General features: G+C 41.2%; 1 long non-coding RNA gene across 1 annotated transcript; it reads left to right on the plus strand.

Annotated features, from left to right (window-relative positions):
- The first annotated feature begins 11,143 nt into the window (after positions 1-11,143).
- LOC122227848 lies at positions 11,144-45,341 on the plus strand. Its single transcript, XR_006206242.1, has 2 exons — positions 11,144-11,315; positions 45,030-45,341. It is a non-coding gene; the product is annotated as an uncharacterized LOC122227848 (long non-coding RNA).
- Positions 45,342-72,089: the final 26,748 nt, after the last annotated feature.

Genomic DNA, 72,089 nt, shown 5'->3' on the forward strand with positions numbered 1-72,089 from the left:
CTTTATTCATAAATTGCATAAGCATAAGCGTTGACAGTACAAAAGAAAAAAGCTGAAAAAATAGTTGAATTTTGCAGGAATACAGGTCAATATACAAACACAAAAATCAATTGTATTTCTACAGACTAGCAATAGACACATAAATGAAATTTAAGAGATAATGCCATTTATGATTCCATAAATCTGCCTGGTGTGAGGTGGTATCTCATTGTGGTTTTGATTTGCATCTCCCTGATGATTAGTGATGTAGAGCATCTTTTCATGTGTGTTAGCCATCTGTATGTCTTCTATGGAAAAATGTCTATTCAGGTCCTCTGCCCATTTTTAAATTGAATTTTTTTTTTTTAGTATTGAGCTATATGAATTCTTTATATATTCTAGATAATAACTCCTTATCAGATATGTCAATTGCAAATACCTTCTTCCATTCAGTAGGTTGCCTTTTCATTTTGTTGATGATTTCCTTCATGGTGCAAAAACTTTTTATTTTGGTGTAGTCCCAATAGCTTATTTTTGCTTTTGTTTCCTTTAACTGAGGAGACAGATCCAGAAAAGTGTTGCTATGACTGATGTCCAAGAGATTGTTGCTTATGTTTTCTTTTGGGAGTTTCAAGTGTCACATTGAAGTGTCACATTCAGCTGTCACAGTTATTTAATGCCTTTGAGCTTACTTTTGTGTGTGGTGTAAGAGAATGATCTAGTTTCATTATGTGCATGTAGCTATCTAGTTTTCCCAACACCATTTATTGAAAAGACTATCTTTTCCTCATTGTATATTCTTGCCTTTTTTGTTGTAGATTAATTGACCATATACATGTGAGTTTATTTCTGGGCTCTTTGTTCTGTTCTAGTCATATATGAATCTATTTGTCAGTTCCATACTATTTTGATTACTATAGCTTTGTAGTATAGCTTGAAATCTGGGATTGTGTTACCTCCAGCTTTGTTCTTCTTTCTCAAGATTGCTTTGGCTGTTTGAGGTCTTTTGTGGTTCTATACAAGTTTTAGGATTATTTGCTCTAGTTCTGTGAAAAATGCTATTGATATTTTGATAGGGATTGTATTGAATCTGTAGATTGCTTTGGGTAGTATGGAGATTTTAATGATATTAATTCTTCCAATCCGTGAGTATGGGATACCTTTCCATTTGTTTGTTTGTCTTCAGTTTCTTTAATCAATGTCATAGTTTTTCAGAGTAGAGGCCTTTCATCTTCTTGGTTTAATTTATCCCTAGGTATTTTATTATTTTCTGTGCAATAGTAAATGGGATTGTTTTCTTAATTTCTATTTCTGCTACTTTTTTATTAGTATAGAAATGCTATCGATTTCTAGATATATATTAATTTTGTATCCTGAAACTTTACTAAACTCATTTATCAGTTCTAATACTTTCTTGGTGGAGTCTTTAAGGTTTTCTACATATAGTATCATGTCATATGACAAATAGTGACAGTTTTACTTCTTCCTAACCAATTTCTTTCCTTCCTTCCTGCAGCTAGGACTTTTAGTACTATGTTGAATAAAAGTGGTGAGAGTTGACATCTTTGTCTTTTTCCTGATCTTAGAGGGAAAGCTTCCAGTTTTTCCCTGTTAAGGATGATGTTAGTTGCGGGTTTGTTATATATGGTCTTTATTATGTTGAGGTATGTTCCCTCTAAACCCAGCTTATTGAGAGTTTTTATTATAAGTGGATGTTTATTTTGTCAAATGCTTTTTCTGTATCTATTTATATGGTCAAATGATTTTTATCACTTTTTTTGGTTAATGTGGTGTATTACATTTATTGATTTGTGATTATTTAACCTTGCATCTCTGGGATAAATCTTACTTGATTGTGGTAAATAATCTTTAAAATTTACTGTTGATTTCAGTTTCCTAATATTTTGTTGTAGATTTTTATATTTATGTTCATCAGATATGTTGGCCTATAGTTTCCTTTTCTTGTGGTGTTTTTATCTCGTTTGGTTATCAGGGTAATGCTGGCCTCATAGAATGAATTTGGAACTTATCCTTCTTGTATTATTTTGGAACAGTTTGAGAAGAATAGGTATTAACTGTTCTTTAAATGTTTGGTAGAACTCATCTGTAAAGCCATGTGGTCCTAAGCTTTTTTGTTTGCTGGGAGTTTTTTGATTACTGATTTAATTTCATTGCTAGTAATCAGTCTGTTCACATTTTCTATTTCTTCCTGACTTGATTTTGGAAGATTATGTGTTTCTAGGAATTTATCCATTTCTTCTAGGTTGTCCAATTTGTTGGCATAAAATTGTTCATAGTAGTCTCTTATGATCTTTTGTATTTCTGTGGGTTTGTTATTCTTCATTTCTGATTTTGTTGATTTGAGTCTTCTCTCTTTTTCATGATGAGTCTGGCTAAAAGTTTATAAATTTTGTTTATCTTTTCAAAGAGCCAGCTTTTTGTTTTATTATTATTGTATATTATTGTACACAAAATTATTGTATATTATTATTCTTTATTATATATTTTTATAATATATTGTTACAATGTATTGTTGTTAACAATAATATTATTGTTAATAATGATAATAATAATAATAATAATAATAATAATAATTTTTTTGGTTTCTATTTAATTTGCTTTTGCTATAATCTTTATTATTTATTTCCTTCTGCTAGCTTTGAACTTTGTTCTTTTCCTAGCTCCTTCTGATGTAAGGTTAGGTTGTTTATTTGCAATTTTTTCTTATTTCTTGAGGTAAGACCTGTATTGCTATAAACTTCCCTCTTTGAATTGCTTTTGCTGTGTCTCAAAAATTTTGGACCATTATATTTTCACTTTCACTTATCTCCATGAATTTTTTAAAAATTTCCTCTTTGGTTTCTTGATTGAGTTTTAGTAGGATTTAGTGGAATTTAGTAGGATTTTGTTTAGCCTCCATGAATTTGTTTTCTTTCCAGATATTTTCTTGTAATTGATTTGTAGATTCATACTGTTGTGGTCAGAAAAGATGCTTGATATAATTTCAATCTTCTTAAATTTACTGAGATTTGTTTTGTGGCCTAACATGTGATATATGTGGAGAATGTCCCATGTACACTTGAAAAGAATGTGTAATCTGCTGTTTTTGAATGGAATGTTCTGTATATATCTGTTAGGTCCATCTGGCTTAATGTGCTGTTCAAAGCCACTGTTTTCTGGTTGATTTTCTGTTTGGATGATTTATCCATTGAAGTAGGTGGGGTATTAAAGTCCCCTACTATTATTATATTACTGTCAATTTCTCCTTTTATGTCTGATAATATTTGCTTTATGTATTTAGATGATCCTTTTTTGGGTGCATAGATATATTTTTTTAAAAGTTTTATTTATTTTAGTAATCTCTACACCAAATGTGGGGCTTGAATTCATGACTCCAAGATCAAGAGTTGCATACTTTTCTGACCTAGCCAGCCAGACACCCCAGGTGCATAAATATTTTTAATAATTATATCCTCTTTTTGTATTGATCCCTTTATCATTATGTAGTGTCTTTCTTTGTCTGTTGCCACAGTCTTTGTTTTAAGATCTATTTTGTTTGGTATAAGTATCACTACCCCAGTTTTTTGTTTGTTTGTTTGTTTGTTTCCATTTGCATGATTTATATTTTTATAGCCCTTCACTTTCAGTCTGTATGTGTCTTTAGGTCTGAAGTAAGTCTCTCGAAGAGAGCATATAGATGGGTCTTTTTAAAAATTTTTTATTCATTTAGCCACTCTATGTCTTTTGAGTGAAGTATTTAGTCCATTTACATTTAAAGTAATTATTGATATTATGTATGTCCTGTCATTTTGTTAATTGTTTTCTGGTTGTTTTGTAGTTCTTCTCTTTTCTTTCTTCTTCTTTGGTTCCTTCCCTTGTAGTTTGATATCTTTCTTTAATGTTGCTTGTTATTTTTTTGTGTATCTGCTATAGGTTTTTGATTTGTGGTTGTCATTACGTTCATATATAATATCTTATGTGTATAGGAGTTTGTAGTAAGTTGATGTTTGCTTAAGTTTGAACACATTCTAAAAGCACAAAACTTTTATTCCTTCCATATTTTATGTATAAGATGTCATACTTCACATCTTTTAATTTTGTATATCCTTGATTAATCTTTGTAGATATAATTGATTCTACTACTTTTGTGTTTTTGCCTTTATATTGGCTTAAAAGTGATTAACCTACTACCTTAAGTATATGTTTGCATTTACCTGTAAAGTGTTTTTTCCTTTCAAATTTTCTTACTTCTAGTTTTGGCCTTTTCTTTCTACTTAAAGTCTTCTCTTTAACATTTCTTGTGGAACTGATTTAAAGGTGATCAACTCCTTTAACTTGTTTGTCTGGAAAACTCTTTATTTCTCCTTCTATTCTGAATGATAATCTTGCTGGGGAGAGTATTCTTGCTTGCAGGTTTTCTCCTTTCAGCACTTGATATGTCATGACACTCCTTCTGGCCAGCAAAGTTTCTGCTGAAAAATCAACTGATAGCTTTATGGGGTTTTCCTTGTATGTAACTGTTTTCTCCTGCCACTTAAAAAATTCTCTGTTACTACTTTTTGCCATTTTAATTATTATGTGTCTTGGTGTGGACCTCTTGGGTTAACCTTGTTAGGGGTTTTCTACGCTTCCTGGACCTGGATTTCTGTTTTCTCCCCCAGATTAGGTATGTTTTCAGCTATTATTTGTTCAGGTAAGTTTTCTAACCCTTTCTTTCTCTCTTCTCCTTCCGGGATCTCTATAATGCAAATATTATTACACTTGATGATGTCACTGAGAAACCCATCTGCTCTTATGTGTCATTTAAGGTTGATATTTCCCTATTGAATTTCTGTCTGTCTGATCTATCCATTGATGTAAGTGGGGTTTAAAATTTCCTACTATTATTATATTGCTGTCATTTTCTCCCTTTGTGTCTGTTAATATTTGCTTTATATACTTTGTAGTTCCTATGTTGGATGCATATATATTTATAAATGTTATATCTTCTTGCTGATTGACCCTTTTATCATTATGTAATGTTTTTCTTTGTCTTTTTTAGTCTTTATTTAAAGTCTATTTTGTCTGATATAAGTATAGTTACACCAACTTTCTTTTCATTTCTATTTGCATGGAATATCTTTCTCTATCTGTTCAATTTCATTCTGAATGTGTTCTTACTTCTAAAGTGAGTGTTTTGTCAGCAGCATATAGATGAACCTTGTTTTTTTTTATTTATTTATTCAGCTGCTGTATGTCTTTTAATTGGACAATTTAGTCTATTTACATTTAAGGTGATTATTGAAGGATATGTGCTTATTGCCATTTTGTTAATTGTTTTCTGCCTATTTCTATAGTTCCTCTCTGTTCCTTTCTTCTCTTTCTGTCTTCCTTTGTGGTTTTATAGATTTTGATGGGGTTTGGGGGTATTGGTGGGGTTCTTGGGGTTTGGACCTGATGGCCAAGGAAGAATTCTTGAAGATACCTTTGGTGAAAAAGTTAAAGCATGGGGACAGGACCCATGGGCAGAAAGCTGCACAGGGGTTGTGCAGAGTGACTGCTTAAATACTGTGGAGTTGGGGCAGGGAAAGTCAAGGGGAAGTTTCTTAAAGGGATTTCCATATGCTATAGAGGATTTACAGATTACTGGAGACCTAACTATTGTCAAGCTATAGTTGTTTTTCCCTCTAGCAAAGCATTACCATTAAGATAGTAGGGAGTTCCCGGAGATTAGGCTATTGATAAGATTGCTTTTTTCTTGTAATATTACTAAAATATTTGTAAACTGATGGAGACTATCAGTTTAACCATTTGTTTTCTGTCCTTTTTTTTTTTGCTCTTGAGCAGCCAGGAATGCTTGAGGAATATCACACATATCCCACCTGGTGGGGTGAGGGGTTGTGACTAGCTTGTGCTTGGCCCTCAGTTTGCCTTATGGTCCCTCATCAGCTTTCCTTAGTGTTATGTTAAAGTCCTTTTGCATTTCTTTTGTGTATTTATTATAAATTTTTGCTTTGTGGTTACTGTGAGCTTCACATACACACACACATAGATATCTATGTGTGTGTGTGTGTGTGTATATATATATATATATATATATATATATATATATTTTAAGTTGATAGCAACTTAAATTTGAATACAGTCCAAAATCTATATTTTTACTCCTCCTTCGTGTTTTATTTTTGATGTCACTTTTCACATATTTTTATTTTATGTATTCATTAACTAATTATTGTAGTTTTAGCTAATTTTACTACTTATGTCTTTTGACCTTCAAAGTCTTTATAAGTGATTAATCTACTGCCTTTAAAAATATTTACCTTTTCCAGTGATATTTTTACTTTTGTACATTGTCTTGTCATTACTTAGTGTTATCTTTTCAGCTTAAAAAAGTCCCTTTAACATTTCTTGTAAGACCAGTTTAATGGTGATTAACTTTAGCTTTTGCTTATCTGAAAAACTATCTCTTTTTTCTATTCTGAGTAATAAGTTTGCCAGATAAAGTTTTCTTGGTTGGATTTTTGTTTTCTTTCAATACTTTGAATATCTCATGGCACTCCCTTCTGACCTGCAAAGTGTCTGCTGAGAAATCAGTTGATAGCTTTATGAAGTTTCCTAAGTACATAACATGTTGTATTTTTTTTTGCTGCTTTTAAGATTCTCTTATCTTTAATTGTAATGTGTCTTGGTGTGGATCTATTTGGGTTCACCTTATTTGGAACTCTCTGTGCTTCCTAGACCAAGATGTCTGTTTTCTTCTCTAGATTAGGTTAGTTTTCAGCCATTATTTATTTAAATAAATTTTCTGCCCCTTTCCCGCTCTCTTCCCCTTCTGGAAACTGTAATATGGATGTTGTTCTGCTTGATGTTGTCATATAGGTCCCTTAAGGTATCTTCACTTTTTAAAATTCTTTTTCCCTTTTTCTGCTCTGTTTGGGTGAGTTCCATTGCTTTCTCTCCCAGCTTGCTGATCTTTCTTCTGCTTCCTTCAGTCTGCTGTTAAACCCATCAGCATATTTTTTCAGTTCAACCATTGTATTCTTCAGCTTCATGACCTCTGTTTGGTACTTTCTTATATTTTCTGTTTCCTTGTTGAATTTCTCATTGTGTTTTTTCATTCTTATCCCTAGTTTTGTAAACATCTTTATGACCATTACTTTGAACTCCTTACCAGGTAGATTCCTTATCTCTGTTTCATTAAGGTCTTTTTTCTAAGGTTATGTCTTGTTCTTTTGTTTGGAACATATCCTCAATCTCCTCACTTTACCCAATTCTCTGTGTTTGTGTCAATGTATGAGGTGGTACAACTATCTCTCCCAGTGTTGAAGTCATGGTCTTGTGTAAGAGATGAACTGTGGGGTCCAGAAACTCAATCTCCCTGGTCATCAGAGCTTGGCACTCCAGGGGCATCCGCTTTGTGGCCTGCATGAGTCCACTGGCTGTGGCAGGGTTGCAGTGTAGGGGAAGGGCAGGACATTTGCCTCACCAGCTGTGATCCAACTGCCATGTGGGGGTGCCAGATGCTCTACAGGTTGTCTGTGATGCAGATGAGGTATGGGGGGGAGGGTTGTCTGTGATGCAGCTGACTGTGTTGTGATTGCAGGATGTGTGGGAATGGGGGTGGGGTTGTTGCTTGGCTGAATATAGTGTGGCTCTGGTGAAGGTGTGGGGGCAGGATGCTTATCTGGCTGGTTGTGGCATGGCTTCAGCACATGGGTAGCTGAGTGCTCACCCAGCTGGCTGTGTTGTGGGTGTGATTCAGGGGGATGGGAAAGACCTAATTGCACTAGCAAGTTAGAATGAGATTGCCAAAATGGTGTCTGCCAGTGCCAGCATTAGCAAGATAGAGTGAGATTACAAAAATGGTACTTACCAGTGCTTTTCCCTTGTGAGGGAGTTCTAACAGGTTCCTGCTTCTTCAGCATGTTCTTTAAGATTAGTAAGTGTGTCTCCTTCACATATGGTCTAGGTAATTTTCAAAGTTCCTTCTTTTGCATTGGGTCCTGGGGCAAATGAATCTGCATATGAGCACTTTAAGGGTGGGCTCTCTTCTTTGGTCCTCCTGGGTGTAATCCTTGTTAGTTTTACATTTTGGGAGCTTATCTCTCCGGTTCAGGATCCAAGGTTCTGGGTGCCTGATGTGGAGTACAAGCCCCTCACCCCTCAGGAAAAAATTCTACTTTTTCAAGGTCCCTCCCAACTGAGAGTCACTGTGCTTGGCATGGGATTTTTGATGAGAGTGTGCTTCTGCATCTCCTACCCTATTGATGTGGTCTTTTTATCCTTTGTTGTGGAGGTGATGTTTATCTCATTTTCAGGACTTTTTCAGAGGAAATTTTCCATATGTAGCTGTTGATTTGTTGTGTCTATCAGAAAAGCTGAGGTCAGAATCTTTCTGTGCTACCATCTTGAACCTCTTCCCCTATCACTTTTTTTTCCCCAATCACGCTCATTTTGAAATAATTTTTGCACCCTATTTATACATTATTTTGTCCAGTATTTTTCTTCTTTTGTATTGTCCTTGTCAGATATTGGAACTAATAGGGTTATGCTAGTCTGATGGCAATGTTTCTTCTTTTTGTATCTATGGAAGGCTGTGTATAATACTGGCTTTATTTCTTTTTTTAAATGTTTTTTTTTTAGAGTTTTCTGGCATAGTTATCTTGGCTTACCTTGTGGAAATAGTTTTGTTTAATTTACAGTTTTAGTTTCTTTAATCATTATAGAATTATTCAGATTTTTTATTTCTTGTGTTTTTTTCTAGCAATTTATTAATTTTTAATAGTCTAATTCTAAGAGAAAATTACCTTTATGTTATTCCCACAAGCTTCCTGTCATCCTGCATCATTTTGCCATTTCCTAGAAGTTAGGTGATGTAAAGACATTACCTTAAAGCTGTCATCTATCGTGGGCATCATCACTCACAGCTGCTAGTCTAGAGATAGATTTAAAATAGATAAGCAATATATTTGGTTATTGGTTTTGTATTTTCTTTTTTGTTCCAAACTCTGGAATTTTTCTGTCCCTCTCTTTTTTCTATAAGTAGGCTTTTATGAGGAATGCCTACAGACAGTTTGGAGTTTTGTTTTCCTCCAGTTCAGAAAAGTTGCTACCCATGATGTTAAGTTAGCGTTAACTTGTGAATGCTTGATATCTAAGGTCTCCATACATGTTAGGAATTTCATGGCTATTGAACAAGCAAGACTTGTCTCCTTGCTGGCATGATGCTCAGGAAACAGAGTGGCAGTGTGCTTGCCTCCTTATAGCAAAGAATCCAAAGAAGGCAAGAAGCCACTCTTGGCGACTTCACAGATACCAGCTTGCTAGACCAGCAATAGGACCCTCTCCAGTCCCTTTTGCCAATGTTTGTGGACTCAGGATGTGCTGAACAAGAGTTTGATTAGAAAAGGAGCCATGTATGTAAGTGATGAATCAATAAATTCTACACCTGAAGCTAATATTACATTGTATGTTAACTAATTGGAATTTAAATAAAAACTTGGAGAAACAAACAGGAAGACAACAAATACCTAAAAAAATAACAATTAAAGTATAAAATATCACTGAATAACTGCAACAAAAGTACTGCTTTGGCAAAAAACAAACAAAAAAACAAAACAAGACAAAGAAAGAAAGAAAGAAAGAAAGAAAGAAAGAAAGAAAGAAAAGAAAAGAGAAGAAAAGGAGCCATGTAGTCATGGAGCAGGGAGGTGCTAGGAGCAGAACGCATTCAATGCCGCAGCTTGGTGGGCTTTAAGACTAGTGAAGAAAGCCCTTCTTCCCTATAGCCCATCGTAGCTGTAAGACACTGTTGAAATGACTTAGTCCAATGCTCTTATTAACAGATGAGGAGACTACTGTCCAGAGACGTGGCATGACTTATCCTTATTTAGGCAGAGAGTGAAGGGGTGTCTAAGACCAGCAGCTCCATCTTCTGGCAACCATGGCTAATTGCTTTCTTCGTCACTTCACTTTGGTCTTTTATTTTCATGTTTAGTAATCTACTCAAATCATTAGCTTTAGGGAGTAGTGCCTCTGTTCCTCATCACGGCAGACTCCCTCTCTTTTGTCCCCTTAACGTTCTTACTCAGGGGAAGAGCCTGACACATTCACTGGGCCATATTTTGTTAGCAATGTGGTCTCCAGGCCTTAATATCAGGAATCATGTCCAATTTCTCTCTTTTGCTCTGTGTGTTGCTTTCATAGGGTAGGAGCTACCAGTAAGCCAGACATTCTCTACCAAGCAGGTGGTTAGGTAGGTACATTCAGGGGCCAATTGCCTACCTAACTCTTTTCAGGGATGATTATGAATACGGATTGACAGTTAGTCTTGGAAAGGAAGGAGGAGGCCCTGGAAAATAAGTGTTACTTAACAAATATTTATTGAGTCCGTACACATGTTAGTTATAGGGATTCTATAGTGAAAACACAAGACAGGGTTCCAGACCTCAGGGAGCTAATCTTCCAGTGGGGAAAAGCTGTAAATTTATATATTTACAGTAAATAAATAAATAAATAAATAAACAAATAAATAAGCAAGATATTACAATTGGTGATGAGTCCTGAAAAATGTATGAAGTGACATAGTAGAGAGTACTTTGGCAGGTGGGTGGGGGTCTAGCTTACACAGGATGACAAGGGAAGGCCTATGTAGGGAGCTTCCATTTATTCTGGACTCACAACATTAGGAAGAGCCAGCCATGAGCACAGTTGAGAGAAAAACATTCTTGGCAGAGAGAACAGAAAATCCAAAATCTGCAACATGGCAAGGAATTTAGATGTTACAGTAATCTCACAGAATGTGGCCAATGTGGGCACAGGATTATGAGTAAGGAAGAGTGACATATAAAATGAGGTTTGAATGAGGGAAGGTGTCCTCAGATCTTATAGGGCATTGTGGGCAATGGTGGGGGAATTGGAGTTTGTTCTAAGGGAATAACAAGATTTTAATTTGGGGGAGGGTGACAAGATCCAATTTATATATTTTAAAAGATCCCATTGACTAATGGAGCCACCACTGTGTGGCAGAGACTGCTAACTATTCCCCAGTAGTCATCTCTCATTTTTACACAGTAATGGAATTTCTCACCGGTTGTGTGGCCACCCAACTAAAGATGACATTCCAGCCTCCCTGGTAATGGGTGTTGCCAAGTGACCAGGTTCTATGCAGTGGAATCTGAGTGGAAATAGCACCTGCAGCTTTGGGGGGTGTTTCTGTTTAAAGGAAGGTTCATGGCTTCCCTTTCCTCTTCTTCCTTCCAAGGGATTGGATGTGGACCTGAGCCTGGGAGCTGCCCTTGAAATGGAAGCTATGTGATGAAGATAGCAGAACCAGAGGTGGACAGACTAATGAGGTGAGGTACCTCACCAACCTCACCAACCCTTCCCACCCCTAGGTGACTGACCTGGATGTTTTCGTGGGTGAGCAATGAACATCTACTTTGCTTAATATTTATTAAAATGGGTCTCTATTAACTGGTGAGCACTCCAGTATCCTAGCAGATATGCCTGATCACAGGGGAAGATGGCCTGGGGTACAGTGAGGGCAGAGGGAACTCAGACTCTCCCAGGCATCTAAGGGAGACCCTCAAGAACTATTATCATTTTCACCATGGTGGTCACTGTCAACGTTATTCCCCTCAATATGTGACTTGGAATTTTGTAGGCACTTGGTAAACATTTTGTAAAAAGTTAAGGAATCACCTCTGTTCCCATTCCTGATGTAACTGGAATATTGAAGACACAACTTGATGGGGTATCAATATAAAAAGGTTATATTTTCTCCAAATAGAGAATATTGATTTAAGTAGGGTGAACTTAGTGATTCTTTTTCTTTAGCTTTAGGACCTAGTTCTGTGGTAACAGGGAAAGTCTTTATCAGCAGCCTATTAAATTATTATTGCCATAGTAGTATCACAGTCATTAATGATATCAGCCCCATCTTTATAGTCATTAAAATTGTCACTGTTACCATCACTACCACCACCACTGACATTCCCACTATTACCACAGCCCCATAACCGTGGCCATCTTCACAATCATCACCACTACAAACACCATTATTTTCTCCAGTGTCATTTTGATCACCATCTGTAACAGGTAGTAGTGCTAGCTACTCTAACAAATAGACCACAAAGTGTATGATAGATCAAACACAATAGAAGTTTATTTTTCATTTATATAATTTTCTGGAGCAGGTGTTCTTATTGGCAGGAGACTTCTTCCACACAATGATTTAGAACGGAGGGACTCGATTTCTGCATGTAGCCAAAGGAAGGGGAAGGATGTGGGTGGCCATACCTGCTCCTTTAAAGCCTTGGGCTGGAAAATGCATACTTCAGTCCTGCTCACATTTCATTGACTGGAACACCGTCATATGGCTGTGCCTGAGCACCACGAGACTGGGATGTGCAGTATAGCTGCAAAATGCAGCAGTTTTTGAGCAAGTGGAAGCAGTCTCTGCCAGGCCATCCTTGCAAGCAGTTTAGTGCATTTTTTTCTGCTTCCAGCCTGTGCTAAGCCCTTTCTGTTCTATAACATCAGGACAATATGAGATTTCTATGATCAAAAGCCTTATGAACTAAGTCAGTAGCAATACAAGGCATCATATGTTGGGTTTGATTATTATTCTGGATTGTCAGTATTGTAATTGTTCAGAGTATGCTGAGGTGGTTGAGTTGTATCTTGGAAAAGTGGGTAGAATTTCTTTGCTTCGAGGAAAAGTGGAGTTTAAAGTAGGGAGGGCGCTGTATGCAGAAAAGTGGCTTGGGCCTGAATGGGCTCAGCTTGAGCAGAGGAGACGGGCCTAGCTGGAGGAAGTGAGTATTGAGGATGGGGAAGAGTAAGCTTTGAGCAACTGGGTGGAGCAAAAATGCCAGAGGCCTTTTGTCTATATACCTTTTCAGATCTCTTCAGATGCATAATAAAGTTCTTTGGTTGCAAGCAACAGAAATCTACTTTGAACGAAACAAGGAAGCAAACAAACCCTTCCCAAATCCCAAAGTAGATTGGAAGAGTGAAGGAGCATTCTGGAGAAGTAAAGGGGGCACTAGAGGCCAGCTCCTAGGTTTTGGCAGCTGATGGTGGTAGAACCCGAGCCACTGCCAGTAACAACACCCAGCTTCTGTATTTGTCCTCTCAAAATTCATACACTAGGGACAGAGCCTTGCACAGCCTTTCTTGGGTCAGGTGTCTTCTGGATCAATCTGCTGTGGTTGGGAAGCTGTTTTACTAGATAGTGCTCTGCCCTCACCTGGCTCCAAGAAGTGTGTCTTACCAAGGACACAGTATGGGGGGCATCAGAGCAGTGGAAGGAAGGTTGTCATCTGCTTTGGAGGTAGTTATTTCTATGTTCAAATCCTAGCTTCTTCAGTGACCAAGGCAGACAGAAGAGTGGTCTAGCTTCTGAGCCTCAATATTCTTACCTGTAAAATGGATATGAAAGAATAGAAACCATCTGAGGATCAAATGTGAAAATGCATGTAGGGGGCTCCCCATGGTTTTATTTCTTCCTGCTTCTGGTACTCAGCATGTCTGTAGTGATGAGGAGGCAGGGTGACCTGGGAGGAGCAGAGGAAAGCTGAAGAGTCTCAGCTAAGGCTTTCCCTAGCAAGTGATTTCCCCACTGGGCCTGCCTGCAGCCTTGCAGTACAGGAAGGGGTGCTGGCCTCTGGCCAGGGATGGGACTTGGGGGCCTGCTCTGCAGGGTGCTAGCCATGTTTACAGAAGCTCTGATAGCATCAAGTCTGTGAGCTGTGATGGAGAGGGAAATGTAATTTTCAATTAAGAGTCCTTGCTCATTCCTGCTTACATTACAATCTAATTAAATTTCAGTCAAACGTGGCACAGTGCTGCCAGGGGGAGGGCAGGGAGGCGGACAGTGGCTCCTCCTCCTCTAGATGTGAGTTTGCCTCAATCCTGAGTGGTCCGAGCTTCCCACCCCTTGGCCTCCCTCAGGACTGTCTGGAGCCAGTGTCCTTACTCAGTAGGCCCAGCTGGCCTCCAAAGGTCATGTGGAGCCACACAAACACAGCGACAGTAGCTCAAAGCTCCCCTGACCCTGAGAATTAAATTAAAATGGCTACTGATGTCAGAACACTCAGCCAGTTGGGGATGCTCTCTCCACTAGCCATTTCCCCAAGAAAACGAGGTGGTGCAGGCATGGGAAAGCCAGTTAGTTTTTGATCAGCTCCCCAGAGGGAGATCCTGGGAGCCCCTCTCTCCCTCTTCTCCCTAGACTTTTAGCTAGCAAGGCTTGGGCTCTGGGCAGATCGCCCAAAAGCTCCTTTAAAGCAGACAAAGTCATGTGTATGGTGGAGGTGGAAGGGAGGGGATGAGGAGAGACCTGCCTTTGAAAGGCATGTCCATAGGCTCCTGGAGGCTGGCTAGGGCTGAGAAGAGCTGCCCCCAGCTCCTTCCATTCTCAGCAGCAGGAGTGATTTCACATACTCACCAGGAGCCACAGGCTGTTGGAAACAGAAGCAGTTACTTGAGAGTGACCTTGGGTACGTCTTTCATATACAGGGGGAGATATTGAGGCCAGAGCAGGCCTGACTTCTGGCTGGTCTCAGAAGTCAAGGGCAAAGCAAGACTCTCGCTCCTGGATGCCTCCTGACCTTCCTTCTGCTGTCCTCTGGCTAAAGTCCCATCTTTCTCCTTTGCTCTCAGTGGAGACAGAGCAGTGCCTCTCCCATTTGGGAATAACAGACTATTTTTTTGATGACAGGGTTGATGACAAGAAACATGCTGAAAAACATGTTTCAGGTTTTCTCTTGCACTTTAAATGGTGCAGCGGCTTCTTTCCCTCTTACTGCATCCTTGTTGGAGATGGGGGTTGCTGGGCCCTTCTCTCCACAACCCCCATGTTTCCTCTTCAACTTCCTCTCCTGTCTGAGCTGTGGAGAGGTCACAGAGCTGCCCCAAGGACAGACTGGGTGGGGCGGGGGCAGATTCACCTCTATTGTGCAGTGTGTTGTGTGTCTGTGGACAAGCCCTTCTTTTCCCTCTCTGGAACCCAGCTTTTTTATTGCTAGCATGGAAGGGGTGTTGGACTAGACCAACCAGCACCTCTGGACATTTCCTGCATCATGACTCACTTTGCTCATTCATGAAGCAATTCTCTGTAGACTCTCCTAAAAAAAACCCTATAGCACCTCATTTTGTTTGGGTTTAAGGGTTCATGGACTCCCTGAAATTATCCAGTGAAAGATCTATGACTTGAAGGTTGATGGTTCTGAACTTCTGTGGTTTTCAGATTGCCTGAGACAGGGCAGATAGCGTTCACATCCATCTCATTAGGACCCTGCAGGGATCTGCCCTCACCCCCAGTTATCCCACTCTCTCAGCACTAAATACTTTCTTTGGAGTGGGAATTCTGGCTCTTTGCTGTGGGGCTTTGTTAGGTGACCTGATGGTGGTGTCTGGAGTCCACCTCAAGTTATTGAGCTGTCCCACCACTGTAGCACAGGGTTCAGCCTTTCTCCCAGGTGAATTTTCTCCTCCCTAGTGGAGATTCAGAGTGGCTGGGTGCCTGCATCATCCCCTCCACCTCCCATTTTCTTCCCACCAGGGTTCTGGCCAAGATAAGCTGAACACCAAGAGCTGAGTCAGGTCGAGCAAAGTGCCCGTGTCACAGAAGACTATGATGGTTCTTCCTTCTGACTCTTTGGAGCTAGGTCTTGGGACCCATCTGACCCTGTCCTGCCCTCTCTGAAAGCACGGGGCAGGGCTGGGGGCCTGGGCTGCCCACAGGTAATTGCAGGGGTTCTGCCTCTTGGTAAAAGTCACCCATCAGGAGACACTGTCCTGCTGGAGAGGTGGGAACAAGTAGAGCTGATTGGGAGAGGCTTTCTTTTCTCATTTCCCATAACATCTCTGGAAGCTACTTCCAGGGCCATGACCCCTACTATTGTCAAGAGATTGAACCAGAGCAAGCTGTATGGGACACAGCTTTAGCTACAAGGGTGCCTTGGGCTGGCTCAGGACTGGCGCTTACCTGGGAGGGACACTCGTGAACCACATAGCCCCCCTCTGGGGGAAAAACTGCTTGAGTTTGGGTCCAGAAGGGAGGGAGTAAGATCAAATGTGGTGGAGAAGGAGTACTGAGGTTCTGGCTTGGGGGACAAGAGTGTACCCCAGAAGATGGGCTTCTTTACATTAAGTAGATTCAGTAGCTGTAAGCTGTGGAATTGGGGTTCACACAGCCCTGACTGTAAGTCTTAACTCTGCTACTCACAGCTAGCTGCTGGTGACCTTAGCAAAGCTTGTGCCCTCTCTGGGACTTAGTAGGAAGGCCATGCTTACTTCGCAGGGTTGTTGTAGGAATTAAAGTATTTGTAAAGCAGTGACATGTGGATAACTGCTCTATAAATGTCTGTTATTATTACTTGATGGGTCAGGACAAAAGGTTTAGGAGTGAGGCCTCTTAATCTCAAGTCAGCCAGGTAGGCAGGTAGGAGTACTTACATCTCTAAATGTTATAGTCAACAGAGGGAAAGAGAGTACTTTAAAAAGCATCTGGAAGGAAGCGAAAGCTGGGATTCAGATATATGTATACCCATGTTCCTAACAGATTATATATAATAGCCAAAAGCTTGAAGCAAGCCAGATGTCCATCAATGGATAAATAGATAAACAAAATGTGGTGAACCCATTCAGCCTGAGAAAGGAGGGAAGCTTTCACACGTGTACAATATGGATGAACTTTGAAGACGTTATGCTAAGTGGAATAAGCCAGTCACAAAAGGGCAAATACTGTAGGATTCCACTTATGAGGCATCTAGAGTGCCTCATACAGGCACTGCATAGAGACAGAGAGTGGAAAGGTGGGTGCCAGGGGGCTGGGGGAGGGGCTGGGGAGTTACTGTTTTAATGGGAGGGGAGTTTCAGTGTGGGCAGATGAAGAGTTCTGGAGATGAATGATGGTGATGGTTGCACAGCATTATGAATATACTAGGTACCACTCAAATGTGCTACTGAAAAGGGTTCACATGGTAAATTGTACGTTAGGTATACTTTATCACAGTAAAAGAAATCCAGAATTTTCGCTGGGGGGCAGCATTCCCTGTGGGAAGAAGGGCAGGGGCTGACTGAGCCCTCAGCCTCCTGAATCCCACTCTTTTTCCCTGACTGTCCCCACCGGGCCGTGTGGGGTATCATCCTGGCATGGGAAAGGCCACTGTCTGTTGGCCAAACCCCAATTGACAGGCTTTCAGATTGATGGCGGTCCCTCCACCGCCAGTCACGCTTTCCATCTCCCCAGTTTATCAGGAAAAGGCTTCCCGCTGTTCTCTCAAATCCCACTGGCAGCCCTAGTGAGCACAAGGAGCTTGCTGGTCTGGCAGCTGGGGCTGCTACAGCCGCAGGCCCCTGCCTCCCAGCGAAGTGTTCCTGGCAGGGGGAGGCCTCTAGGGTGGGCTGCCCGTCCAGCACGAGGGAAGGCAGATGGCAGCCTGGAGGCGGGCTGGGCAGGGAGCTCTGCGCAGTGCCGGCTCTGCTCAGCAAGGGGGCGATAGAACCCCACTTTTGGCTCTGTGGCCGTGGAGGGCAAGGCAGCCAAGTGCTGGCAAGCTGTGGGGGAGGGAGGCTTGTCAGCGCTGCCAAATTCCCCACACGGCTTGGACACGGCTTCGGAGAGGGGGCGGTCCAGACGTGGGGGCGGTCCAGACGTGAGCTGTATGTGACCTTTGTCATCCATGCTTTTGTTTTGGGCACCTGTTTGCTCTGTAACAAACCACCCTGATACGCAGTGGCTTAAAACAGCCCTTGTATTATTTCACAGTTTTGTGAGTTCGTCTGGTTCACCTGGCGTCGGCTGGCTTCGCCGGCTGGGACATTTAAGATGTGGCACATCCCTTGGCCTGCAGTTGGTGCCGGTTGTCCGCTGGGAGTGCAAGTGCGGCTGTTGACTGGAGTTCGCGTCCCTATGTGGCCAGTCCAGGTGGCTGCCCTCCCAGAGGGAGCCTCTGCAGACCCGTGTTCTGAGAATGAAGAAGTTCCTGCTTTCTCTCCACTTCCTGGGCAGGCACAGCCTTACTGCTGCTGACTTCCAGTTGCATAGTCTCAGGGCCAGTCTGGGTTCAAGGGGAGGAAGACCAATGAGAGTGAGGAAGAATACCTGGCCTTAGTACTTGATGACCCTAGGCCTCAGTCTACTCTTGTCAAATGGAGCCATATACTGTAGTAAGAATTACCACTTGCTTTAAGACTTTAACAAACCTTTAAAGTCCACAGAGAGTCTTAGGAGCAGACAGCAGGCTGATGGAGCAGCTGAGGCACCAAGGGCAGAGAAGGCTGGGGGGCTGTTGTTCAGTGGGCTAGTAGTTGGCTAGAGGAGACTTACTTTTGCCAGAGAAGGGAACACATTATCGAAAGCTTACTATATACCAGGTCATGTACTCTACCATCATTTTCTCTAATCCTCAAAATAGCCCTGTGAGAGGATAAAATTGCCCTCATTTGGTAGATGATAAAACTGAGATTTTGCTAGTGAGTTGTAGGATTCAGCCAGCTAGCGTGGCAGAAAGGTAGTCTCTGAACCCAAAGGTGTCTTTGTCTCTGGAACTGTACCATGCTCCCCAGACAACAAAATCATGCTTTGTTTGCAGCTCAAAAATCTTCAGACAAGAAGGACAGGATGACTCTGATGTCCAAGGGGATTTTCAGAGCCATTTATGGCAGGGAGTGGAAGTAAGCAGGGAGCTGGCTGTCCAGGGAGCTTCAGGAAGGAAGGAAGCCAAGTTGACAGTGTGTCCTGGCTAGAGCAGCCTCAGCAGGGGCGAAGCTCCTGAGAGTCAGAAGGGAGAACCTGAAGCCATGAGCAACTCTGGGTCCTACCAGGCAATGGAGGAAGATGGATGTTTTATCATTAGTTAGGAGGCAGAAAGAGGGTGCTGAGAACAAACTGAAGGAACTTGTAGGCAGTAGGATAGAACCTGGGAACTTGGAGATAAAAGCCATCCATCCATCCATCCATCCATCCATCCATCCATCCATTTATCCACTCATGAATTCATTACTGCTTTCAACATCTGAGTCTCTATTATGTGTCTGGCTCTCTTTTGTTTATATAATTAAGACGCAGTCCCAGCTCTTGGGAAGCTCAGGTTACCCTGGGGCCGGCAGACTTATCACTAGGGAATGGCATTACTGTGTTGATACTGGGATGAGGTGCACAGAGGAGCAGTTATGGGAGACCAGAGGAAGGACAGAAGACTTTGCAAACCAGAGACCCAGTGTGGAAGGCAGGGGAACCAAGGTGTATCTGATCTGGGCCTGATTGTGAAGAGGGTGGACCCCAGGCCCAGGAGCTCAGCTTCTGAGACTGAGAGAGCAGCTGTATTTGAAGAGGGGGTGTGTTTCCTCATAGTGACTGGGATGCATAGTGACTGAGATCCCAGAGCCTGTGACATCCCAGAGGAGGCTGTCTGACTTCCCTCCCTCCAGGGGGGACTGGATATGAGGAAGACAGCACCGAATTTGCCACATCAGGGATTTCAGTTCATCTTAAGACATAAGTTGAAAGAGAAGGTTTTCTCCTCTTGATGTGAAAGGAAGATACTTTTATTATGTTGGGAGCATCTATGATACAGACATAGCAGACTGTTTTGATCTTGCAATAGAACTGGTTTATCCTTGCCCTTTACACTAAAATTGTTCTTTATTTGGGCAAGTGAACCTTGCGTAGGACCATTGCCCGGAGCAAGGGGACGGGGCATTGCCATAGCAGAAGTGGAGAACCAAAAATTCAATTCCCAGGTATGAGGTTTTGGAAGAAATAGGAAGAAATTTGATCAGACAGACACATTTTCTTCCCAAGTCCCATTGCCAAGAGACAACCTGTGCTGTCAATTTCATGGTTCTGGATGTTTTCTGTGTGTAGGTATTTTTCATAGGACTGTCTACCTGGATGTGTAATATCTCCTCTTGCTCTTTTCTCTTTGTTTAACATTGTAAGTTTTTTTTTTTTTTTTGTCATCATGTAATCCTTGTGTTCACTTTGTGATGTAGATAATATTTCCTCCATTCTATTGAGGAAAAATTAAGTCTCAAAAAGGTTACATAATCTGTCCAAGATCCAGTGAATCACAGAATTGAGACTCAAATTCAGGTCTCTGATGCTAAGCCTGAACTCTTTCTGTTTGCTGAGCTGCTTTGTGTAGGAATTGAGACACTTTCATTGGTCTGGTATTTGGAGGCAGATGGATAGAGGTTTGAACCCTCAGGGACTCTTGCTGTGCTCATATCCTGGGGTTGCAAGGGACCAGATATTGATTGATTCCCTGTGTATTTTAAGTGATTCATGGTAAATGGGGTGCTGTTCCTGTGGTTCCAACTTAGCTTGGGAATGTGGTAGCCATTACACCCAGGCTGCCCAGCAGGATTCTTTTTTTGCCTCCGTGTTTGGTTAACATACCTGGTTCTCTAGCCTTCTCCAGAACACAGAGATTGGTGTGTGCCCCATACCTGGCCAATCAGAGCACCCCAATTTCCTTGGCTTTATTGATTTTTTCAAGAATATTAAAGTAGTCCATTTGACCAATTAGAGTCTTTCCCCAGGATTTTTCTTCTGTTGACAGTGGAAAGACTGTCTTTTACCTTAGAGTCACAGTGCCTTTGGAGTCACAGTGCTGGAAGAATGGGACTCTGGGCTGCCAGAAGCATCTTCCCATCTTATGGAGGAAGCCCATTTGTTGGAGAGGAAGCTTAAATAGAGGGCCAGGAGATGTCAAGAGAGCTTACTAAGGACATGATTTGCAGTTGTGTGGAATGCCAGCTACCCTGTTTCCACCCATCCTTGTCAGTCATATAAGTGAGACCATTTGTGGCCATCATAATTATGCCACGAAAAATATCAGAGAAAGTTGTGAGGTTTTTTTTTGTTGTTGTTGTTGTTAAATATATAGGATCCCAAATATAAGGTCAGATTAACAAGAAAGAAGAAAGAACACTGAAAATAGTAATATGTGGCTAAATATAAAAGAATGCTTTAAATTTTTTTGTAGAGCGCCTGAGTGGCTCAGTCGGTTAAGCGTCCAACTTTGGCTTAGGTCATGATCTCACGGTTCATGAGTTCAAGCCCCAGGTCAGGCTCTGTGCTGACAGCTCAGAGCCTGGAGCCTGCTTCGGATTCTGTGTCTCCTTCTCTGTCCCTCCCCCACTTGCACTCTGCCTCTCTCTCTCTCTCACAAAAATAAACAAAAAAATTTAAAAAAATAAATGATTTTCTTGTAAAGGATTATTGACTGTTTAAAATGATAATGAAAATATTTGATGGGCTTAATAATATATTTAGAATTAAAACATGACAATAAAAGCACAAAGGGCCGAATGGGAGAATAACTGGAACTGTACTGTTATAAAGTTTTTATATTTTGTATGAATGCAATAATGTTAATTCAAGATGGACTGCTATAAATTGAGGATGCCTATTGTAATCTCTGGAGAAACCACTTGAAATTACAAAGAATTATAGCTAGAATCCAACAGAGCAGATAAAATGAAAGATACAAAATTACTTGAATAATCTAAAAGAAAGCGGGGAAAGTAGAACACAGAAATAAAGTATTAAAGAACAGATGGAAAAAATAGAAAACAAAAACAAGATTGTGGAATTAAACCTAGCCATGTCAGTAATTACATTAAATGAAAATGACCTATAAATTTGCATGTGTTCTCTGTTGCTGAAAAAACAAATTACCCCTAAACACCAAGGCTTAAAATAAATATTTATTTTTTTCACACTTTCAGCAGATTAAGAATTCAGGAGACTCTTGGCTGGGTGATCATGGTTCAGGATCTCTCATGAAATGACAATCATAATGTTGGCAGTGACTGCAGAGATCTGAAAACTTGATTGGGGTGGGGGATCTGTTCCAAGATTGTTTACTCACGTGGCAGTTGGCAGGAGACCTTTCCCTCACATGGGCTTTATATGCTGCTTGGGTGCCCTTATGATATGGCATCTAACTTCCCCCAGAGGGAGAAGAAATTCATGTGAGAGAGCAAGGAAAATGCTGCTGTGCTCTTTAGGACCTAGTCTTGTAAGTTGTAAACTCGCTTCTGTGTTACTCTGCATGTTAGAAATGAGTCACTGCATCCAGCCTACACTCAATTGAAGGGAATTTCCCTACACCTCCTAAAGGGAGAAATATCAAAACACTTGTGGACATGTGTTTTTATTTATTTATTTATTTATTTTTATTTTTTATTTATTTTTATTTTTGAGACAGAGAGAGACAAAGCATGAACGGGGGAGGGTCAGAGAGAGGGAGACACAGAATCCGAAATAGGCTCCAGGCTCTGAGCTGTCAGCACAGAGCCCGACGCGGGGCTTGAACTCACGGACCGCGAGATCATGACCTGAGCCCAAGTCGGCCGCTTAACGGACTGAACCACCCAGGCGCCCCTGGACATGTGTTTTTGGTCATTGTTTACTGTAGTAAAATATATTCAACATGATGTTTACCATTTTCATCATTTTTAAGCGTACAATTCAGTGGCATTAGATACTTTCACAATGTAGTGCAGCCATCATCAATATCCATTTCCAGATTTTTTCCATCATTCCAAACAGATGTTATGTGTCCAGTAAACAATAATCCCTCATCCCTCTCCCCACTGAGGCCCTGGTTACCTCTATGCTACTTATGTCTCTATGAATGTTATTTTGTGTTGGGCTTATCTTGCTTAGCATGATGTTTAAGGTTCATCCATGTTGTAGCGAGCATCAGAATTTTATTCCTTTTAAGGCTGAAATACTACTCCACTATTTGTATATAGTACATTTTTGGTAATTCAGTCATTCACAATGGACACTTGCATTGTTTTCACCTTTTAGCTATTCTGAATAATGCAGCTGTGAACATTGATGTACAAGTTTCTGTTTGAATGCCTATTTTTTGTTCTTCTGGGTCTATATCTGAAAGTGGAATTCCTGGCTCATGTGATAATTCTATTTTTAACTTTTTCAGGAACAAACTGTTGTCACAGAAGCAGCACCATTTTATATTCCCACTAACAGTGAACAAGGGTTGTAATTTCTCCATACCTTTGCCAACATTTGTTATTTTTTGTTCTTTGTGGTAGTAGACATCCTAGTGGGTGTGAAGTGTGTCCCGTTATGGTTTTGATTTAAATTTCAGTAATAACTAGTGAGGTTGAACATTTTTTCATATGCTCATGAATATTTGTATATTCTTTGGAGAAATATCTATTCAAGTCCTTTGCCCATTTTGGAATTGGGTTGTTTGTATTGTTGAATTGTACACATTGTTTATATATTCTGGATGGCAATCCCTTAAGCAATATATGGTTTTCAAATATTTTCTTCAATCCTGTAGGTTGTTATTTTTGTCAGTTGATAGTCTCTTTTGATGTACAAAAGATTTTAATTTTGGTGAGGTCCTCTTAGTCTAGTTTTAGTTTTGTTGTCTGTGCCTTTGATGTCATATTCAAGAAATCATTGCCAAATTCAACATGAAGATTTTGCCCTATGCTGTGTTCTAAACATTTCATAGGTTTAGCTATTATATGTCTAGGTTTTTGACCCATTTTGAATTAACTTTTGTGTATGGTCTAAGGTAAAAGACAAACTTCATTCATTTGCTTGCAGATATCCAGTTTCCCCAGCACCATTTGTTGAAAAGATTGCTCACTCCCTCTTAACTGGCCTTTGCGCTCTAGTCAAAAATCAAATGATCACATATGTAAAGGCTGATTTCTGCGTTCTGTATTCTATTCCATCGGTCTTTATGTCTGTCCTTATGCTAGTATTATGCTGTTTTGATTACTCTAGGTTTATAGTATGTTTTGAAATCAGGAAGTATGAGTTCTCCAATTTTGTTCTTTTTCAAGATCATTTTGGTGATTCATAGTCTCTGGAGATTTACACATGAATGTTTACATGGGTTTTCCTATCTTGGCAAAAAAAAAAAAAAAAAGAAATACCGTTGGAGTGTTTGCAGGTATTTCATTGAATCTTTATATCACTTTTGGTAGTTTTGAAATCATAACAAAGGATGTAAACAAAGGATGGCTTTTCATTTATTTATCTCTTCTTTAAGTTTGTTCAGCAATATTTTGTAGTTTTACTACACCAGTCTTTGCTTTCTTGTTTAAATAATAATTTTGTTATTTTTGATGCTTTGTAAGTGGAATTTGTTATTTCTATTTTGAATTGTTTATTTACAGATATAAATTTCATTTTTAACACTGCTTTCACTGCATCCCACATGCTTTGACATATTATGTTTTAATTTTCATATATATTAAGGTATTTTCTAATTTTCTTTGTGATTTCTCATTCCACTCATTGTTTTTTTTTCAGAAGATGTTTAAAAATTTCCACATAATTGTGAGTTTTTCAATTTTTTCTTTGTTATTGCTTTCTAGTTTCATTCCATTGTGATTAAAGAGATATTTTCTATAATTTTAATCTTTAAAATTTATTGACAATTATTTTGTGGTGGGCATTAAGGAGGGCACTTTTTGGGATGAGCACTGGGTGTCATATGTAAGAGATGAATCACTGGGTTCTACTCCTGAAGCTAAGACTACACTATATGTTAACTAACTTGAATTTAAATAAATTAAAAAAATTGTTTTGTGGCCTAATATATGGTCTAGTCTGGAGAGTGTGCTATATGCACTTGAGAAAAATTTGTATTCTGCTCTTTTTGTGTGGAATGTTCTATAGATGTCTTTTAGGTCTAATTGGTTTATGGCATTGTTCAAGTTGTTGCATTTCCTTGATGACTATTCTTTATTGATATGGTTTATTGTTCTATCCATTCTTTAAGTCGGTATTGAAGTCTCCAACTATTATTGCAGAACTATTTTCCCCTTCAATTCTGTCAGTGTTTGCTTCATATTTTGGGGGCTCTGATGTTTGTGCATATGTTTATCATTGTTATATATTCTTCATGAATATATATGTATATATATTTATCAATATGTAATGTCTTTCTTTGTCTCTTGCAACATTGTTTGACTTAATGTCTATTTTGTCTGATGTTAGTATAGCCACCTTACTCTCTTCAGGTTACTATTTGCATGGAATATCTTTTTCCATTCTTTCACTTTCAATGTACTTGTATCTGGAAGTCTAAAGTGAGTCTCTTGTAGATAGCATTTAGGCATATCACATAATAAAATCTTTTCTGCCTTTTGATTGGAGATTTAATCCATTTGCATTTAAAATAAGTACTGATAAGGAAAAACTTACTTGGGTCCTTTCATTAATTTGTTTTCTTTATGTCTATTGGTGATTTTGTCCCTCATTTCCTTCCTTACCGCCTTATTTTTGGGGTGTTTAGTTAATTTTTTTGTAGTGACATATTTTGATTCCTTTTTCATTTCCTTTTGTATATATTTTATTGATACTTTCTTTGTGGATACCATGGTGATTACATATAATATCTAACTTTATAACTAACTTATAAACTTATAACTCAACTTCAATTGAATATAAAAACTCCCATCCCAACAGATTCCATCTGTTTTCTTTATGTTATTAATGTTACAAATTACATCTTTAAAGATTATGTGCCTAATATCTGGTTTATTATATTTTTACATATTAATCTTTTTTATTGAATATATTTTACATATTGTGTAAATTTAAGGTGTACAATGTGTTGCTTTGATATATATTGTCATTTGATTGCTATTGTAGCAACATTTATTATATTACATAATTATAATACAATATTGTTTTCTATATTCATTATATTGTGCATTAGATGACTATGGCTTACTGCTCATTGCAAATTTGTACCATTAAACAACATAAATTTTTATCTCCCATCATTTTGTAGCCACCATTTTACTTTTTTTTTAAGTTAAAATTTTTAGATTCTACATATAAGTGATATCATATAATACTTATCTTTGTCTGCCTGTCTTATCTCACTTAGCATAATGTGTTCAAGGTCCATCCATGTTTCAAATAGGATATTTTTCTTTCTTATGGCTGAATAATGTTCCATTGTGTATATATCACATCTTTTTTTATCCATTCTTCTGTTGATGGGAATTTAGGTTGTTTTCATATCTTGGCTATTATGAATAATGCTGCAATAAACATGGGAGTGCATATATCTTGTTGAAATACTGTTCTCATTTCCTTTGGGCATATACTTAGTGGTGGAATTTCTGGGTCATATGGTAGATCAATTTTTAAGTTTTAAGGGAAGTCTATCTATGTTGTTTTCCATAGTGGTTGGACCATTGACATGTCATTAACAGTGTATAAGTGTTCCCTTTTCACCACATCCTCACCTATTGCCACTTCTTGTGATTTTGATGAGAGACATTCTAATGGGTGTGAGATGATATCTCATTGTGGTTTTGATTTGCATTTCCCTAATGACTAATAATGTTGACTATCTTTTCATATGCCTGTTGGCCATTTTGATATCTTATTCAGAAAAATATCTACTTAGTTCTGCTACCCATTTTTAATTGGATTTTTTGGTCTGTTTTTAAGTTGTATCAGTTCTTTGTATATTTTAAATATTAACTTCTTATCAGATATATGATTTACAAACTTTTTTTTCCCATTCTTTAGGTTGCCTTTTCACTTGATTAATTGTTCCTTTTGAGGTGTAGAAGCTTTTGATAGTTCCATTTGCTGATTTTTGCTTTTGTTGATTTTGTTTCTGGCATCATGCCAAAATTACCATTGTCAAGATCAATATTGAGGAATCTCATCTCTAAGTTTTCTTCCAGGAGTTTTATGGCATCCAGTCTTATGTTTAAGTTTTGATCTACTTTGAGTTAATTTTTGTGAGATGATCTTAATTTTTTTCCATCGAGTATAATGTTAGCTGTGGGTTTCTTGTATATGGCTTTTATAATGCTGAAGTGTGTTCCTTCCATATCTAATCTGTCAAGGGCTTTTATTATGAAACAATGTTTTATTTTGTCAAATGTTTTTTCTACATCTATTGAGATGATCATGACATTTTAATCTTTTATTTAATTGATGTGATGTATTACACTTAATTGATTTGCATATGTTGAACCATCCTTGCATTCCAGGGACAAATCTCACTTGGTAGGTGTATAATCTTTTCAATGTGTTCTTGACTTTTATTTGCTAATAGTTTGTTGAGAATTCTTGCATCTGTATTCATCAGGATACTGTCTATCCTTATCTGGTTTTGGTATCAAGATAATGCTGGCCTTGTAATATTAATTTGCAAGTGTTTCCTATATTTTGGAAGAGTTTAAAGAGTATTAGTGTTAATTCTTCTTTAAGTGTTTGGTAGAATTCACCAGTGAAACATCTGGTCCTGAAGTTTCCTTTCTTTCAGATAACTTATTCTGCCTTTAATCTGATCTTGTCTATTTTCTTTCTTTCTTTCTTTCTTTCTTTCTTTCTTTCTTTCTTTCATATGAAATTTATTGTCAAATTGGTTTCCATACCCAGTGCTCATCCAAAAAGGTGCCCTCCTCAATCAATGCCCATCACACACTTTCTTTTCTTTCTTTTAAAGAACCCTGAGATGAAGAGGGCTGTCAGCATGGAACCGGATGTGGGGCTCCACCCTATGACCCTGGGGTCATGACCTGAGCCAAAATCAAGAGCTGGATGCTCAATTAACTGAGCCACCCAGGAGCCCCTGATCTTATCTATTTTCAATGCTTTCTAATGCATTATTATGTCATTTATTGATTTCTTCAGCTCCAGAATTTTTTAAATGATTTTAATCTTCTTGGTAAAGTATTCCTTCTGTACATCAATTTTACTCCTGAGTTCATTGAATTGTTTTTTTGAGTTTTCTTGTAGCTTACTGAATGTCTTCATAATAGCTATTTTGAATCCTCTATCAGTTAGGTTGTGATATTCTGTATCTCTGAGTTCAGTTGCTGGATAATTGTCATTTTCTTTTCATGATACTGTATTATAATGATTTTTTAATAGTTTCTGATGAAATGTGCCTCTGCCTCCACATGTGAAATAGCAAGTACCTTTCTTTATTGAGGTAAAGTTTTGTTTGCTTTGATTCTAGTTGAACAGGTTGGCAATTAGAAGTCTTTGTTTTGTTCTCCAGCAGGTGGCGCTACAGAATAAATTTTTGGTTTCTTTTACAGGAACTGAGCCTTACATTTAGGAGAGAGGGGGTAAAACAAACAAAAAAAGCTGGCGGCAGACCTGGGGCAGTGTGCCAAGCATCTGGGGCTTTGGGTGTGCCCAAAGCTTAGTAAGAGGATCCTGGGGAGGTCCTGAATGGACCTCTTGCTGAACTTACACGGAGCAGATAGCAGGAAATGTGTTCTTTCAGATCTTTGTCATCCTTCTTTCCTCAGTCCCCCGCCCCCAGTAGAGGTTTCTCCCCAGGAATCTGGGTGCAGCTGAGTGGAACCCTCTAGCTATAGTCTGTGGGGCCAGGCAGACTCCCACTCATTACTTTCACCCTTCATTCCTTTGCCAGAGGGGTCATCAGTGTCACTGATGCCACTGCCACTGCTGGTGCCACCACTGTGAATCAAAGGATTCACTCCACCATGATGCCATGATGCCTCTCTTCTTTAATTTGTCTTTTAAATCCTGTAGAAAATAAAAAGTGGAGCTACAAACCAAAATTACAATAATATGACAAGTTACTATTTAGTGTGTTGTATTTATTTCAATGTAAAGGACTCCCTTTGGCTTTTCTTGAAGAGAAGGTCTAGTGATTATGACCTTTCTCAACACTTGTTTATTTGGCATGCCTTAATTTCTCCCTCACGTTTGAAGGAAAGTTTTGGTGGATATAGAATTCTTGGCTCACAGGTTTGTTTATTTATCTTTTCCCAGCTCTTTAAATATATCATCCTACTACCCTCTGGCCTTGAAAATTTGTAATGGAAAATTGATATAACATTGAGAATACATTGTATATCATGAGTCATTTCTCTTTTCCTGCTTGCAAAATTCTCTGTGTCTTTTGACAGTTTGATTATGTGTCTCAATGTGGGCAACTTCAGATTACTTTGAATTTGGTCAGCTTCTTAGATTTGTAGAATCATGTCTTTCATCAAATTTTGGAAGTTTTGGCTTTTGTTTTTTAAAGAATAATATTTATGCCCCCTTCTTGCTTTTTTCCCTTTCTGGGGTTCTTTTTATGTATATGTTGATCTGCTTAATGGTGTTCCATAAATCCTTAATTTCTTCTCACTTTTTAAAACATTCTCTTTTCTGTCTGCTCCTCATTCTTGATAATTTCAATTACTGTATCTTCAAATTTGCTGATTCTCTATTTGCCTCCTTAAATCTGCCATTGAAGCCCTCTAGTGATTTTTTTTATTTCAACTATTGCACTTTTCATCATCTCCAGAATTTCTACTTGGTTTCTTCTTATAATCTCTCTTTCTGTTGATATTGTAATTTGTTTATATATTATTTTCATGATTTCCTTCCGTTATTTCTGTTTTTGTTTAGCTCCTTAGGCATATGTAATAGTTGTTTTAAAGCTTTTGTGTCTTTTCCTTTCCTATCATTTGTTCTTTTTTTTTTCTCAATTTGTTTTGAGTCTTTGTTTGTTTTGAGTCTTTTCCAAACTACCTTTGTAGACTATTCCTTTTCAAGTGTGATAACTGAAATCTTCCTTCTTTAGCTTGGTTCCAGTGATGTTTTGACAGAGATTTCCTTGAACACTATGAGCTGAAATAAGCAAACAAAAACATGGTAAATCCTTGAAAGAGAGAACAACTACATCTCTCAGTATTTGCAGATAGGCTCTCTGCTAAGCGCTTTTTCCCCTTTAGATAAGCCTTCTCTGAGCCTAGAGATCAGCCCCAGGTGAAAGCTTAAGGCTTTCTCAGGTCTTTTCTGAGTATCCCTCTTTTTTCATATGTGTCTATATACCTTGCTGTTTTTGAATGTCCTAATTTCCTAAAGAGTCTTACCCAGCTTTGTCTCTCGGCCTTTGATGGTCTCTTGTATGTCTCTATCTATAATCTTTTGCCCAAGGAGTGTGCATTTGTAATTCCCTTACTGCTTTTTCTACCAGCATTCTGAATTCTGCAGGACAGAGATGAGAACCGCATATCAGTCTTTTAGGTATCCTGTAGTCCTGGTGCAACAGATAAACAGTAATTTATAAGTAAGCTTTTCTTTGCTTCTTCTGGTCTGAGGTAGGTGAGGGCAAGCTGGGTCCTGCTAATGAAGACAAAGACTGCTCTCACTCCAGGGAGGGAGTAGGGTAAAGTTGAATAAAAAAAAATCACAAAACTTTTCTACCATTTTGAAAACATTTCCCGACTCATCCAATTGGGAATTTGCTTAGTTTCTCTAAACCTTTTACTGTTCTACAGAGTTCAGATGAAGTTGGATCAGATGGTTTCAAATTTATTTTTTCTTTCTTTTGATGTTCCTCTTGGAGCTATGAGAGCTTGGGGCTTCTGAGTCTGCCACTTTGCTGATGTCCCACCTGTGAACATATTTTAAAATAATTAAAATTCTGTGATTGAAAGACTATTGAGGGGGACCTGGGTGGCTCAGTCAGTTAAGCATCCAGCTCTTGATTTAGGCCCAGGTCATGATCTCACTCACGGTTTGTGAGATCAAGCCCTATGTCAGGCTCCCTGCTGACAGCGTGGAGCCTGTTTGGGATTCTCTCTCTCTCCCTTTCTTTTGACCTCTCCCCTGCTTGCACTTTCTTTATCTCTCAAGATAAATGAATAAACTTAAAAAAAAAGACTGTTGAAATAAGAATTAACTGTATGCATTTTAAAGAGACACACTTTAAACATAACAAATGAGATGTTTAAAGTAAAAAGATGACAAAATACATACCACGTAAACATTAAGAAAGTTGGAATGGCTATATTAATATCAAAATACATTAATGACAAGAATATTACCAAATTTAAGGTGGGATATTATAAATGATAAAAGGGCCAGTTCTTTAAGATGACACAATAATCCTAAATATATGGAAACAATAATATATTTTCAAAATATATGAAGCAAAAATTGACAGAACCAAAAGAAGAAATATGCAAATACACTATCATAATGAAAGTCACACACACCCCTCTCTCAATAACTGATAAAGCAGACACTAGGCATAAGTACATATGATACAAATAACCTGAGTAACAAATTTGGTCTAATTAACATGTATAAAGCATTTCATCCAACAACTGTAGAATAAATTTCAAGAACTGTGTCAAATATGAAGGTTTTTAGATTTTGTCCTACTTGTATGCTAACAAGATTGTTTTGCACCATTTCATGGTTGCTAGTGAAGGCAAGAGACTCCTGGGTCTGAGACAAGGAACTTTATTACTCACAGTACCACAGACATCCAGAGCTTCAGGTTGGCATCAGTTTCTTTTGCTTCCCAACTCCTACTGGGGTGATGCAGTCTGGCCCAGGTGAATGTCATACATGTAGTGGGTTTGCATTACAGCTGAGAAGCCTTGAAAAGTCTTTATTCACAGGGTGAAAGCAAACATGCCCAACTTTTGCCCCAGAGGGAGACATTATCTTTATTATAGTGGGCAGCAAACTAACCTGCCCTTTGCTCCAGATAGGCACATTATCTCCATCTTCAAAGGCTGTTTCCTATTTAAGCATCCTTAAAAAGATTAAAAAAGGCCATCAGTATTTCTGCTCACAAGACACACAGAACAGGAGTGATCCATGGAATATTGTCTCCTATCAATAAACACTCTGTTTAAGTGCACATGAAACACTTACTGAAATAGATCATACGCTGGGCCATCGCAAGTCTGAATAAAGCCTAAAGGACTGAAACCATACAGAGTTTTTTCTCTGACCACAATGATATTAAAATCAAAATAAAAAGTAAAACACTTAGAAAAATCACAAAATATTTGGAAATTAAGCAGCACACTTCTTTTGTGTGTGTGTGTGTGTTATTTTTTTCATATTTTTATTTAAATTCTAGTTAGTTAACATATAGTGTAATATTGGTTTCAGGAGTAGAACCCAGTGATTCATTATTTACATCACATACATACATACAATACCCAGTGCTCATCAGAACAAGTGCCCTCTTTAATACACACACTCATTTAGCCCACACCTCACCCACCTCTTCCATCAATGCTCATTTTGTTCTCTATCTTTAAGAGTCTTTTAAAGTTTGTTTCCTTCTTTTTTCCCTCCTTCCCATATGTTCATATGTTTTGCTTAAATTCCACATATGAGTGAAATCAGCACACTTCTAAATAAATCGTCAATCAAAGAAGAAATCACATGGGAATTAGATACTTCTTTGAACAAAAAGAAGTAGTAACCTGGGTGGCTTAGTTAGTTAAGGATCCAACTCTTGATAGGGGCTCAGGTCTTGATCTCATGGCCATGAGATAGAGCTCCACATGGGGCCCCACTCAGTGTGGAGCCTGCTCCCAAGCAGGGAGAGGATTTTCTCTCTCCCTCTATCTCAGCTCCCCCCCTGCTTTCAGTCTGTCTTTCAAAATAAACTTAAAAAAAGTAAATGCAATATACAATATATTGGTGGGGTTATAAAGATGTATGTTTATTGCTCTAAGTGTATATATAAGAATGGAAGACAGCTTTAAATTCAATGATCTGAGGTTTCACCTCACGAAGTTATAAAGCAGAAGAAATAATGAAACACAAAGAAGTTAGAAGAAAATAATGAATTTAAGAGAAGAATAGAAAATAGGTAAATAGATAAAATCAACAAGGCCAAAGTTGATTCTTTGACAAGATTAATAAAACTGATAAAATCTGCCATAAAAAACAACTCCAGGCTTAGATAAGGAAAGACTTTATTTGAAAAGATTATTGCAAGAGGGGAAATGGGATATTGCAATAAGAAGAATGATCATGAAATTTGCAAGTGTCTCAGAGGTTAAGCAGAGAAGACTTTTCTTTTATAGTGAGGAGTAAACAAGGCTAGAAAGAACTGGTGTGTAAGAGTGAACAGGATGAAAGGTGGAGTAATTGGACAATAGTTCAGAGGATGTTTTACCTTAAGGTCAGCCTACTCTTGCAAAGGGCCATTAAGGAGAAGTTGTATGATGGCTCAGGGTGAGGATTAAAATGCAGGGGATTCAGGGAAGGAGAGAAGCTTAACTGAAATTTAACAAGCATTTTGTTCAGTTAATCAATGGGGGCAAGATTGCTTAGTCATTTGTAAAGCAAAGATTGGAGATTTGAAGGATATGTGAGAAGCATCTGTAAATTTTATCTGAGTCATATGGGGAAAAATGCTTCTTTGCAGTAAGCTTCCCAAAAAAGGGTTGGGAGATTTCTTAATTTTATTTTAATTTTTTTTGAAGTTTATTTATTTTTGACAGAGAGAGAGAGAGAGAGAGACAGAGCACGAGTGGGGGAGGGGCAGAGAGAGAGGGAGGCACAGAATCCGAAGCAGGCTCCAGGCTTTGAGCTATCAGCACAGAGCCCGACGCGGGGCTTGAACTCACAGACCGTGAGATCATGACCTGAGCTGAAGTTAGAAGCCCAACCGACTGAGTCACCCAGGCGCCCCAGGGTTGGGGGATTTCTTAATGGTCACTGCTTTCCAAGAGCACAAAACTCAGGTTAAATTTAGCATCATCAATTTATAGGAATGTTGATCAAGTAAAAACAGAGTAAAGGGGTTTACAACATCAAGAATAAAAAAGAGGGTATCACTACAGATACCTACAGACTTTTAGGGATTTTTTTCTTTGATTCTAATTTATGTTTTTTAAATGCATAGACGTATATCCTTTTATCTTTTAAAATGATTTTTAATTTAATTTTTAATTTAATTTTTAAGTGATTTTTAATAGGTAACATAATGTTATATTAGTTTCAGGTGTGCAACATAATGATTCAACAATTTTATGTGTTTCTCAGTGGTTATCACTGAGGCCCCTTTATTTCACTCATCTCCCCACCAACCTCCCCTCTGGCAACTACCAGTTTCTTCTCTATATTTAAGACTCTGTTTTTTCATTTGTCTTTTGTTTTCTTTGTTTATTTGTTTGTTCTTAAATTCCACATATGACTAAAATCATATGAGATGTATTATTACTATTAACAACTTCATGCTAATAATTTGACAATTTAAAGGAAATAGATTTCTTGAAAGATACATTTTTTTAAACTAACACAAGAAAAAAATAGAAAATCTGAATTGTACAGTAAATGTCAACAAAATAAAAGTCATACTTTAATACCTTTACAGTTTTTAAAACTCCAGGCCCAGATGGTTTTATTGGTGAATCTTTCCTAACATTCTAGGAAGAAAAAAAAAACCCAGTTGTTCACAATTTTTTCCCCAGAGATAAAATAAAGGGAAACAACTCCCAATTTCTTTTATGGGGTCAGCATAAGCTTAATGCCAAAATCTGGCAAGGACTTTAGGAGGGAGAGAGAGAGAGAGAGAGAGAGAGGAAGGAAGAGAAAAAAGAGAAAATGAGAACAGGTAAAGAAAGAAAAAAGGAAGAAATTATAGAGTAATGGATAAAAATGCAAAAATCCTAACAAAATATGAGCAAATCAGATTGACCAATATTTAAGATGGGTAATAAAACATGACCAAGTGAGGTTTATTCTAGGAATGTCAGGTTGGTTTAACATCTCTAATTCTATATACTTCACTACATTAATGAAACATAGGAAATAAACCATATGATCATTTTAAAAGATTTAGAAAACACAGTTTATAAAAGTCAACACCTATTTATGATAAGTCTTCTCAGCAAAGTATGAATAGAAAAGAACTTTCTGAATTTGATGGAGTATCTATGACATATCTACAGCTAACATAATTCTTAATGGTAAAACATTGAATGATTTTTCTTTTAGATTAGAAGCTATGTAAGTATGCCTAGTCTTATAACTTTTATTCAATATCATACTGGAGGTTCTAGACAGTGAAATAAAGTAAGAAATAAAGTACATACAAACTGGAAAGGGAAAAAGTAAAGCTGCCTTTTTTCTCAGATGACATGTCAAAAATCAGTTGTTTCTTGTATACTAGCACAAGTTCTTGTATACTAGCACAAGCAACTGGAAAATGAAACAGAAAAATGCCACTTATAATAGCATTAAAAAACAGCAGACAACTAGGAATAAATTTAATAAAAGATATGCAAGATGTCTTCACTAAAAACTATAAAACATTACTGAAAAAGTTGACCTAGAGAATTGTAATATGTTTAATTATAAAAGACTCAATATTATTAAGATGGCAATTCTTTACAAATGGATCTGTAGGTTAAGTGCAATCTCGGTCAAAATCCCAGGAAACAAAATTATATTTGACAAGCTGAATCTAAAATTTACATTAAGGACTTAGAATCGCCAAGAAAATTTTAATGAAGAACAAAATTGGTGTTCTTAAGCTACCTGAATTTTAGACTTACAAGGAAGCTGCAGAAATTAGGACATTTTAGTCCTAAATCTTAAAATAATGGGGGAGGGGAAGGAAAAAAAAAGAGGTTAGAAAGGGAGGGAGCCAAAACATGAGACTCTTAAAAACTGAGAACAAACTGAGGGTTGATGGGGGGTGGGAGGGAGGGGAGGGTGGGTGATGGGTATGGAGGAGGGCATCTGTTGGGATGAACACTGGGTGTTGTATGGAAACCAATTTGACAATAAATTTCATATTAAAAAAATAAAATAAAATCAGTGCAACAGAATAGAGACCAGAAATAGATCCACAAATATACAATAAATTGATATTCAGCAAAGCCACCAAAGCAATTCAGTGCAGTCAAGGAAAGATTTTTTTTTCAATAAATAGTGATAGTACAACTGAATATGCATGAGGAAAAACCTAAGTGAGCCTTAATCCCTTTCTCAAACCATACACAAAATTAATAAAAACCTCAATGTGAAAGGTAAAACTATAAGACTTCTAGAACAAAACCTAGAAAAATATATTCATAAACGTGGGGCAAGCAAACATTTTTTTTTAAACAGAACACGGAGGCACTAACCATGAAAGAAAAATTGGTAAATTGAATTCCATAAAAATTAATGATGTCTTCTCATTAAAAGATACCATTAAGAGAGTGAATATGTAAGCCACAGACCTGGGGGAAATATTTGCAATACATATATGTGATGAAGGACTCATATATAATATATGTAATCAACTCTTATAAATAAATAAGAAAAATGTAATATAATGTAAATTGAAATGGGGAAAAGTCTTCACCAGCCACCTCAGAAAAGAAGGTATTAGAATGGTCAATAGTATATGAAAAGGTGCTCATTCTCATTAGTCATGGGAAATATAAAACAAAACAACAGAAAAAAACAAGCCCACAGTGAAATACTATCATAATCTACTTTCCTGGCTAAAATAAAGATGTAGAACAGCTGAAATTCTCATGCAGCACTGAAGGGATATAAAATAATTACAATCACCATTGTTTGGTTGTTTTTGATAACGTTAAACATGCATCTACTCTATGATTCAGTATTTCTAATATTAATTTTTTTTTCTAAATGTTTTATTTATTTTTGAGAGAGCACAGATGGGGGAGGAGTGTGGGGGCGATAGAGGATCTGAAGTGGGCTCTGCAATGACGGAAGCAAGCCCGAGGCGGGGCTTGAAATTATGAACCGAGAGATCATGACCTGAGCCACGGTTGGACGCTCAACAGACTGAGCCACCCAGGTGCTGCCAATATTAAATTTATAGCTGGGAGAAATGAGTGTCTATGTCCGCAAAAAAACATGTACAAGAACTTTTGTAGTAGCTTTTCACAGTAACCCCAAGCAGGAAATAATAAAAATTTCTGCCTACAGGTCATACGAACTGTGGTGTATATTCATCTGGTGGAATACCATTCATCAATGAAATTACTCATACGTGCAATAATGGATAAATATCCAAAATTTTGTTTGGAGTGAATGAATGAAGACAAAAGGGACAATGTACTGTATGATTCCACTGGCATTTGAAAATGGCAAAATGTATCTAGAGTGACAAAATCAGAGCAGCAACTACCTGAGAAGGGGATGGAGGAAGGGTGGTTAGAAAAGACTCAGGGGGATTGCCTATGTTGATGGAAGTGTTCTCAGTCTTAATCTGATGATGTTCACATGAGTGTATGCATTTCTCAAAATTTATCTGGCTGAACACTTATTAAGATTTGTTCCTTTACTGATGTCAATTATACCTCCATAAAATATTAGCATAAAAAAGTCCACCAGGGACAATCTCACTGGCTTATGCCCATGAGGATCATGACCTTGGGCAACCCCAGTTGAGTGGCTCCTGGCAGGGAGGTCCCTTACCAATCTCTACAGGGAATTCAGGTGTATTCTGAGGAAACCAACCCAGGAAGAACATCCTCCACCCATAGTAAAGGAGGGCCTAATGGAGGGGAATCAGGAGCATTGTGAGTGATGTTTGGCAGTCAGAAAGTGCTTAGGGATCATTTTGAGCACAGCCACCCCAAACACTGCAACATCTAATTTTAATCACCCAATTATTTTTATTTTAAAAAATCCACTTGCCACTAAAAAATCAAAACCAATGCTCAACACCACCCCCTCACCCCAAACAACAAAGCACTCTACACTATGAGGGTAAGCTCACTTTGCTAAATTGCTGAATCCATTCTACTAATCCTGAACCTTTTCAGAGCAGGACTACATGTACTGTCTCCTTAAACTGCATTTCTATATACTAAGAATAAATTAGTTGAAAAAGAAATAAAGAAAATAATCACATTTACAATAGCATCAAAAGAGTAAAATGCTTATGAATAAATTTAATCCAGGAAGCGAAAGATCTATACCCTGAAAAATGTAAGACATACATGAAAGAAACTGAAGAAAGCACAAATAAATGGAAAAATATTCCATGTTCATGGATTAGAAGAATTAATATTGTTAAAATGTCTATACTATTCAAAGTCATTTATAGATTTAATATACTCCTTATCAAGGTTCTAATGACATTCTCACAGAAATAGAAAAAAAAATCCTAAAATTTCCATAGAACCACAAAAGATCCTGAATAGCTACAGCAATCCTGAGAAAGAACAGCAAAGTTGGAGGCAGCAAACTTCCTGATTTTAAATGATATTACAAAGCCATATTAATCAAAACCATATGGTACTGGCATGAAAACAGACACTTAGGCCAATGAAACAGAATCCAGGTCCAAGAAATAAAGCCATACATATATGGTCAACTAATATTTCACAAGATAGCTAAGAATACTCAATGGAAAAAGGACAGTCTTGTCAATACCTGGTGTTGGGAAAACTAGCTATTCACATACAAAAGAATGAAAATGGACCCCTATCTTACACCACTCATAAAAATAAACTCAAAATGGATTAAAGACTTAAGTATAAGTCTTTAAAACTCCTAGAAGAAAATATAGAGTAAAACCTCCTTGACATTCATCTTGGCAATAATTTTATGGATATGATCCCCAAAGCACAAGCAACAGAAGCAAAGATAAACAAGTGGAACTATGTCAAACTGAAAGACTTATGCACCACAAAAGAAATGATCAACAAGATAAAAAGGCAACATATGGTATGGGAGAAAGTATTTGCAACTCACATATCTGATAAGTGGCTAATATCCAAAATATGTAAGGAATTCACACAACTCAAAAGTAAATAGACAAACAAACAATCCAATTTAAAAATGCACAAAAGACCTGAATGGACATTTTTCTAAAGAAAATATTCAAATGGTCAAGAGGTAGAAGAAAACACACTTAACATAAATAATCATCAGGGAAAGGAGAGTCAAAACCACAGTAAGATACCGTCTTACACCTGTCAGAATGGCTATTATCAAAAAGACAAGAGATACTAAGTGTGGGCAAGGATGTGGAGAAAAGTGAACCCTCATGCGCTGTGGGTGGGACTGTGAATTGGTGAAACCACTGTGGAAAACAGAATGGTGGTTCCTAAAAAAATTAAAAATAGAATTACCATATGATACAACAATTCCACATCTGGGTATATATATATGAAGGAAATGAAATCACTATCTTGAAGAGATATCTGCACCCTTGTATTCATAGCAACATTATTTACAATAGCCAAGACTAGGAAACATGTTAAGTGCCCATTGATGGATGAATGGATAAAGGAGACATGGTCTCTCTCTCTCTCTGTCTCTCTGTCATCTCTCTGTCATCTCTCTCTCTCTCTCTCTCTCTCTCTATATATATATATATATATATATATATATATACAGCCTTAAAAAACCTTCTTTTTAAGGTTAACTGATATTCCATTGTACATACATACATATAATGGAATATCACTTAACCTTAAAAAGAAGGAAATGTTGCCATTTGGAACATGGGCATTGGGGGCATTATGCTAAGTGAAATAAGTCAGGCAGATTGGTGGTTGCCGGGGTGGTGGTTGGAGGAGAAGGTAATGAGTGAAGGTGGTCAAAGGGTACAAATTTACAGTTTCATGCTGGATTAGATTTGGGGATGTAATATACATACAGCATGGTGACTATAGTTAAAAACACTGTATGGTATATTTGAAAGTTGCTGAGAGCAAATCTTAAAAGTTCTCACCAAAAAAGTGTCTGTTAACTAACTTTTGTGGTGATCATTTCACAATACACATGTATCAACTCACTGCAGTATACATCTCAAACTTACACTGTGTTATATGTCAATTATATCTCAATAAAGCTGGAAACAACCACTTAATAACCCTGGGAAGGGGGTGGGGCCTGCTATCTCCATGTAGCAGATCCAGATCCAGATGTTTAGAGAGTGCTGGGCCAGCCAGTAGATGGTTGGCTCCACACCAAGGTCTTTGCTTATAGAATAATCTTAAAGATGAGGCTAAAACCTGTTGTAGTGTAAATGCCTGAGAATTACCTTTTTATATTGTAACGTGAGTGCCTGACATTAAACTTTTGATTGCCAAAACATCCATGTCAAAGACCTTCATCTTGAATAAACATATTGCCAGCTATATGACTTCAGGCTACCCCACAAAGTTCCCTTTTTAGTAAGCCCTGGCTTACAGTGATAACTGACCCCGTGAGTGACCCTGCTTTTCCTTTCCTACACCATAATTCCCACTGTTATGTTTTAAATTCACCAATAAAAGTGAACCCCTGGGTCCCTAGGCAGCACACCATCAACATCAGGTCCATACTCCATGCCCCCTCCCTCCTCTCTACCCAAAACCAAAACCTTGCTGTGTGGCCCTGCTGTGTGCTTTAAACCCTCCAGGACCTGCGAATAAAAAACCTTGTTTTTTCAAAGCTCCTTGCATTTTGAAATCATAATAAGAGTTACAAGTGCTGGTCCAGCGTCAACATGGGCTCCAGTCCAGGATATGCCTGTCAGGGCTCACCACAGGTAGCAAGGGTGCAGACAAGTGCCCTAGACATTCCCGGCTGATAGCATCACTATGGCCAGGCTGAGGCTGACCCGGAATATGGAAACAATGAACATGTTGCCAATCTTTTCAGTTTTGAGGTGTTTGCTCCTTTTTAAGGGGGGGGGGTCTGGATTTGATTGTGTTTCGGGATCAATGTTTGTGTTGAGACTGTATTTGTCACCTGGCACTGTCAACACTGGGTGATTTACTGTGATAATGACACCTAGTAGGTGAGGGCTGGTTCCAAATAAGGAAAGCCTGACAGCAGGCCACCAGGGGTGGTGGATGACATTGTATTCTGCCCAAGTCCGAAAGCAGGATGAAGTTCTCCAGGGACATAAAACAGGATTAAAGTCTATATAAGTCTCCAGGCAGAGTCTCAGATGTGGCATGTCAGGGACATTAGAGATCTTTTCATGCAACATTTCCATTTTATAGACAGGGAATTTGAGGTACAATTTAGGGAAGAAACTTGCTCTGTCAGGACCCTCAAGAAGCACAGGATGCCTTGGTGGCCAGAAGCAGTGAGACGCCAACCCAGTAGGGGGACGTGACTGTCATGATAGCCTAGAGTTGATCCTACACATGATAGTCCAAAATGGACAGTGGCAGAAGCAGGGGCTAGGTGTAGATGCAGATTGGAGTCCATCCGGAGGGTGGTTCATCCTTCTTGGATGTTGAGTGTGGGGAGTGGGTGTGTACAGGGAACGAGGGTCCCTGCAAGGATGACTGTGTTTGCTGATAGAGTGAGCTTCCTGTCTAGGGTGGGCTCTGTCCTTGCTCTAGAGTGCCCCAGATGGCTCAGTCTAAAGACGGCAGGTGGAAACAGGAGAGGTGGTGATTCCAGAGGGGCAACCTTGACCAACAGCCACAGGTGGGTCAAGGGAACCCAGGGGATCTAAGGAGAAGAAAGGATGAGATGCTTTTGTGTCCTTGGATTGCGACATTTATGATGACTGTTCATGCTGCCTATAATCAAGTACCCATTCTGTAGGGGGCTATGCATAGTATCAGAATTACATATAATAGAGTTTCAGAGCAAGTGGGCACCAGAGGAGGAGCCATGGGGGATAAGTAGAAGTGAGGCAGGAATGACCTAGGTCTGATTGCAGTAGTTAATGATATGGAAATGGTGGGGTTCAAAGCAAACTATCAAGAAAGAACTTTTGAGACATTTTTGGTGCAAAAAGGGAGTTTTATTAAAGGATGGGAACATAACCCATGGGTAGAAAGAGCTACTCTGGGATTGTGTGTGGGTGCTGATTATATACCTTCAGGTTGGGAGGGGGTTAGGGATAGTGTTAAATCTCTAAGGAATTTGGAAGCAAGGTTTCTAGGACCTTGAGGGGACTAGCTATTGTTATGAAAAGGTCATTTACTACTGTCTAATAAAATCTTAGTCATGTGACCCTGCAGATGTATATCAGTAGGCTATAAGCTAGGAGGATGATTGCTGACATATATCTTGGGGGATAAAGAAAAAGGAAGTTTCCAAAGGAATTTTTATATGCTAAAGAAGACTTACAGGATCCTGGAGGTCCAGATAATGTTAAGCTAAGATTGTCTTTTGCTCTTAGCAAAGTATTAACATTGAGACAGTTGAGTTCCTACAGGAAGGTCACTCTATTTGTCTCAAGGACTTATCAATGGGTTGTAAGTTGTAAGAAAATGTAATTTTTTCTTTTGCCTTTGTTCCCTATATCAGTTAACAAATTGGGTGATAGAACCTGGGTTCTGGTGATGAGGCGGAGGGACTCCCAGCATTTCTGGTTTCTGAGTTCATGTGGATGATGATGCCCTTCCCTGAGTGTGGTGTATAATGATGGGTAAGATGGTGACTCGGGCTTGGGTGTACCTGTGGGGATTGTGTGCAAGTGGCCATGGCATATACAGGTGTGGGGCTGTTTGCTCCAGGCCCACTGGAAAAATCATCAGCCAGTGATTGAAGTCAGATGGGCAGAAAAGCACTTAGCCTAGTGTCACTCACACAGGGACTGCAGAGGAAAGCTGTGTGTATCCTAACCCTCAAGAATGTGTAATCCTGGGGTCAGAGAGCCTGCTGCTTTGGGGAGAGTGGGACCTATCCGTTCTGCTTATTGGCATTTATCTGGCAAAAGGAAGAAGGAAAAACAAAGAAGGGAGACCCCTTTCTAAGCAGCATATCACTTCTTGTCTCATTCCATTGGTGGTGTAGGAGATCAGAATATGCCACCCCAGAATGTAACTTTATGGTACCATGATTCTTTTGAGCTGATTCTTTTGAGAAATTGTAGATATAGAAGCTCTGCAAACAAGAGTAGAAGTTACCCTTTTGTAAGGGAAGTTTACATTTATGCAGGAAATCTCCATTTGGAAGGGTGTCTCCCTCTCTGTACTGGGAGGAGAAGTTTGACTACAAATCACCAGAGAATCTTACCAATGTAGAAGGCAGTGACAAAAATCTGTGAAAACAAACCTTACTCTTGGTTACCCTGATTTTCCTGGTCTTCCAATTATTTGCCTTCTACCCTCAACACTTTTTCTTGTTTGATTTTAGCTGAAGATGGTATTTAAGCCTGAATTCTGAGCCACCTCTTAGAGAGTATTAATTTTTCCTTGAGTATTTCCCATGTATGAGAGATTAAACTTCTGTGTTTTTTTTTCTCATTGATTTGTCTTTTCTTATAAGAGCCTGAATGGGAGCAGGTTTTGCTACCCCCAAGGTAAGCTTTTTGGCATAAGGATTATTTTGAGCTCAAGGCAATCAAACCCAACAGATTCAGGAAAAGCCTTTTATCTACTCAACTACCTAAATCTGCTTTGGAAAGGGAGTCTGTACCAGGAAGAGAGCTATTGCCAGAGATACTTTTTAACCTAAGGAATTTATCTGCATAATAGGGCAAACATTTGTTTTCTAAACATCTCCCCTGACTTTCTGAATGGCCTTCCTTCCTGTGGACCCCCCAGGCCCTTACCCCTCTCCTTAGCTTAGGTTGTTATATAACCTCAATCACCTGCCCATCTTTTGGGTCTCATGTTTTTATGGGGCTCCCATACATATGAAATTTATTTGCCCTTCCATTAATCTGTCTCATATCAATTTAATTATTAGACCAGCTGACAAACCTATAAGGGAAGAAGGGAAATATTTTCCCTCCTCCACAGGCCCCAGCTGAGAGAACTTAGAAGGGTAGAGGGAAAATTATTTTCCACCCCTACAGTGAGAGGAAGACACATGCTCCAGCTAGATGCATGAGTCTGAGTTATGCAGTTCTATCTGGGTGACTCTTTCCAGCTGTGTCTCAGTTTCTGTGGAAGGGACTGCTGCCCCTTTGCTGCCTCAGATACCCATGTTGTGGTGTCAGTGCATTTGCACGCTGACACATTGCTGAAAGGTGTGGAAGCTCTGTTTTTCTCACTTTTTCACTTCATTTCCCTCCTCTCACACCTACCCCTCCAGCTTCCTCCCTTTGCTTCTCAGACCTCATGCTCAAGGAAGGGAAAGTCTTAATGCCTTGCTTGTTATTAATCAGTTCTATCAATTAATTATATTAAAAGTACCTGCTGTGTAGTAGGTACTGTGTTTATTGAGCCTGTAGTACAAACAGAGCACTTAATAACATTCTTTTTTTTGTAAAAATGGAATTGTCCCAATGGTCCTGTAAGGTGGGCATTATTTTCTTCATTCTACTGTTGAGTACAGGCTCCCTAAAATGTCACCAACATAACTTATTTATAAGACAAATGAGTTTATTGCTTGCTGGGGTAAGGGAAATCCTGCCTTGACAGTTGAGGCTTGATGTCTCAGAGGAGAAAGGGTGATACTTACTGAGATTTGAAATCTGGTTTAAGGAGGGTCTTAATCAGGGACTTGGTTAGGTTTGTGTAAGTGAGACAGGGAAGTCAAAAGGACCTTAGGAGAGAAAAGCTGTTTTGTTTTTGTTTTTTCTTTGCTTCTTTTCCAGCTTCTATTCTTGCTTGGACTTGTACCCCCCACCCCACTCTACACATGCCCCCAAATACAAATAGTGTATGTCTTCCTTGTAAGAGACAGGAGTTAATGATTTCTCTAGAAGAGATAACATCTAAGGAAAGACTGGGTGAGAATTGATGTGCTTTCGATGGGAGGTGCAAGAGTGAATGTTCAAGAAAGAATTCTTGAGATGTTTTCAGTGCAAAAAGGTGGTTTTATTTTATGTTAATTTTTTGAATGTTTATTCATTTTTGAGAGAGAGAGAGAGAGAGAGAGAGAGAGAGAGAGAATGAGTGAGGGAAGGCAGAGAGAGAGGGAGACACAGGATCTGAGGCAGGCTCCAGGCTCTGAGCTGTCAGCACAGAGCCTGATGTGAGGCTCAAATCCACAAGCCCTGAGATCATGGCCTGAGCCCAAGTTGGTTGCTTAATGGACTGAGCCACCCAGGTGCCTCCAGAAAGATGATTTGTTAAAGCACAGGGACAGGACTCATGGGCAGAAAGAACTGCACTGGGATTGTGAGGAGCAACTGGTCATATACTTTTAAGTTGGGGGAGAGTGTAGAGACAAAGAAGTTTCCAAAAAGATTTTCATATGTTAAAGAAGACTTACAGGATCCTGGAGGTCTGACTATTATCACACTAAGGTTGCTTTTGCCTTTAGCAAAACATTAAGACAGTTGGTAATTCCTGGAGGAATGTCATACTCTGCCTGTCTCAAGTATTTGTCAATAAGCTACAAGTTTTAAGGAAATTTAATTTTATGTGCATTTCCTTTTGCCTTCGTTCTCCTCATCAAGAATGAATGGATGAAGCTATCGTAGGTATATTGCAGACCACCAGTGCTAGACATCTCAACACCAAGACCCTTGACTTCATGGAATAAGTAACTTATGATGAATACCTGGACCTGTTCTTCTTCTGACCAGTTCCTGGATGTCTGACAGGACATGTGCACCAGAGCACAATCATCCATAGATGATGTCAGAAATCTAGTCAGAAACCCCTAGACTCCGAATAAAGATGAGGCTCACACTCTTTTCCTTTATGAGTCTCCTGGACTGTCCATCTATATCTATTTCTATACCTTCAATAAACTCTGCTTTCACTTCTTACTGGCTCACGTTTGATTTCCATCCTGCATGAAGTCAAGGATCCTCTTGGTTGGTCCTATGGGATCCCCCTCTGGGTCCTCAGACCTGGCCTGCCTGCATCATGATATAACAAGGATCATGATATAATAATTAGAATTGGTGTGCACTGTATGGAGAAGACGTTGGGGGCAAAGCCTTCAAAGAGTGTTATCACATAATACCATTTTCTGCTTTCTATTGAAGAATCGATCTTTTATCTTTCTGGAAAAGAGTTTCCTGGAACAACAAAGTTATGGAAATGAAGGAATGGAATAGTAAAGACATGTTAATGTGGACAAAAAGTGGTGTGGAGTTTTCTCCTTTCACCACGTGGAGGGAATTGATCCCATGCAGGAGAGACCAAAATCTGGGTAGGGTAGTTGATATGTTTGTAAATTAACACTTACAGTTTTCCATTTGTAAGGGTGTCTCCTTCTTTATATTGGGGAAGGGAAGGATGACTAAATCATAAGGAACTCTTATTGAGGTGCCTGGTGGCTCAGTCGGTTAAGCCTCTGGCTCTTGATTTTGGCTCAGGTCATGATCTCAGAGTCATGATCTCAGGGTTCTGAGATCAAGCCCTTCATTGGACTCTACGATGGGCATGCAACCTGCTTAAAGATTCTCTCTCCCTCTTCCTGTGCCCCTCCCCGCTTAAAAAAAGAAACTCTCATCAACAAGAAGGCACTGACTTGAATCTGCATAACAAACCTTACTTTTGTTTGCATACTTTTTTTTGGAAACTTCCTATAACTGGCCTTCCCTCCCCCCACCCCCACCTCCCCTCCCTCCACCTTCACCTCCCCTCCATACCCCAACACTTTCTTTGGTCTTTAGCTGAAGATTCTTTTTAAGATTATTTATTTTATTTGAGAGAGAGAGAGAGAGAGAGAGAGAGAGAGAGAGAATCCCAAGCAGGATCCCCACTGCCAGCGCAGAGTCCATTTTAGGGCTTGAGCTCACGAACCGTGAGATCATGACCTGAGCCAAAATCAAGAGTCAGATGCTTAACCAACTGAGCCACCTAGGTGCCCCTGGCTGAATATGATTTTTAAGGTGGTGACTTGGGCCATCTCAGGGAATCACTCAGTTCTCCTGCTTAGCTCCCATGCATACATGAAATATCCAAGTTAATAAACTTATGTTTGTTTTTCTCTTGTTAACCTGTCTTTTACTACAAGAAGTCTCAGCCAAGAACTCAAAAGTGTAGAGGGAAATACCCTACAGAATTAAGATTTCAAGTAATATGGAATGAGGACCTCAAATAAAATTCAACAGTTTTGAGTAAAAGGTGTGCCATTTGGGTTTTTGAGACCAGAGGCACAACTTTAGGTTGACAGGATCTAGTGGAGATCATGTGGACAATTTTAGGATTGCTGGAGGAGGTTGGCACTGGTATCATGTAGTCTATTATGGATGCATCCTAATCGGAGGAGCTGGGTCATTCAAAAACCACAAGGAGAGTGACCAGGATATCTGGGAGGGGACCCATTCAAGGCATGTCAGGGACAGAGGAAAGAAATGAGAATGCTGGATAGTAGAAGTGAAGGTGAAGGGAATCTGTGACAGCTGCCCTGAGATATCTGAAGGGTTTACCCATAACAGGGAGCCTAGATCATTCTGTCTTACTGTAAAGCATATAACTAGAATGGATGGGCAGATATTCAGGGAAGCAGATGTTCGCTAACGAGAAAGAAAATCCACAGTCATCCAACAATGGGGCAGCTGCCTCCTGAAGAATGAATTCGTCATCACCCTAGGGATGCACCAGACACTGAGGGGCCATCTCATCAGTATGTGACAGAAGGGGCTCTGCTGGACTCTGAGGTCCCTTCCAACTGTGAAACTGTGGTTTGTCAATATTTCTAGGTTCAGGTTTTTGTCGTTGTTGTTGTTGTTTTTGGAGTTAAATAAAAACTTACTTCCTAGAAGCCTGAAAAACTCAGGTATAACTTTGAGAAAAATGAAAGTACTTTCTAAAGGCTCCTTTGATTTCTCTTTGAAATGTTAAAATATGATGTAAGCCTCTTGGCTTTGGAACTCACATCTATTCAATTCCTTCTACAGGTGATAAAAAGCATCCAGCCTGGAGCAAAGATGTGTGAAAAGAGATTAGGCAGTGTGTGAAAACACTTCCCATCAGCCATTTGACGACTTTTTTTTGAAATGCTAATGTCAGTCCTATAGAGCTGTTACCTTGGTGTTCACACCTATTCACTCTACATCCAGGTAAATAAAGCATCCCCTGGTGAACACAGAAGTGTGAAGCCAAACTGGGGCAAACTGTGAAAATCCTGGATTCAGTCCATCCCAAGGAAAGAAGGAAAATACAATTATTTTCCTTCTTTATCCAGTATCATTTATTTTTGTGAAAATTTTGAGCTTGAAGGAATGCAGGGGAGATAACTAACCACAGTTAATTGAGCACCTACTATAAACCAGTGACAGTGTTTGGTGTAATTATATGTAAATATCCTCACAACCCTATATTTTATTTATTAAAAATTTTTTTTACATTTAATTACTTTTGAGAGACAGAGAGAGATGGAACACAGGTAGGGGAGGGGCAGAGAGAGAGGGAGACACAGAATCTGAAGCAGGCTCCAGGCTCTGAGCTGTCAGCACCGATCCCAATGTGGGGCTTGAACTTATGAACCATGAGATCATGACCTGAGCTGAAGTCAGACACTTAACTGACTGATCCACCCAGGTGCCCCCACAACCCTATATTTTAAATTTTACTAGTCCCATTGTGCCATATTTATAAATCACAGTTGATATAGGTTAAATAATTTGCTTCGAAGACATACAGTTTATAAGGAATACAGCAGAGATGCTGACATAAAAAATTGAACATCAGTCACCCCAAATCTCAAAGACCTATTATATTTATTAGGGAAGTAATGGTAGCTATTGTAACAAAACGCCTTCAAATCTCAATAGCTTGTGACTCAAAACAGTATTAATTGGTCAGTTATGATGTGGTTGTTGGGTGGTTGATAAATGATCGGTTTGATGCAGTCTTTCAGGGGCCATGTTCCTCATGGTGCTACCATCTTTAAAATGTAGTCACCAACGTTACCACAGAAGAATAGAATGGAGTGGAGGTTTTCAATGGGCCAGGCCTGGCAGTGGTTTATACCACTTCAACCCTCACTCCCTTTATCTTACTTCAATCACATGCCCCAGTCTAGCTCTCAAGGGGCTCAGAAATGTAGTTACACTGTGTTCCCAGGACGAAAATAAAGGATTTTGGAATACCATATATGGTGAATATTTTCACTTTGTATGCTCAACAAGACATTGTGTTGCACTTATAGTAGGCACTCTAATATGTATTTTCAGACTCAATATATGAATGAATGAATTCATGAATGAATGATGACTCAACCCCATAGTAACAACAATCTCATTGTAGGTAAACCAAAAATCAAAGCTGGGTTTATTGGTTTATTGGGTTTATATCTTACAAGTGCCTCGATTTAGAAGATTATCCTTTTCTCTGTAGACTTGGTGTTGTCTAGTCAGGACAAAGGGATATGAGTTTAGGGGTCTTGGAAAAAGAGGCTGAAACTCACTCAAACTTCCCATAGAGTTTTGTTTGATGAACATGAGAAGGAGGGTCTGAGATTTGGAAATAGAGAAGGAGCCTGAGAGAATGAAGTTTCATGGAGGAGGTGACATTTGAAATAGGAATCAAGGGTCAGAGGGATTCTGCTGAGTGGGCACAGTGTACTCAGCAATGGTCCTGAGAGTAACAGGAAATGCCTCTTGGTCACAGAGAGATCATCTGTAGCCTTATTGAGGATATTGGACTTGGCTGTATGATGGGGGAAAGTTCCAGCAGCAGAGTGAGCAATCAGAGCTATACCTGGTAAGGACAGTGTCACCACAGTGGTTCAATGAGTCATTGGGAAGTTACTCTAGTTGATGCTGTGGGTGGAATGAGGCTCAGAAGCTGAATGCCAGACCAAGGACCAAACCTTCCTCTATAGCCCATCATGCAACCACACCCCTTAAAGACTCAGTGAGGGTAGTGGTCCACACACTTGAGTATATGCCTGAATCAGCTGGATAGCTGATGGCTAAACTCAAATTTCTGGATCCTACTCTCAGAGTTTCTGATTCAGAGATCTGGGATAGGGGCTGAAAGTTTGTATTTATAATATGTTCCCAGGTGATAATGATGTTGTTGGTTCAGAGACATATTTTGAGAACCATTGGGAAAAAAATCAGCTTTGCTGAGAACCTAAAGACTCTTTGCAAACTTCTTTCGGTATCACAGGAGATGAGGTACTAAGTCTGGTTATTTGCACAATGCACATTTATGCACACATTTGTGTATTCAGGGGTGGCCACATGGTAGAGTGCCCTGAACAGAAAATTTTGGGGGGCCTGAAGCAACTCCGTGGTGTTCCATTGCTCTGGGTCTCCCAGGCTTTTCAATTCAGACAGAAGTACAAGTAACCTGCTTTTGGGTTGGCCAAGAGCCAGTAGGTAGCACAGCCTCTGAGAAGGTGATATGGTTAGGTATTGAGAAATAGTGATAGTATGAAGAGAGAGAGTGTTGAGGGGGAAGAACCATGCTATTAAGGACTGCTTTTTCTGACTTGTTACAAATTCCTAAGATTAAGTCCCTGAGGAGTGATGGATGGGGTGAGAAGGGAAGGGAATGGGAGGAATATAGGGAGGTAGGAAGAAAAGGAGGACATGGATTTAGCAAGAAGGGGAGGCCAAGGAGAAGGGGAAGATGAAGAGGAAGAAAGGAAAAGAAGAAAGGAAGAGAGAGGTTAAAGGGGAAGAGAAAGCTCAGGCCTTGGCCCATTGCAGCCATGTTTGTACCAGGTCTGAATCCCTGCTTTTCGTAACCACTTCAATTTAAAACAAATTAAAATAGTGGCTATTTCCTGCTATGTTCAAGGATTTTATATCTTTTCTTCATTAAAGTCTCATACAACCCTGCAAAGTAGTCTTTATTGCCTGCAATTTTATGGATGAGGAAACTGAAGCTCAGAGGGTTAAACTTTGGATTACCCTGTTGTTACCCTTGACCATGTGCATTTTCCCTCCCACCTCTCACCCACACCTGCGCTCTAACCCAGAGGGCAAGTGAGGACTGATGGGCAGCACCAAGGACAGCTGCTCTCAGCTGTGGGGAGGAGTAAGCTTCCTTTGCCTAGAAGTGGTGGGTGGGAGGAACTTATGCAGTTACTTGTCAGAGTAACTCCTTACTTGTCCACACCACACCTGGTTAAGTCAGGATTAGGATCCTGCATGTTACTCCAGTTTCACTGAGCCAGGAGCTTCCTTGATGTCCTGCATCTCTACCTCAAAAGAATGTCTCTTGGGCTCTTTGTAATCTGCCTTTCTATATCGGCTGTTATTTCCCGAGATCCCAGACTCTCTTGAGATGCACATGAAGATGTGGCACTCAGATGCTCCAAGGAAGGCTTGTTGCCCAAGCCGCTATAAGTATTATTGTCATAAAGCCTTCAGCTGTCTTTAAGGATGCCCTCAGTTGCAGGATCACTTTGCCAATGACTGACTGAGGCAGGGGGATTAAGTCCCATGTATTTGGCTTCATGCAGAGCACTTCTGGATCACTTCAGCTCTGAGAGCTTCACAGTGTTGACCTGCACTGCCTCCTGCCTTATCCCCTGCCCCGCCTGCTTTTACCTCCACCCTTCCACAGGAGTAGATTCTAAAGGCAACCCTCTAGTAAACATTCTGAACCTTAGACTCTACCTCAGAGTTGGCTTCCTGGGGAACCCAAACTGCCATGTTCATCCGCTGCTTGCTGTCCGTCCCCCCACCCCACCATCTGACTCCTTATTTTAGAAAATCTGTATCCAAATTCAATCTTATCTCCTGCCACTTGTCTTCCCTTGTCTAATAACACTTAACCTTATACTTTATTTTTTCTGTTATTAGGAAAAAAGTGTTGGTAAGTCCCTTGGGCAGTTTCTGAGAGATGGTAACACTCACCCAATGTTTTCATTTCTAGGGTGTTATCTTGCAGACTTTTTCACATGCGTGTGAGATGACACCTGAGCGTAGTTATTAGCCACATTGTTGGCAATAGCAAAACAAGGGATATGAGTAAAATGTTCACCAATAGAGAAGACTCTACACAAATTATGATATTGATACCTGTTTACAACACATCTCTAAAAGCAATGAGAATGCTCTTGAAGTACTAATTTCAAATGATCACCAAGATCATTTGATTGTTAGATGAAAAAAGTCAAGGTGCAGACCAGAGTATGCAGTCTATTGCTGTTTTTGTAGGAATATGTGCATGTACTTGTATAACTAAAACACATCTAAAGCTCTGCATTAGCAAGGGATAACTGGCTGCCTGTGGGGTGGGAACTGGGAGGTCTGGGGTACAGTGGTGGGAAGGAACACTTCTATGAGTTCTCTTTGTAATTACCTTTGAATTTTGAATATGTGGACTTTTACTATGTGGTTTATTAGCTTGTTCAAGAAATAAATCTAACCCACCCATAATAAACCACAGAGGCAATTAAGCTGTTTTTGAGAATGGCAGGGAATGAGTGTTTCTAGTTGCTTGCAGCTGCTGGGAGGTATGCTGGTGTGCTATTGAGAACTGTGGGTGTCTGAGCAAGCTCTGACATAGGGGAGCTTTGGAAGAGCTGGCTGAAAGAGTAGGTGAGGGTCCAGATCAGGGGCTGCTGAGACAGTGCTTGGCATGGGAGCAAGGGATGGTCAGGTGCACTCCCTCCCTCAGAGGATTGTGCTGACCTTGGCATGCACAGGTTTTTTATGTGCTGCTGTGGCAGCCCTGTAGCCCAGAACCATGTCTGGTCTGTGAATATGGGGAGAGCAGTCCTTTCTGCAGCAGACCCAGACTCCCAGGGCTCTTGCTACATAGATCATGAAGTGGATCTTCTCTCTTTTCATCTGAATGAATCACTGGTGTTCTTGGATGGTTGAGGAAGCGGGGAGAAGAGGGCCCAAGGGTGTGAAACTGGACATCTTGATGATCTGGCCATTAGCATTGTGGAACAATTTGTACACCCTTTGTGCTGGTGGCTGCCAGAGCTGTATATGCAGTCCAGGAGCTCTCTCTCCTGGGCTTTGTAATTATACATCCAGTCATGTATAGGATGGCTCTGTGTGGATGTTTCACAGAAGCTGCAATGTCAACATGCCTTGAACTGAGATCATCCTCTTCTCTACCTCACCTTGCCTCATCTGCTCCTCAGCTCATGTTCTTTTTTGGTAATGGTCAGAAATGGAGGGGTCATTACTGACTCCTCATTCTCTAGCACCTCAGCTTCATTTTACTAAACTGCAAAGCAGACTGTGTCACACCTCTGCCTTGAGCTGTTCTGGAGCTCTCTTGCCTGTGGGACATATTCCAAGCAACTTAGCATTTTGTGTAAGACCCTGAAACCTGCCCTCACCTGTGTCTCTCACTCCATCTCTGACACCTGCCCCTCCATTACCTGTACTCCTTCTGCTTGAGTTCCCACCCAAACTGCTGGCTCCTACTCACCTTCAAATACTCAGCTCAGAAACCACACCTCTGTGGATACTTCATGATCTCCTATCTGCATTACTGCCCCTTCCACGTGACCCCCTACTGCCACATACCTCTGCACAGCATTGGCCACCCCGTGGGTCATTGGCAGGATGCATGATGAGTTCATTTCTGAGTCCTCAGAGCCCAATAGTGTGCTGGACACCAGATACTTCTCAACATATTTAAGTGAATGAAGCAAATGATCCCTATCCTTGGGAAGAGACCAAGGTCTGCAGGGAAAGGGGCCCCCAAGACAACACAGTAAGCTGACGAGGAGCTTGAGTTAGACCTTGCATCACAAACCCAGCCCATATCCTGTAGGATGGGCTTTGTTTTGTGACTCACAGCATACAAGGGAGTAGAAATACTTGATAAAAGTACTTTATCAGGTTTTTTATGGTCTATTTTTTTCCCTTTCAGGTGGGCTGTTCCTGAGTTTTTCAAGCTTCCACTGCTATGAAATTGGGGAATAAAGTGCGTTTGAATTTACTGTGGTCCTTACCTTGAGAGAGTTTCCTCTCTCAACTTCACATTAAAAATAACAAGCTTCTAGTGTGGAGACTTAGAATCCTGTTTCCTGGCCAAATAAATTCTGTCATATTTCCGGGACCGATTTCACAACTAATTAAGGATTTATTATAGCTGCCCTCCTCCCACACACCCCTCTCTTGCTGACAGGACTGGCCACAAGGAGAAGGAAAGTGAGAAATTGTCTAAAAATAAAGCAAATCTGCAAGACCATACTTAAGAAAGCTGTAGGCATCCCTTTGGACTTGAATTGGAACAGATGGAATGTGGAGACAGGAGCTTCAAGTGATGCAGGGGAAGCAGAGCTCCCTCAAGTGTTCTCTCCCAAAGCCATCTGGATTCTCCACTGGTTCCAACCTCTCATCATCAGGGGTCATGGGCCCCCACCCGACAGGGCAGAGACAATCTGTTGAGTGGTCACATCTCTGCTGCTCCTCCACCTCATCAGCTAAGGCCAAATCTCCACAAGGGTCAGAGAGTTCAAGCTGGCCTATGGTAATTGGTGTTATGGTAGAGCTTCTGTCTTAGTTTGGACTGCCACAATGAAGTGCTCTAGACTTGGTAGTTTCAACAACAGAAATTTATTGCTCACAGTTCTGGAGGCTGGAAGTCTGAGTTCAGGGTGCTGGCATGGTCAGGTTCTGGCGAGGGCTCTCTTCCAAGCATGTAGGTGGTTGCCCACCTCCTCACTGTGCCCTCCCATGGCAGAGAGCAAGGGAGAGAGTGAGTAAGCCCTCTGGTGTCTCCTGCAAGGGCATGAAGCCCATCAGGAGGCTCCCACCCTTATGACCTCTTCTAACTCTACTGCTGTCAAGGCCCTATCTCCAAATACAGTCCCAATAGGAATTAGGGCTTCAATACATGAATTATAGGGGAACATAATTCAGTCTACAGCAGGTTCCTCCTGGGGTTGGGGTTACTGACTGAGAAGAACAGAGAACTTACTGAGGGGCTGGGATGTTCTCTATCTTGTTCTGGGGGGTATATACCATGTGAAAAGCTTAACATTTTTGCTCTTACTTTTATGTAAATGATAGCTTGATTAAAGCAAAACCATGTGAGGAAAAAGTCTTGAATGACACTCCAAAAACAATTGATTCATGATCCACATGTCATGTAAACTTTTGAAGATCTATGAATGTCAAAAAACTAATTGTGTCTTTTAGCTGAGAGGCCTTATTACTGACAAAGACAATTATTTGTTAATAGTCATATTGTTTAATATTTTAAGTATTTTACATCCTAACATGTTATTTTTTTGCATTACTGATTTAGGTGCATCTTAGGAAATTGGGTTCAGAATTGACATGTAACATGTAATTTCTATTTAAATACCCTCTTTACCTTACAAATTTCTTGTGTGAACTAGAATTCCATAGTATATGTAAAGAATCCAGTCCTGGCCTGGCATGTGGCAGGTGCTTAATAAATGACAGTGTTAATTTGTATTACAAACCCACAGTCAGGTGAATGGATAAAGATGTGTTAATTTGTATTACAAACCCACAGTCAGGTGAATGGATAAAGATAAAAGACACACACACACACACACACACACACACACACACACACACACACTGGAATATTATTCAGCCATCAAGAAGGATGAAATCTTGCCATTTGCAATGGCATGCTAGAGAATATTATTCTAAGGGAAATAAGTCAGTCAGAGAAAGACAAATACCATACAATTTCACTTTTATGTGAAATTTAAGAACAAAAGAGATGAACATAGGGGGTGGGGGAAAGAGAGGCAAACCAGAAAACATACTCTTTCCTATAGAGAACAAGCTGACAGTTGCTGGAGGGAGGTGGGTAGAGGTATGGGTTAAATGGGTGATTTAGGAGGGCACTTGTGATGAGTACCAGGTGTTGTATGTAAGTGATGAATCACTGAATTCTACTCCTGAAACTATTATTAGATTGTATGCTAACAAACTGGAATTTAAATAAAAACTTGAAAAAGAAAAACAAACAAAAAGGAAACCCATAGTCAGATGTGGGACCTGAGGGCTTGTGGGGAAGTGGGGGGTGGTTAGAGGGGTGAGAGGGCAGAGTAGGATGCAGCTGAGGCCAAGCCCCAGCTGGATGGCTTTGTCAGTCATTTTTTTTGTATATTTATTGGATGCCTATAGTTAAATACCATTCTTGTGATTATAAGTGAGACATATCCAAAGAGAACAACACCATTTGCCCCCAGCTTTGAGTACTAATTACAAAAATAACACTATTGAGCACTTTTGTGCCCCAGGCACTGTGCTGAGGGCTTGAAGCACTTCCTCTTTCCATTCCCTTGTGGAGTAGATACTGTTATAGACCTATTCCCAGACGAGGAAGCCAAAGCACAGAGTATCATCTACTTTCCCAGGTCACACAGATGGTATGTGGAACCCCAAGAGTTCAACTGTAGAGTGTGCACTCTTTTAAGAACTACTCTCTATTTTAAGAACTACTCCCCATATATAATACATAGCTAGTGAAGGGGAAAAATGCATAACAGAAAGAAAAGTACATGAAATTATATATTCTAATATATATTCCATCTGGCTATTTACTTAGCTGCTCTGAGACTACCTGGAAGGTTCAGGAATGCCAAACACCTGGGCTGTTGGATGCATCCCTGTTCTGCTCAGACCAGTCCCAAGAACACAGGAATTTCAATGTTAAACCAAGGAAGGTCCTGGAAGATTGGGACGAGTTGCTCACCCTGCCAACATCTTTTTCCCTCAACTCTCCCCAACAGCACCCAGAGTTCCACTGGTATCCGCCTCTCCCACAGACAGCTCTTGGGCTGAGCCTGAGTCATTAGTTCAGAGGGGAGCATGTGACTTCATCAGGTTTGACTGGAGGGAATCTGAGACCTGAGACATACAATACCAGACCAGCAGTGCTTTCTACCCACTGGACCTTGTGGAATAAGGACGTGATGTCTGAAGCAGAGGCAGATATAGTGCTACCATGAAGCTGAGATCATAAGCATAAGTGGAGAGATCCATAGGAACTGGGTCCCTGATGACCTGGAGCCTCACTCAACCTTGAACCTACCCTACCCCAGACTCTCTCCTTGTAAGGATCTTAAATCCTCTTTACTTTAAGCTTGTTTTGCTTAGGATTCCTCTTTCTTGTAACTGAAAGCATCCTAAGCAGTGGTCCTTCAAGTGCAGCTCCTAACTGGCAGCACCACAGCACCCAGACCTGAAAAACAAACTCTAGGGATACAGCCCAGCCATCTGGTTTTAACAAACCCTCTCCATGATTCTGATACCTGATAAAGTTGGAGATCCAGAAACCCAAATGTTTAGCTGGTGGCTCAGGGAACTCGACTGTGATGCAGGAAACCCTGGGGTGCAACTCCAGGAGCCATGATCATGTTCCTCCCCCCAGGTGGGAGCAGAACAGGGATGCATCCAACAGCCCAGCTGATGCACATTTTTGGCATCATTCTAAAATGGAATATTATTTAGCAAATAAGATGAAAAAGTGGTATGCTCATTTCATTAAATAAAAATCAAAGACTTATAAAGTTATGTACATCTAATTGCAATTTTCATTAAATCACATATTTGTATGAGAAATTGTTACAAATATCAACTTATGATGCTGACAGGTATCACCAGTATATATTAGAATTTCATGTACTTTTCTTTCTGATTATGCAAACATGGAGGGTTGGTCACTCTTGATGCTGGCTCGGCCAGTAGCAGTGTCCACCAGTGGGGCAGCATCTGTACCTAAAGATCCAAATCTCCTTGAAGAACAACATTTTGATGGCTCTTGGGGACATCTGAAAGAGTTTGAGATGCATACGTCTCTTTTCCTGCTTGTGCAAATTCACATCTTCCTTTCCTGGCATTAACATACAAGGCTCAAGTCCATTTATTAACCACCAGCCCAAGGTCTCTGCAGGCAAGTTTGCAGCTGGGCCATGAGTATTTTTCATGAAATTGGTCATTGCAAAACTCCACTTAAACAGAGCTTAACCAGATTCATGAACTGAGATATGTGTTTCTTTACAGCAGAGTAGTAGGTGTGGAAACTCGATAGACCTGTGTTGGAATCCCAATGGTGATACACTGTGTTACTGCCTTGGTCTCTATGAACTTGGTAACACATCTGAAGATGTGGGCTAATGATCCTCAACATGGCAAATGTGAGCATGCAGTGAGATTGTGGATGAAGGCCTAGAGCAGATAGATGGGAACCTGGTAAATCCTCACTTACTCAGGGCCTTGGCCAGAGCTCTCTAAGTGTATGCTGGCTCATCAGCCCTGGTGAAGTATGTATTCAAGATGATGCAGGAAAGAAAATATTTATCTGTGTAAATATTCATGAGTGCATTACTGAGGGTGACTGGGAGTGGATGTAAAATGTATGTTCTACCTCATTAAGAACTTTTAACAATGATTTTCTTTCTTTCTCACACTAAAGCTAAAAATTAAGTCTATTCCACTTGTCAGAGAGCTCCTCACTGTAATGGGTATTAATGATGCCCACTGTGAGTCACAGTCCAGAATGATAAATGAGAATAGGAGGTAGGGGGATGGTGGAGGCAGGGGCAGCCCTATCAGGAGCTGCTGCTCCTGTGGTGAGGTGGGAGGAGTCTCCAGAAATATTCCTAGCTCTGAAAATCTGCTGTTCTCCTGGATCAGTGAGGTCTGGACTCTTTCTATCCATCAGGCCAACCTGGGGACATCTGGACTCCTACAGTGAATGGCCAGGATTTCCAGGGTAGGACTGCCCCAACACAAGGAGCATATTTAGAAGATAGAGCTAAAAGCCAATCAACATTCTTATGTCCCGAATGTGCCATTTTGCCCAAATTCACAATGTTGTATTATGATTAATTTGTGTTAGCCAGCTTCATGTTTCAGAGAAAGCCTATTTACCAAAGAAATCTATTCTGGATATAAAATGCCATTTTTTTTTTTTTGAAATCCTAAAAAGAAGTTGTTCTAGGGACCTTGGCCAAAGCACACTATTAGAGTTTCATTCATCTGGTGGGGGGTTCTGTGTTCTGTTCAGATAAGGACTGCAGGAGTGACAGAATTCTAAGATGATCCCTGATGAGTCATGTCCATGTATAAGCCCCTCCTTTTGACTATGTGTGGGGCCTGTGGATATGGTTTCACTCCCATTATCAGATTATATGATAAGACAAAGGTTAAAGTATTTCACAGAGGTAATCAAAAAGAAGATTATTTCAGGTGGGCCTGGCTCAGTTAGGTGAGTCCTTCAAAAGAGAGTCCAGAAGGTAGGGACGGAAGGGGTAGGACTCTCCTATTGTTCTTGAAGAAGCAAGCTGCTATGTGTGGAGTGGGCCATGTGGCAGGGAATGGCAGACAGCTTCTAGGACCCAGTAACCTCAGCCCTATAGCAGCAAAGAATGGAATTCTGCCAATGAGCTGGAAGAAGACCCCTAGCCTCAGATGAGAGGCAGCCCCAGACACCTTGAGTACAGCTTTGAAAAACCTTGAGCACAGGATCCACCTAATCCATGCCTCAGCTTAGGAACCACAGAAACTGTGAGAAAACAAATTTGTGTTGTTTTAAGCCATCTAGTTTGTGCACCATTGAAAATTCATAGGGGACAAGAGAAGCAACCTTAAGTCATTGGAACATAATAGTAGCTGCCATTTATTTAGACCTTCCTACTCCATGGCAGACATTTTTATACATTATCTCATTTAGTCTTTGTAACAGTCCATGGAGTTAGGGGGGCCTCTGGGGAAATCCTCTATCTAGGACTGAGATTTCCTGACACCATATGGTGGTTTTTGTATCCCCTGAGAATCAGGTGGAATCAGGAAAGAGTTGGTAAATCTTGCATACTGTGCTGAAGTTTGTTCTAGAGGCAGGAAAGAAGATGCACTTTGGGGGAAGATGTACCTGCCTTCAAATCCCATCTTTGCCATTTATTAACCAGGTGACCCAGGGTGGATCATATGACCATCTATAAAGTGTTTCCCAGTCTGACAACGAATGGAGTTTGCACAAAGGGTACAACCTACTTGTCAGCCTGACCCACTGTGTGCGGGTGCCTCTATTAGAAAAGTTCACAGAATTCTCTCATTTACTCCTGACAACAGCTCCATGAGCTGGATAAAATAATCCTGATGTTCTTATTTGAAAATGGGTTGCAGAGGAATTGAATGATTTGCTCAAGGTGAACCGCTGGTAAGTGATGGAGCTCAAATGGAGACAGGTCTGTGGGATCTTTCAGGGAAGCCTTCCTGAAGTCCGTTGCATCAGTCCGCCCTCATGTCAGGGTTTCCTGAGTGCCCAGCCTCCTGTCTCCATGGATTCTTCTAACCTCACCCGTCATCACTGGTGGAGCTGAGCCATCATCTTCAATCTCCTTTTGAAATGCCAAGAGAAAGCCCTGTGCTCAATGGCTTCATGTATCCCCCACCCTCTTTCCCTGACTGCTGCCTCTTACAGGAGTGAATCCTAGTGATGATGGGGCAATGGGATGATGTCTGTCTTTGGAGCCTATTCTTGGACCTGAGACTTAAAAGGGGCATAGTCAGCATGGCGGAAGTCCTGCTCACTCCTGTGTGGGGAGGGTTACCCCGCAGGCTTATAGGGGGAATTGGCGTGGGTTGTGAGGTGCTGTCAGCAGAAGCTTTGCTGCATCACCAGAATCCTAGCCCGTGTTTGAGAGTGAATCTCTTTCTGTGAGCTTTGCTCTGTCTGCTTATTTCCCCACTGACCCTCAGGATTTAGCAACTTCTCAAGCATCCAGCATCTCCTAGCTGTGCTCTGGGAAGCCAAGCCCAGCTTGGTGTGAAAGAAGGATGGAATCTTCCATGGAAGGGGTGCCAGTGCTGGTGAAAACTGGAACCTGAGACCCCACAAAAGGGAGGCCAGGCGCCTTTTATGGTTGGCCCAGTAGTCCTCATCTTTGTGAGATCCTTCCCTTTCTTTTTCTAACAGAAAGATTTGATTGCCTCTTTGCAGTGCAATCAGTGATGTGGTTATTTTACACTAGACCCAAGAGCTCTAAAGTTTGATGGGAAAGTAAACTCCAGTTGCTTTGTATTCATAGCTGAGGGCTCAGGCAGGGCTACTCATACTTTCCTGGGAAAGGGCATTTTTTTTCTTCAGTAAGCTTGTGATTTAAGAAACATATCTGCCAGTATCTTAGCATCTGGGGGTGGTATCTAATGATTCCAGCTGGAGCCTCCTACTGTCTGTCCTGGTTCTTTTCTCCTGCTGGCTTGTGAGTATGAAGGGAACACACTTCTTTTTTTTTTTTAAGTTTATTTATTTTGTGAGACAGAGACAGAGGGGGAGAGAAAGAGAGACAAAGAGAGAGTGAGCAGGGGAAGAGCAGAGAGAATGGGAGAGAGAGAATCCCAAGCAGGCTCCATGCTATCAGTACAGAGCCCAACATGGGGCTCAAACTCATGAACTGTGGGATCATGACTTGAGCTGAAGTTGAGTCAGATGCTTAACCAACTGAGTCACTCCGGCACCCCTGGGGACACACTTCCTAATGAGGTCCTGAATACATCCTTGTTGGCCCACAGGACAGAGTTCAGTCTCCAGGGATTTGCATATCCAGCTGTTGTGAGCTGCCATTGATAGGCTGCCACAGGGAAGGGGTAAGCTCAGGAAAGACTGGCTGGTCTGTCAATGAGCAAAAGGGAATATAGAAATGCCAGAAACTCTTGGGCTTTCTGGGTTTGAAAATAAAACTATTGCTTATCCTCAGACTCTCCAGTTAAGAACAGGTTCTCAAAGTAAGCTATAGCCTTGGTAACATTTCCAAAGTTATTAAGATGGAACTTAGCTGGACAACGGACCCTAGAATGATTAAGAGCATGGTCTCACAGAAGCCTGATGCTTCCAAAGTCTAGAAAGCAAGGCATGCCTCAGAAAAGAGTTGTAGATAGGTTGCTGGTAAGCCATATGGAGGTAACTGGAATCAAACACATGGAAAATCTACATGCTTGAAAGAGCTGTGTTGACAAAAGTATGGCCAACCTGGACTAAAAGAGGTGGAGATTATTCAAGATGTGAAGGTCCTCTGGGTTCTCAGCTTTCCCCAGGCAGGAAGCAGGCTGAGAAACGGTTGAAGGATGTAAAGAGGCATCTTTTCCAAAGCTGTCAGCCTGTGAGAGCATGGAGGATGATGGAAAAGGAAGTGCCTTCTCCAAGGAAGCGCCTTGGATCCAGTGTGGATCCAAGAGTCATAAAAAAATGGTGAATGGAAAGCTATTCCCAGGGAACAAACCCAGGGCCTAATCAAAAGATAATCCCTACTCTCAGGGTAGAAGGGCTGGCATTATTTACCTAGTAGAATTTTAAATTTCTGAGTTCGTCTCTGGAGGGAGAGGAGACATGTGGAAAGTTGTAGTCATGAGATCCTGGGCCTCCAGCCTCACGCTATGATTAGGGGAGGTTTTTGGTATGTCTTGGCAAAGGCATGGGTCCAGTTAGTATGTGCAAAGGAAGTGATAGGGCAGACCGTGTCAGTTTCAGTTATTATTCAGCAAATGTTTCCTCCCCACCCTCTTTTGCTAGAGTATATTTTCCAGCTCCATGGATGTATGCTGAGCTTGGCCATGGGGCAAGCATTGACCAATGGAATGTCAGCAGAAGACAGATGAGCGAAGTCTTGAGATGTGCTTGTGGTGTGGGGTATATGTCCTTTTGTCACCTTCATGCAGGAGCTTCCACTTGGTAGCTCCTGTGCCTTCTTGGAGCAGACCTGAGCCCAACCACATGGAGAAGTCAAACCCAACCAAACCTATCCCAGATCAGCCACCTTTCCCAACTACCCAGCAGACATGTGAGCAATAATAAATGAGTGTTGTTTTGGAGTGGTTTGTTATGCAGAAATGGCTAACTGATACATACACCTCCTTTCATAAGAGAACAGGTGGTAAATAATAGCCAAGGCACTGGCCTGTTTTCTTGGCTGGGTGAGAACAATAGTTGGACAGGCTCACAGAGTAGGATGTCAGAAAGAACCAAGGCCTTTGTACCTTCAGCAAGCATCTTTCTCTTTGGGGTTTTCATGTGGCATCTTGAGGTTCCAGTCTGAGACCCTGCAAGATGTTCCTGCAGAATAATGAGAAAGAAAAACTATGAAGGGGCCGTGGGTTCACATACATATCCTAACAGAATCATTTTCCTTAAATGAACATGGAATGTGACTTGTTCTTTTTCAATTATAGGAATAATAAACATTCTCCTTTCTTGATCAGCTTTCTCAACTACAGGCGATGTTGTTAACTGTAAACTGCCTCACACAGTCTCTATGGACTGGCCCTATTACAGTACCATTAAAGCTGCAATCAGACAGTTATTGCCAGTGGTAGTTTTGAGCTGCTGAAGGGAGATTTAATTTATTTAAAAAAATCCCATGCACATCCAACAGATTTGTTGGACCTCAACTAATGTTCTTTTAACAAAAATTATAATTTTAAATACTCCTCAAAAAGTGGCTTCATTAAGCCTTATGCCAGTCCATATATTTAAGCAAAATTCCAGTTAAGTGAGTCTATTGTTTTCTGTTGTCTTAGATAATTATTCAGATGAAAGCTGATCTGTAAAACGGAGTTTACCAATTGCCTTGAAAAAGATATATTTTTCATTTCTTCCCCCAATCCGTCTGTCCCTGTGTGCCTTTGGCTTCTCCAATGAGGTTCTTGTGGGGTCATGAAAAAGTTTGCTCAGCTAAAAGTTAGTTTTTTTTAAGGGAAACTTTTTACAACATCACTGATCTCACTGCAGTATAATTTGCTCTCATGTGTGTGCCCTACTAGACTTGAGCCCCTCCAGGAGACAGATCACATGTTTGTGTCTGCACGTGGCACCTCAGATGCTACTCGGACCGATGGTCACTCAGTGGTTTCTGAATAGAATTGAATCACAGTGGTCAACCTCCCACGGCCTTTGATGAAAGAAAGGCCCTGATGGATAATTTCATCAAACTGGTGCAAATTCAAGCACAGTTATTACTGATTCTCGTTTGTCCCAATGAGGGTGAGCATTGGGGTGAAATGCACACGTGGCAAGCCTTGGCCATGGAAACGCAAGCAGAGACCGAGTAAACTGTCTGGTGAAGCCGTGGATGGTGGATAGAAAGATCGTGTTCTGGGCCTGCCAACTCAAGGCAGGATAGACTGTAAGAGCCAGCTTTTCCTGTGCCCCGAATGTCCTCACAATGTCCACTGGCCTGCTCACCTTTCCACTCTATGCCGTCCAACTCAGTTCCCTGCACTGAGCTGAGTAGGTTCCCAATTATCTCAACCCCCCAACCTAGTCCTTCCCTGAGTCTTTATAGAACTCAAGTTAGGTCTTGATTAAACACTGTTTTAAAAGTCATTTAAATGCTGGCTTTGTATCCACCTTCTTCTGATCCAAATACACTATAGGAACTGTTTCTGGGAATTTCCCTGCATCTTCTGTCAGTTGTCTGGGGAAGTGGGGTAGGCATGGGCCTTGGGATTGGACAAGAGGTGTTTGCCCTCAATCCTGCCACCTACTTGGCTCTCCATGGCGGCTAAGTTCTTGGCAGCTGGGACATTATGGGAAGGTCCTGAGTCAGACAGGCAGACAATCCATGGGTCTGGGGCAGCCCACACAAGGTGAGGTTGCCCAAATGCTGGCACTGCAGGAGCCTTGGGGCCCAGTGATGTGGCTCATGGGTGAGTGTTCCTATACACACTGAGGCTGGTGCGCAAAGCATGTTGCCGTGGAGCCATGCCTGCCCATCCGACAAATGGAGTGCTCTCTGTGAACTGCCAGCCCATCCACCCACTGCTTCCTTATCTCAGGTGGGTCTCTGGGAGTAAACCAATAGGGTGAGGGTGGTGAGGGGTGGGAAGTGGTAAGCAAGAAATCCCCAAATGTTGCCTGAGCTTGACTCCATCATCCCTGTGCCCAGTGCCAAAATGGTGGTCAGGTGAGGCTCCACTGTGTACTTCTCAGGGCTCCGGTAGCCTCTTCTAGGAGGTGGCTGTGATTGACACAATGGCCATCCCCCCTTCCCTGCCAGCAACTAGGACAGGAGATGGTGCTCCCTTTCGGAGTTGAGCTGGCCCTCAGAGCCTGGCTGGGTGTTTGTGTAGCCCACAGGAGACAGGAAGAGCCTCTGGCCTCCTGGGGGCCTGGGGGGGACACAGTTTGAAAGTGGGGAAGATAAGAGAGTGTATAAAAGGAAAGAAAAGACTTTGTGTAATAATTCAATGCCCTAACTCCACAATTAGCAGCCTTGTATGTTTGGGGGAATTAAGGAAGTAGCTTTGTCTTCTTATTGCCTTAGGTTAGGACTAAGAACTCGGGGCCTGCCTGGGGTCTGGCAGGTATATGAACAGGTGGGTGGGACTGCCCGAGAAAGCTAACATAGCTCCTTAGCTCTGGCTGCCAGTGCACCCTCAAATGTGGGCTCAGGAGGGCCTTGTATTCAGTGTTTTGAACAAAAAATGGAAAATCAAGATTTTAATGTGAAAGCAGAATTTTAAAATTTGACGATCAATTAAAAAATAGTCTGTGTCTGTGGTCTAATCAAAACCTGTCAGCTGGATTTGGCTTTAGGTCTGCTGGTGTATTCCGTACAGACTGTTGCTCTTGGGGGAGGGTGTGTGTGTGTGTGTGTGTGTGTGTGTGTGAGGGAGAGAGACAGAGAGAGAGAGACAGAGACAGAAACAGAGAGAGAGAGAGAGAGAGAGAGAGAGAGAGAGAATGATTATTTACTCATACTCAGAAGAATACAGGGGAGTAGAGGCATATCTCAAACTGGCCTTGGTAGAGGGAGCTTAGAAGATCGGCTTTGAGTGCCAAGATCCACCCTGGCCTCTCCAGCCAGAGTCCCTAGTGTGTATCTCAGACTTGGGGTGTGGACAGTTGGAGTGGGAGGTGGGGCTCTGTGGACAGGGGCTGCAGTTTCCCCAAGTATGCGTGCTGGGGCCTGCAGCAGGCACGAGGAGACCCCAGGGAAGGGCTTCCTTAGACAAGAGGACAGTAGTATGTGAGAAACTGCTCCCACCCCTGGCTTCCCTAAGGGAGGTGATCCTTAAAAGGGCTGGACAATCAGACCTGGGAGTATAAGATCCATCTCAGGGTTGTTGTGAGGAATAAGTGTGATGAGGCAGGTGAGAGTGTCCCCCTTGGTCCACCTGCTGGACCATCCACCAGGCTCTGGGCGGGGGCTGGGATATGGAGCGGACCTCCAGGACCCCCCCACCCTTGCCCCCATCTAGGCTCAGTTTGGAGAGGACGATCTCCTGATGTGCACTTACCTTGGGAATGGAGCATTGTCAAGCTAACCTTGCCGTATGGGAGTGCTCACCCCTCAGTGATGTCTGGTCTTCAGTAAGACATGCAGCTGTAGAGTGTGCAGCACAGCCAGTGCCATTCTGTGACCAGGGGCAGGACACGGTTAGGGCAGGGAGGAGCATGTGCATGGTTGCCTGCAGCCTCTGGTGTAAGCGGCCACCATCTCAGCATGGGCAGCTCACTGACAGTGTGATGAGACAGTCTCAGCCTGCTGCCCACAGCTGCCTATCTGTCATGTCCATCCACCACATGGCCATGACACCGTGTCACGTGGCCACCACAGCCCATCACCACTAGTTCACACCCCTGCCCCTCCCAGCCAGGGAAAGAGCACATCTTAAGAGGAGGACCATCCATGGTGAGGGGGTGGGTGTTGGGCATGGTGGTCAAGAGTGTGGCTTTCAGGGTCACACAGATCCATCCTGTCCTTACTAGCTGTGTCACCTTGGGCAAGATACCAAATCCCTCTGGGTCCCAGTTTCCTCCTCTACCAAGAAGATATAGTAACTCCGGTCTCCCAGGGTCAGGTGGGTGAGCTGGGATCATGCACGTAGAGTGCAGGTTCTAGGAAAGTGCCTGCGAGGAGTCAGCTGTTGTCATTGGTGCCACTATTGCTAGTGATTATTCCCTCCCAAGTCACCCACTTTGGGTGGCACAGTTGTCTGCTTCCTGGATCTGCCCCTTTCCCCTTTGTACACAATTGTTCAGGAGATGGGCACAGGGACAGAAGAAGAACCACCCAAACATGCATGCATCAGGGTAGAGCACCCTTCACATCAGAGGGGGTGAGTGTGGCTGGCAGCCCAAGACTTCTTGGAGGAAGGATGCAGATTTCTTGGTTGGTTAAGCTTAAGTTCCCTGACAGCATGTGTGGGTCCCTTGCCCTTTGTAAACCTGGGCTGGGCTCTGCCCCCTGAGCTTGCAGGGCCCTGGGCCCATGCTGGGTCACAGCAGTGAGGCTTGTGAGCAGTGTCCCACAGCATCTGCCAATATCAGCAGGTGGTGGGTGGAGCAAAAGGGCTACACTGCTGGACACTGGCTTGAGGTGCTTACATTCCCTTTTATGAATTCAGCTGCAAACTTGCCAACCAGAGTATTTACCACTTGCTTTTCTCCTAAACATTTACATTCGTTTTAAAATAAGGAGACAGATGGGGGCCTTGGGTACCGCCCTCCCTCTGCTGCAGGGGATCCATTTATTGCCAAAGATGTAGGCTGGTTGCCAAGTGCATGGGAGGACTTTGTTGATTTCAGGGAAGACCCATTGACAGAGTCTCCTTGGGTCCTCAGAGTGAGGCCACTGTCCACCCAACAAAGAGATTGGATTGGCTCAGAGGGTGTGTGGGCAAGGGGCTCCCACCCTTTCCTGCCCTGTCCCTCGTTGACCAGATTGGGCCTCTTCTCTCCCAGCACAAATTAATGCTGCATCCTGGTAGAACATTCTGGAGTATACCACTTGCCTCTGTGGCCTGAGCCAAAGGTCTGTCACTAATAATGAGAATTTTAGGCTGCATAAGGCACAAAGGATAACCATGGTAAATTAGTGGACAAGATAATTTTGGTCAAGTGAAATCTCACCGTGATTTTCAATATTATTCTCCTGCTACCCTTCCCTTCCCCTGGCTCAACCCTGGTTGTATTTTTCAGGTTCTCCAGAGAGACAGAATTAATAGAAGATATATATACCAATATAACTATCCATCCATCAATCAATATATCCATATAGAGATTGATTTATTGTAGGAATGGACTCACATGGTTATGGAGGCTGAGAAGCCCCACAAGCTACCATCTGCAACCTGGAGAACCAGGAGAATGTGGTATAGTTTTGTCTAAGTCCAAAGTTCTGAGAGCCAGGATCTCTGATGTCTGAGGGCAAGAAATATGGACACTCCAGTTCCAGGAGAGAGAGAGAGAGAGAGAGAGAGAGAGAGAGAGAGAGAGAGAGAAAATGAGAGAGAGAATACTCCCTTCTCTGGTTTTTGTTCCACTTGGGCCCCCAGTGGGTTGGATGATGGCTGCCCACATTGGTGAGGGTGTATCTCTTTACTAAGTCTACTGAATCAAATGTTACTCCTTTCTAGAAATACCCTCACAGACATACCTAGAAATAATTACTAGATATCTGGGTATCCATTAGCCTTGTCACGCTGACACATAAAACTAATTGTCATACTAGTGTTACCTCCTTTAAGATGGCTTCTTGATCTCTGTGTTGAGCAGGTGCATCTATTCTGTGCTCTGAAGTCATCTTGTGTTGGTCTTCATCATGGAGGGATCACATATTGGGAAATGTCAGCTTATGGACCTGTCTCAGGCTTCATAATGTCACCATCTCCCCAGGTCAAAGCCCTGTCCTAGTCACTCTGTGATGCCAATACTTACCCAGGGACTGGCACAGAGCGGGAGGGAGTGGGATGTCTGCCCACCTGCTGATCCTGCCCGGTGGTGGGGCAAGTACAATGCTATGCCCTTCCTTTCCATGAGTTAACCATCTACTCATAAAGTTGTTCAGCTATTTACTAAGCACAGCTGTGTTCCAGGCACTATGCTGAGCACTGAGCATGCAGTAGCCAATAGCTTTCATGAAACCTCCAGTCTAATCAGGGGATACAGATTTCACACAAGCTAAGGAACAAAGGAATACATAATTACAAGTTGAGGTAAATATTACCAAGGAAAAGTAAATGGTCCCCATGAGAAAGAACAATTAAGGGAGAAAATAATTCTAATTTTTAAAATTATAACAAGTGTTGACAAACGTAGTGAAATTGGAACCTGTACACTGATGGTGGGAAGGGAGAATGGCACAGCCACCTTGGCAAACAATTTGTCTGTTCCTCACAAAGCTGAACATTGAGTTACCCTATGACCCCATAATGCCACTCCTAGGTATAAACTCAAGACAAATGAGAACATATGTCTACACAAAGACTTTTACATAAATGTTCATAGCAACATTGTTCATAGTAGCCAAAAAGGTGGAAACAATCCAAATGTCCATCAACTGGTAGGTGGATAGACAAATGTGGTCTATCCCCACATGGAGTCACTCAGTCATGAAAGGAATATTCCATACTTGCTACAACATAGATGCATTCAGAGATGATCCTTGAAAGCATTATGCTAAATGAAAGCAGCCAGACATAAAAGTCTACACATTGTGTAATTCCATTTGTTTGCAATTTCCAGAATGGGCAAATCCATAGGGACAGAAAGCACATTAATGGCTGCCCAGGGCTGAGATGGGCTGGGTAACGGGGGGTGAGTGTATGCTTAAACAGGGAATTCTTTTTAGTGTTATTTGAATGACATCGCAGTAAAAAATAATAATGAAATGCACACCCACGTTGCCACCATCCATGGTGAGAAATAGCAAGTTGCCAGTGGATGGTAAGACACACGGACATGGAAGTGATGGTCATACTCACAGATCCCTGGGAACAAGAGGCACAGCACAGTCTGCAAGTCCACATGGGGATGGGCTGGGTCAGTCAGAAGACCTCTAGAGGTAGCAAGGGGAAAATGTGAGCAAGAGCCTTTACTGTGGTTTCTGTGGGAAAGAACAGGTGAGGAGGGTAAGCAGTCTTAATACTGGGTATTTTAAAGATATCAGTTGGCTCTGGGGCACTGGGGCTGAATCCATTTCTGGCATCTGACCCTAAGGTGATTAGGGCAGGTAGATAGTGGTCTGGGTGTGAGAACCCCACAAAGGAGGTGGCTGGGGGTGTGGGCTCTGGATGGCTTGGTTGGCATTTGAAAGGTGCACTACAGGTGTGTTGTTTGCTTGCTCTAAGAATTAGCTGGCCCAGGGAGGGACCGTTCCTCCAGAAGTCAGCAAGGCCTTGCATGTTGAAAAACTAGAAACACAGAAAAGGAAAGACATGGGTAATACCAGGGACAGAGTCCGACTGGCAGCTGTGGATACATATAGGGGCCTCTCTATTAAGTGTTTCAAGTGCATACAGCCACCTAATCTGTTTGGCCCCATATTCACACTGTCACCTGTGCCCAGCACCCTGTTTTCAGGCTTCTAGGAAGTGGAGGAGGGGCAGTCCCCAGGAGCAGTCAGTGAGGGGAGCTTCTTAACACTCTCACTGAGCTGCACCCTCGTCCCAAATGCAGAGGGCTCCAGCGCTGCTAGTGCCTGAGACATCTGAGCCCTGGCAAATGGGGTTGGGAACATGGTCAGCCATGCAAGGAAGAGCCCTTATCAGTGATATTGTTTACAATCACCCATGCAGGTAGGTAATATAATAACATCAGGTTGACTTTGAGTCAGCTGTAGTGTTCCACACACAGTGCACTCTCTCCCTGTGTGCAGCAGAGGCCGATGGCTCCCCCTGCAAGCCCTCCTTTGGGGCATCTCAGAAGTCTATGGTGCTCAGGGCTGGGTGTCCTTTTTCTCCATTGCTGGCTTCAGACCCGGTGTCTCAGGTATGCTAGTTCAGTTGCCTCTGTACCTCTGCTCTCCAGCTACCAAAGCTTAATTGCTATTGTCTTCTGTACTCTTTTTCCCATCCCTATAGGTTTATGATTAAAAAAAAATCTTCAGTGTAGTTTAAAAAATTTTTTTTAATGTTTATTTATTTTTGAGAGAGATAGAGCACAAGTGAGGGAGGGGCAGAGAGAGAGAGAGAGAGAGAGACAGACAGACAGAATTCGAAGCAGGCTCCAAGCTCTGAGCTGTCAGCACAGAGCCCTATGTGGGGCTTGAACTCACAAGCTGTGAGATCATGACTTGAGCCAAAGTTGTACACTCAACCGACTGAGCCACCTCTTCAGTGTAGTTTTAATGGAGTTTCAGGAAGGAGGAAACTTAGATAAATGCATTTAATCTTCCACCAGAAGCCAGGAGACCCTGTAGGAATGATTTCTTGTAAATATGCTCATATCTCTAATTCTTCTCCAGTGTATTCTAGAGCCACAGGACCTAAGCCACAAGGAATCCAGAACATGAAGATTTTTAATTTACAGCAGGTTAAGTTGATGATCTATCATCTAGAATCCTGAGTGATGTGCTCACTAGACAGGCAGGGAGTGGGGAGGTGGTTTATTGGGGGAAGGGATCTCCTGGAACCCCAGGTCATGGTCCCTTCTTACTGGTCCTCAGGAAGTCCTGCCAAATTCTCCTCCCCACCCTTACCCCCCCATTTCCATTCTTTACCATCAGCTGTGAATCAGATCATGTTGCTCCCCTGCTTGAAACCCTCCAGTGCCTTCCCATCTCACTCAAAAATCCAAGTGTTCTACCACAAACCACACAGCTTCTCATGATCTGGGTCCTGGATCCCCCCTACCGCTGCTCACCACCCCCATCTCCATCTTCCTCTCCTCACTATGCACCAGCCACGTTTGTACCTCTTCTCCCACCTCAGGGCTCCTGCACATTGTGTCCTTGACCTGGGGGTCTCTGCTCTATTTTTTCCTTTGGCTTGCAACCCCCACCGTCTGGTCACAGGTTGAAGCAGTGATTAGTGACCTCACAAGAGACATGGGAGGACTTTCTCTGTCTCTTCCAGGGTCAGAATACATGAGAAGACAGCCACCTGCACACCAGGAAGGGGCTGTCACCAGGCACTTCCGCTGGGACTTCCAGCTCCCAGAACTGAGAAATAAATGTTTGCCATTTAAGGCCCAGACCATGGTACTCTGTGATGGCAGCCTGAGGCCACTAAGATGGAAAGAAGCAGATTTTATACACACAGACCAGCAAGCTGAGATCCATCCTGCTTGAGGCTGTGCAGTGGCCAACTCAAACATTTTGGTTCATTTTGAGGGCTCTGAGTACAAAGAAGGAGGTGTGAGGTAAAGGTGGGGAGGAGGGACTGGCAGCCAGCAGGGCAATCAAAGGGCCCAATGGCATTTAGCAGACCCAGGTTAGTGTGTAGCCCAAGAGATTACGGTAAGAGTGGGCACCTTTATGCAGGAGCCACTCCAAGCCCTGGAGTCCCAGACTGGCTGGGTATAGTGTCTATTCCTTTAGAACTCTGGGGACAGGGTGGATGGGGCAGCAGGAATTGAGGGGCAGGATTTGAGGCAATACAATGAGGCACTGAGCAGGCAAAGACAAAATGCCTGTGACACAAATAAAGAGCAATGCCATACTTCAGCTATGTCTCAGGCCAAGGGCTTAGTTAACACAGCAGATGGAAAGCTTTCCCTAGCCTCATCCCTAACTTGACTGTGAGGCACAAGTTGGGTCTGGCCACTCAACACCCTGCCCCTTGCTCACAGCTGGATGTCCCAATCACCGCGGGACATAATTGATGTGTAGCAGTTTCTGTCCACCCCAAACCAGGGGTTCAAGTTTCTGTATTCAGGTATCTGTGCTCGCTGTTTCTTCTCTGACCCTTCTGTAT

Source organism: Panthera leo, chromosome C1 (genome assembly GCF_018350215.1).
Source record: "Panthera leo isolate Ple1 chromosome C1, P.leo_Ple1_pat1.1, whole genome shotgun sequence".
NCBI classification, from domain to species: domain Eukaryota; kingdom Metazoa; phylum Chordata; class Mammalia; order Carnivora; family Felidae; genus Panthera; species Panthera leo.